Source organism: Castanea sativa, chromosome 3, assembly GCF_040712315.1.
Source record: "Castanea sativa cultivar Marrone di Chiusa Pesio chromosome 3, ASM4071231v1".
Lineage (NCBI taxonomy): Eukaryota > Viridiplantae > Streptophyta > Magnoliopsida > Fagales > Fagaceae > Castanea > Castanea sativa.
This window is the reverse complement of record NC_134015.1, coordinates 24,555,541-24,627,629: the sequence shown is the minus strand read 5'-3', so window position 1 is coordinate 24,627,629 and position 72,089 is coordinate 24,555,541. Positions and strand designations below refer to the sequence as shown.

The 72,089-nt window shown below is 34.7% G+C and overlaps 3 protein-coding genes across 3 annotated transcripts in view; 1 reads left to right on the top strand and 2 right to left on the bottom strand.

The window, feature by feature from the left end:
• Positions 1 to 213, bottom strand: part of LOC142629492 (F-box protein PP2-B15-like) — a 4,119-nt gene extending 3,906 nt beyond the window's left edge. Inside the window, exon 1 of the mRNA XM_075803491.1 lies at positions 1 to 213. This exon is cut by the window's left edge and continues 161 nt beyond it. Coding sequence (XP_075659606.1) covers positions 1 to 103 — 103 coding nt within the window. The 5' untranslated portion in view covers positions 104 to 213.
• Positions 214 to 49,949: 49,736 nt separating this feature from the next.
• LOC142627602 (homeobox protein knotted-1-like 1) lies at positions 49,950 to 53,334 on the bottom strand. The gene is made up of 3 exons (XM_075801477.1): positions 53,169 to 53,334; positions 50,635 to 50,754; positions 49,950 to 50,163 (listed from the first exon to the last, which is right to left on the bottom strand). Exons 1-3 carry the CDS (start codon positions 53,316 to 53,318, stop codon positions 50,008 to 50,010), a joined length of 426 nt encoding a protein of 141 aa, XP_075657592.1. The 5' UTR covers positions 53,319 to 53,334; the 3' UTR covers positions 49,950 to 50,007.
• An 8,851-nt stretch (positions 53,335 to 62,185) lies between these two features.
• Positions 62,186 to 64,605, top strand: LOC142628733 (uncharacterized). Its single transcript, XM_075802777.1, has 3 exons — positions 62,186 to 62,324; positions 63,238 to 63,800; positions 63,964 to 64,605. The coding sequence occupies exons 1-3, from the start codon at positions 62,186 to 62,188 to the stop codon at positions 64,603 to 64,605; spliced, it is 1,344 nt and encodes a 447-aa protein (XP_075658892.1).
• The last annotated feature ends 7,484 nt before the right edge of the window (positions 64,606 to 72,089 follow it).

The following is a 72,089-nucleotide window of genomic DNA, read 5'->3' as shown; positions in this document are numbered from 1 at the left end:
GTGACGAGACAAAGGCGGATCGGCACACATCTTGAGGAGATGTTAAGGACATAATGTGTGCAAAACAATCTTCAGGCAAGAGATCCAAATTGATTTCTCTCATACTTATTGATGATCAAAAACTATGACACAATGAAACAAAATATGTTGCATATAAAACGAAGAACAATGGTATTATTGTGGCCTTATTTTTATGAGTATTGTATCTAATGCATTTCTAAGTCTCAAACTGGATCTATATATATATATAGTCTATATATACCAAATGGTCCAACAATATCGTTAATATGACGACATTTCTTTTGGGTCCATTTAGTATGACAACATGAAGGGAAAATATGAGGACATCCAATGACACTCAAAGAAGTGATAATTTTAGGGACTGATACGTTAGTATGATGTTACATCTTGAATTTTCTACCCCATGTTGCCAGTAATAGGTCACGTAGAAAAAAAAAGTACAAAAACAATTGCATACGTAATTCTGCAAGCGATTTAACCACCAAAATAATAATAATAATAATAATAATAATAATAATAATAATAAAACAAAACAAAACAAATAATTGCACACTCGTTGATGAAATACTACTTCCAAACTTGATGGTATTAGACCTACAATTTAATGGGAACACATGCCCAAAAGTTATAAAAAGAAGAAACATTATTCTCCAAATAACTACATAATTTTTTTTTGCAACTTATAAAAGTGGTAAGTTTCAATTAAACTAACATTACCATCACCCAACACATCTGTACTCTAGAGTACACATAAAACAAATAAAAGAATCAACCAAACCATGTACGCACGTAAAATGAAAAAAGAAACACCTTTATAACTTTTTGTTGTTGTTTCGTATAGCCTTTGTAGTACTTTTTTTCTCCCTTACTTTTAAAACAAACATGCCTTCATTAGTCTTTAGGCCTTTAATTCCTTGAATGCTAGCTGAGCCCTCCTTTAATTATTGATTACCCTTATAACCTCCATCAAACTCATCTTCAAGTCCTCATAAGTTTCACCACTAAACAACTCTCCCAGCTCAATTTCCTTCCACCCATTCAGTTCCTTCTATGACTGTCTTTCCTGACATTTCAGTGTTGTTTTGTTGCTTATTGCCATCTTCATGACATAGATAAGTCATGCCATTACGTACATATTTTGTTGCCCACTTCGACTGACATTTAGATGGTATAAAATCAAGCCCATGTGAACAATTAGACATTTTCATTTTAAGATAGGTACCATATATATATATAACATAGAGCAATAATCCAATGCAATGGAACTAGAAATCAATACATCATTCAAGGTTACTTTTCTTGTGTTCTTCGGAATCACATAGCATTTAGTGTGTGTGTATATATATATATATGTATGTATGTATATATATGTATATGTATGTATATATATGTATGTATGTATTTCCTTAGATGATTTCTACAACTTGAAGCTCTGCATTGTTGGGAACATAGAATGAAAATTAAAATGAAGTTTTAAATTTATCCTATAAATTTTTATTTCACCCCATTTATTATTTATATAATCCCTGATTTCCTCTAAGCAATATATGGATCCAATTTATAAATATATACTTAATTATTTTCTTATACCACTCTAGGCCACCTATGGACATTACATCAAATGGTACCATTTCCATTGTGTTGGAATTTGAAATGTCTTTTTTTTTTTTGAGAAGGAATTTGACATGTCATTTGAAATCTCTCAATCTCAATCTCAATCTTAATATCATATATAGCATGTGAAATAAATGTATGCCATGCATAGAATTAGTTGTGAAAATTCAAGGGAAACATTTACATGTTTCTTGAAACTTGTAATATAAATTATAAAAGATATACACTTAAACGAATCCATAAGGTGAGTATGTGAAACCAAAGAGAAGACGAAGTTTGGTTTGAAGCAGGTCAAAGTAAGAGCAACCGTATTACTGCGTGCAAAATTCTTGTCTATTTTGCAAAAAAAAGCTTTTTTTATTTTTACACACTCACTTTTTCAAAACACCCACATCAGTTTATCTATTCTATCATCTATTTTATTTAAATAATAATATTTCTTTAATTTTTTATTATATCAAACAAACCACTACCCATATGGCCCCACCTACCTCTTTCTTTCTTTTTTTCTCACGCCAACCCTCTCTTTTTCTTTGAACTGTCTCCTTCTTTCTTGTTTTCTTTTTCCTTCTTCCTTCTTTCCTTTTCTTCAATAGATTTCTCAAACTCAAACCAACCTTACCGTTGCCATCATCACATTGCCGCCATCATCACACCGCTGCCAACAACCCAAGTCAACCCTAGTTGCAGCGATGCACCACTGCTGCCTCCGATCTTGATGTAGTGCTGCATGGTCCCCACTTGACTTCATCTTGGTTTTGGTTAATTTTGGTGTTTGATTTCATCTGGTTCTTGCTGGTTTTATGATGGGTTATTTCTAGTTTTAGTTTTTGGGTTTTTGTATTATGATGGGTTATTGCTAATTTTAGTTTTTGGGTTTTTGTATTTGGGTGGTACCACCTTGATCTATGGTTGAGGCTGGGCAGGTTGGTTTTGTTGTTGGAAGAAGATAGAGATCGGTGGTCGAGGCTAGGGCAGGGGTGATTTTGTGGTTTTGTTGTGAGAAAGAGGAGAAGTGCAAGATGAAGGGGGAGAGAGAAAAAAAGAATAAAAGAATCGTTTGCATATGAATAGTAACCATGCATATATACACGAAAACTGTAGCAGTTTTGTATATTTGCACATTTTTGCAAGCACTAATGTGAGTGTTTTTTTGGTTAAAATGTGCAAAATTAAGCATTTTTTGTATTCTGTAAACTTTTGCAACCACTGATGCAGTTGCTCTAAGGGTGGCAAATGGGTGGGTTAGGTCATAAATGGGTTGGGTGTGTAATTATTCATTTATCCATTTATGACCTGTTTATATATAACTTAATTACCCATTACCCATCCAACCTATTTAATTAGATTTAATCCCATGTGACCCAAATACCTCCAAAACTAATTGACCTCTAAAGTTACCAAAATACCCTTAAATAACCAAATGCCCCTACACTTCCAAAATTACCAACATACCTTTGGACATCCAAAATTATCCCTAAAATGTCCTCAAAATCTCTAAAATGAGTGAAATACCCATGAAACCTCTAAAATAACCAAAATACCCCCAATATTTCTAAAATCACCAAATATGCTTAAAAACCACTAAAATGAGCAAAATATCTAGAAAACCTTTAAAATGACCAAAATACCCTCGATATCTTTAAAATCACCAAATATGCTCAAAAACCACTAAAATAACTAAAATATCCCCCAAAATCTTTAAAATGATCAAAATATCCATGAAACCTCTAAAATGAACAAAATACTCCCGATATCTCTAAAATCACCAAATATGCTCAAAAACAGCTAAAATGACCAAAATATCCCCAAAAATTCTAAAATGACCAAATACCCATGAAACCTCCAAAGTAACCAAAACACCCTTGATAACTCTAATATCACCAAATATGCTCAAAAACTACTGAAATTACCAGAATATCCCCAAAATATCTAAAATGAGCAAAATACCAATGAAACCTATAAAATGACAAAAATATCTCTGATATCTCTAAAATCACAAAATGTGCTAAAAAACCACTAAAATGAGCAAAATACCCCCAAAATTAGCCAACTACCCCCCAAAACCTCTAAAATGGTCAAAATATCCCCAAAACATAGAAAATTACTAAAGTATCCCCAAAACCTAAAAAATGACCAAAATACCACCAAAATTTAAAAATTGACTAAAATACTCTTGAAACCTAAAAAATGACTAAAATACCCCTAAAACTTAAAAAAAATACCAAAATACCCCCAAAACCTAAAAAGTGACAAATATGCCCCTAAAACCTATAAGATGGTAAAAATACACCTTAAACCTAAAGAATGTCCAAAATACACCCAAAACCTCTAAAATGATACTCCATCTGTCCCAAATTGTTTGGCCTAGTTAGAAAAACCTAATTATTTAGGGAAATATCATTAACTGCCTTATCTCTTTTTTTTTTTTAAAAAGTTAAAAATTTCCTAAATTACTTGTAAACAAATTTATCAAAAAATTATTTTAAAATTTTTTTTTAGATAATTTGAATAAATATGATAGTGGATTTCAAAATTTAGGTTTTTATTTTTTTTAAAAATTAAAAAATGCTCTCACAAATAAATTAAGGGCATAAAAGGAAAGTTAATAAATTAATGGTGTTTGACTTTTCAAACAGGACATAATTTTGGGACATCCCAAAATGGAATACAAGCCAAACAATTTGAGACGGAAGGAGTAAAAAATGCCCCAAAACCTATAAAAAGACCAAAATAGCCCTTAACCTCTAAAACAGCCAAAATACCACCTCAAAATATTTAAAATGACCAAAATACCCTTAAAACCTTAAAACTGACCAAAATACCCCTAAACTTGTAAGACAACCGAAATAAACCTGAAAATCTAAAATTAGCAAAATAGAGTTTTGGGGTATATTGGATGTTTTGAGGGTATTTTTGACAAATTAAAGGTTCTAAGAGTATTTCAGTCATTTTATAGGTTTTGAGAAAATTTTGGTAATTTTTTTTTTTTTTTGATATGGATAAAAATTACCAACCTTACTTTAAAAGAGCAAGTCTGCAAGAAGGCATAGTAATCAAATCTATAGTCATTAGTCAAGTGATCTGCTCATGCAGCGTCAAGTATTCAATGCATCTCTGAGTGCGTGCAGATAAAGCTTTTTTTTTTTTTGTTAATTAGGATTTCTTTTAGCTATTTTTCATTTTCATTAAATGGAAAAAAATGTATATTTTTTTTCTTGATTATCACATGTTGTTTTAACCCTAAAATCTGTCTTAGGGAATAGTTGTTAACTGATGAGATCTTTGGTTGTTACATGTTCAATTTAGATGTATTTTTCTATGTTATATGTGTTATAACCATGCTGTTCACATGTTATAACTATATATGCTCTTCACATATTCTTCACATATTTATGCATAGCATTTTTAACACGATTAATTCATTAGAATTGTAGAGTCTATCATATATATAGGCATGTTTGCATGCATTTCCCATGAAGATTTGTATATCTGTGTGATATACAATCACTCTCTAGCTTAGGGTAGTGATATAAATGTATTTGTCTTAAACATGAATTTAGCACGTGGAACAACATGTTCACGCATTTTTCATCGAATTTGCAATATGTGTTCTTGATCTTGCATCGTATATAATCAAGAAAAAAAAAACATAAAATTATTATTATTATAATTTTATAGCATCACGAACATGTCATCTAGGATAGATATATGTGTTGTCTGGGGATTGAAATGAGAGTGATTCCTTATCAAAAAGAAAAAAAATGAGAGTGATTCATATGAAATAATGAGGAATACGTTAGATTAGATTTTATGATTTAATACCCAAGGTGAATTTTTATGATTATAAGTGAACATGCTCATCCATCAAGTAGAAACAATATCTAGGTCATACTTTCAAATTCTCACATTTTCATATTGTGTGGCCAAAATATTTGGTTAATGGTTTAACTCTTATATTGGACTCACAACTTATTTGTTACTGTGGGTGTGTGGATATCCTACAATGGAAAGTTCATTTGAAATGAAATCAATATTTGTGACTTGGTTCCCTTTTCTCCCTTCTAAGTTGCTAGTTCTCAGTCTCTCTCTCTTCACTTCAGTTTGTAGTTCTCTAGTTCGGTACTCTCTAGTGTCTAACCACCATTTCTTCCTCTTCTTTTCCTATTTATACCTTCCCTCAGTGGAGCTGGAATGATTAATTTTAGTATTTTTCGTATAGGTGAGGCCCTTCAGGATTATTCCTGACATACCTGGGTCCCACCTTGGAAATAGGGACTCTAGGCTTTAGGACTTACAATAGACGCCGAAAGTTGCTCGGCGGCGATGTCCCCTAAGGCATTATCGAGTTATTATGTGGACCGGACCCCAAACAAGATTGGACCCCAAGAGCCACTTATCTCGGGGCTAATCTCCCAAGCAATATAGGTTCGGGCCACCATGGAAGTGGTACCAGCCCCTTAGCCTATGGGCCTGTTAACAATGGGCCGACTACCATACAATAGCCCCCCTTGATTCCATCCTGTACCTTGGGGATGATATCAAGGATCCTCATTAAATCACTGGTTACTCCTCGAGCATTCCAATCGTCACCCATTAATTGCGGACAAGACAACTTTCCTTTTTGACACGTAGGGCAGCAGGTTGTCTAATCCAATGGTCATCATTACCCGACAGTTTGTGTATTGAGGCTATGCGCGTAACAGCTTTGAAAAGAGAAATTAATGCCACTCCTACCTAAAATCCATTTAATGCTTCTTTAATCCTCATCCTATAAATTGAGGCTTCCTTCTTCATTGCCCATTTCTTACTTCCTCCTTCACTCATATTATCTATAGTTCCCAAGCATTCTACTCCTTCCCGAGATCATCCTCCTTAGCGTGCTTACTGTAAGTTCCTCAATCCCTACCTTTGTTTCTTTAAGTTCCCCTCTTATTCCTTAATTGCAATGGGTGTTGCACACCTGCTCAAGACCGAGACCACTTTAGCCAATTTTAGGGCTAGGTTTGATATTCCCTTAGACGTAGATGTGGCCTATTGCCATAAGGGTAGTATAGAGAATGATAGACGCCCTCAGTTAGTGTTTTTTCCCTTAATGGTCATTCTAAAGAGTGGGATGAGATTCCCAGTAGATTCCTTAACACTTCGAACCCTTAGATTTTACAGTCTTTTCCTCGACTAACTCTCACCAAATTTCTACTAAGTGGTGAGTTATGTAAGTTGGCTCAACAACCTATACGGTTTACGCCTCAACTACCATGATATCAATTTTATGTATAATTTATGCGGTAAAGAAAGGTCGGGGTATTACCTTAGGGTCCGGGATACCATGGTTCGGTTGATATCATGCTTCCCTAACTCCAACAAGAACTCAGTAGGAGAGTACGTCAGAGTAAGTAGCAATTGGCTTGCCGACAAGCTGACTTGCCCGACCTCACCCTGGGATATTGGTTGGTACCACCCCTTTTTTCATTGTCATTGTTATTATTTTTGCTATTCATTATTTGTTTATTATTACTATTTTTACTTGGATACTAATATTTCCTCTTTTCCGTGCAGATACTAAACGGTACAAGCTAGACCCCAGCGTCATACATGTTCGGGACCTAAATTTCGTGTTGCGTTCTGAGATCTTTGTGCACTACAACGATCAATTGAGGGTTTCCCACCTCATCCTCGGTTGCACGGCATCATACACGAGCTTCCAAGATCGGCAGCCCGTTGCTCTCCTACTTGGACGTGCGCTTATGTGGATTCTACCCGAGGGGATTGACACTCAAAGAAGCTCGGCGCCTAGGCCCTTGATAGATAAGGGAAGTTTTTAGGCTCTTTGTGAGGGTCGGTTCAACTGATCGAGTATTTCACGGTCAAACTGAGCACATTTCGTTGAAAAGTAGCTTGGGGCAGATCAGGCTGAAGGAATAGAGGCAGTAGAGCTTGTTGACTCTTCTTTCAAAATTATAGACATCGAGGAACCTACAACGGAAATGGTGGTTCGGAGAAAGATGATAGCAGACAGCTTCCTCCCCAGAAGACGGTCAATCCCCCAACAGTAAGCCCCTCATCTTCCTCCTCTAGCTCCCCGTTGGCGCAAAAGGCCAAGGAAAACTACAGAGTCAACCGAGCGTCCAAGCAATGTGCCTTCCAGTCCCTCTTCTCCTCCACCCACTGCTTCTTTGTTATCCGAGAGTCTTCTTCAGACTCGAGGTCCATGGGGATGATAGGCTCTAACATGGCTTCCTCTTCGACACCACTTACTCTGGGTTGGTAGAGAGTGTTCATGCTAAGTGACCAGCTCCTCTTGGTGAATTCCAGCATCTAAAATTAGGCCAATGGGCAAGGTGGTTGGATTGCAAACAGCCTAGGGTAGGCCTTGCTATTGCCCAACGATATGCGTTACTTTGAGGATGGCACCGACGAGGCAGTAGCTTTAAGGTTTAAGTGGCATATCATCGCGGTAAATCCCTAATCCGTTTCCTCATTTCCCTTCCTCCCATACTTATTATGTTTTCTTACCCTTCATTACCGTGTTGACCTCCCTTCTTTCTCTCGCTGTTTTGTTTTGCTTCCTTTTTTTTTTTTGGTCTTGGCAAGCTAATTAGATAACTCATATGCTTGAGGGGAGGCCCAGAAGGAGTGGGTCCTTAAGGAAGTATCCGAGGCTAACTTGCGAGATTTGGGGGCCGTGCTGGAGGTTGTCGAGAGAAGGACTACGGAGGCCAAGAGGGCTCGTGCATTGGCCGACCAATGGGCGGCCGACTTGGAGGCTAAGCTGGAGGAGGTAGAGATGAGGCTTGCTCAAGCTGAGAGCATAATTTCAACTTGAGACAAGGAGGTGGCCGAACAAAAGGAGGTGGTAGCAGAGAGCGAGGACAAGTTCTACGACATGGGGTTTGTTGATGCTAAGAACTCCAGTGAGCCCATCATGGTTAAATCGCGGTGGTACAGATTCAAGGAGGCGTGGATGGCCGCTGTGAATGCCTTAGGCCTTCCCAAGGATTTCGTTTTCAGAGACCCTACCCAGTTACCTTACCCTGAAAAGCTGCTTTGTCCTCATGTCCAGCCCACCGAACAACCCAAAGAAGAAGACAGCCTTAGCATGAAGGAGCTAGTCGAAGAAATTGACTCTCATGCTGAGGTGATTGAGTTGGATGGACCAATGAATCCTGCCGGAAGATCAAGTTTCACCTAGAACCCTGTTGAACCCTAACCTTTAGATCTCCTCGGATGCGTCCCCCAACCTTACAAACCCTGCCCCAGACCTAGAAACTTGAAGTTATCGAAAACATATGCTAGATTGTTAGCTTGTTGTTATATGGTTTACCTACCATTGATGTTTGGTGGTCAACTGTTTAATTTTAGTAAACTCTATTTATGTTTGATTAGATACAATAGGAGCAGGTTTGCTCACATTTGGTTAATTTGACTTAAGTTATTTTATCCTCTCTCTTTTATCATTTTTTCTTTTTTATACTTCATTACAATGATACCACCCTTGCGCATTCACGGTATACATCTTCTCCCGAGACTAATTAGGATCTAACCTCGAGCAGGCTGAGAATCACATGTTTAGGTTTTTTCCTTAGAAGAAATTGTAAACAGAGTTTCAATTTAATCGGTGCTCGGGGTCAGACCGAAACTAGGCTTTAGTCCTTAGTGTTGATAAGGATTTCACCTAGTCAATGACCGGGATCATGCCTAGGCTAGGTTTTTGTCCTTAGAAAATTTTGGTTGCATTATCTTTAAGTAATGAGGATCAAACACAATGTACAAATATACAATACTGCGGATAAGGAGGTGATTGAGTACAATGTTCTTCAATATTTTACATTTTTCAAGTTTTACACATTCCATGGTCGGGGAAGTGGTTTTTCTTCCATATCCTCCAAGTAAGACGCCCATACTATAGCAATGACAGTGACTTTGTATGGCCCTTCCCAATTCAGAGCGAGCTTCCCGGCGCTCATGTCCCGAGCACCCCCTATTGGTCTGTATAATACCAAGTCCCCAGCCCGAAATTCTCTTGGTCTCACCCCTTTATCATATCTTTGGAACAACTTTTGTTGATAATTTTCCAGCTGGATGGTTGCCATCTTATGGTGTTCTTATAGCAAATCTAGCTATTTCGTCATCAACTCATCATTCACAGCTGGAGAGAAATCTAAGATCCTCATGCTGGGTAAGCTTATCTTCACTGGTATAACTGCCTCTGCACCATAGGTCAGGGAATAAGGGGTCTCGCCAGCAGGCCCACAACACGTTCGGCAGGCCTACAGCACGTTCGACAACTTTTCAGTCCATCTGTCGTTAGCTCCCCTCTAATCTCTTCTTTAATCCATTCACAATTGTTTTGTTCGTTGCCTTGGCTTGACCATTGATAGGCCAAAAACATATTGACCCCTTGTGATGAATTAAGTTGATTAATTAGCCAAGTTATTAATTAATCAAATTAACATGCAAACGTGTGGTAGCATAAACAAATCACCAATAAACTAAAGTGCAGCGGAAAATAAATTGACACGGTGATTTGTTTACGAATGAGGAAAACCTACACAGCAAAAACCCCACCGGGTGAATTTAAGGTCACCACTCTCGAAATTCCACTATTATCACAACAAGCGGTTACAAGTAAAGGAATCCCAAGTACCTTACCAACCTAAAGTTGAACCCTTACCCCAATACCCAATTGGACTTGTTCTGTAGTGACAATTTCTCCTTTTAATGCATGGCTCCCAAGTATGTGACTAACCAATTTGATGCGTGGCTCCCAGTATGTGGCTTACTCCTTTGCGCGGATCCCAGTATGCGGCTTACTCCTCTGCACGAATCCTAGTACGTGACTAACTCCATAGCAACCCTTTGATTGTTGTAGTTGATTTGCAGTAGCTTCACATAGAAACACCAATAAGATCTTCAATGTTGGTGCAAGAGACTTTGCTTGGTCACAAAACCCAAAGGCGTACAAGAAACGCAGCAAGAACTCTTTCTTCTGTAGGAGGAGGCTAGGGTTTCAAAAAGAAAACCTTATGAAGCTCTCTAGGGTTAGGTTTTTCTTTTTCCACCTCCTTTACATAGGGGCTTAATGGGCTCTCCTATTCCAAATAGGTTTACACAAACCTTGGGCTTTCCTAGTCCAATAAGAATTATACAAACCCATAAACAAATAGCCTTTTAGAGTAAAAATGTTACTGGCTATAATCTGAAACCCGTAAGCTCGATCGATCGAGACATCTATCGAGCTTTAATGAATCTCGACAGATCGAGCTTCTGTCGAGGAGGTATCGAGACCTGCAGTTTGCACTTTTCTTGAGCAGTTTTTGAGTAATCTTTATGTCTTTAATTTAACCACTTGTAATGATCATCTTGAACCTACTTAGATTTACCCAAATATAAGTAAAGTGCGTTTTGTCAAAGGATATGCCAATTACATATAAATATGTCCCCAACAACCATTGCTCTATGAATATGTTGGAGTCGAATACCTATACGTTGGAGTCGATGTTGTCAAATTGTAGCCTGTTATCTGACACCAAAGATTCTGGTACCCCAAATCTCGTCACTATGTTCTTCCAAACAAACTTCTTGATATCTACATCTCGGATGTTGGCCAGTGCTTTAGCCTCAACCCATTTGGTGAAATAATCAACAGTTACCAAAACAAACCTCCTATTCTCGGTTGCTTGGGGGAATGGGCCAATGATGTCTAGCCCCTATTGCGCAAAGGGCCATGGATTGCTGATGGGGTTTAAGCCTCCTGCCAGTTGATGTATGACTGGTGCATGTGTTCTGACATTGCTCGCACCTTTTTACGTACATAGAGGTATCCCTCTACATCCATGGCCACCAAAAACCTTGGGTAATCACACGGTGAGCCAACAACTGACCTCCAACGTGACTGCCGCATACCCCCTCATGCAATTCAGTTAAAAGGTCGTTGACTTTAGAGGGGTAGAGGCATAATAAATAGGGGCCTCCAAATGACCTCCTGTATAACCTTTGGTATAGGGACAACCAAAACCGTGCAGCAACCTTGCACACCCTATCAGCTTCTCTACTTTCACTTGGTAAACGGTCCTCGGCTAGAAATTCTATAATCGGATCCATCCAGCTTGATTTTAGTTTTGAAACAACCAAGACCCCCCTCGTGGATAAATGCTGGGCTTGTGCAACACCTCTACCGTGATTAGCTGGGAAATTTCATTGTCCAAGGAGGACGCCAATGTGGCTAAAGAGTTAGCATGCCTGTTCTGTCCTCGGGAGATTTGGACTACTTTGGCCTTCTAAAACTCGCCCATCATTTGACTCACCAATCTTAAATATTCAACCCTTCAAGAGTCCTTAGCCTCAAAGCTTCCCTTAACCTGGCTGATGACCAACCAAGAGTCCGAATATACCTCTAAATCTACAACTTCTAGTTTATTCACGTCTTTGAGACTTGCAATAAGTGCCTCATACTCGGCTTTGTTGTTTGACGCTTAGAAACCAAACCTCAAAGAATGTTCTAGCTTTACTCCTTCTGAAGATATGAGTACGATACCAATTCTTGTGCCCTTGGCATTGGATGCATCATTAATAAACACCTTCCAGGCCCAAACTAGCACGTTATAAACCTCGTCGAGGCTTCCCTTGTGGGGAGTGAACTCTGCAATGAAGTCAGCGAGCACTTGCCCCTCGATCGAGCTTCTAGGCTTATACCAGACATCAAATGGCCCGAGCCTAGTTCCCCATTTGGCTAATCTCCCTGTAAAGGCAAACCTAATAAGTAGAGATTGCAGGGGGTACTTAGTTAATACATATACTGTGTGGGCTTGGAAATAATGTGGCAACTTCCTGGTAGCATGGACAAATGCTACCGCAAGCTTTTCCAATGGCAAATACCTAGTTTCTGCATTGACCAATGTTTTGCTGATGTAAAGTTTTAGACCCCTTAACACAATATGTTTAACCTAATATTAAGCCAAGTTGAATAATAAGTTTCTTAATTAAAACTAGGTTAAACAAATATGTGTAAAACAAATATAATGCGGAAAGTAAAGAACACAAAGATTTGATGATCTAGGAAAACCAAAATGGTAAAAAACCTGGGGAGGATTTAACCTAGCTATCCTCAAGGTAAAACAAATCCACTATGAAAGAATTGAAGTTTGTACAATAGAACTTAGACCACTAACATCCTATTGTTACCTCGAGTAGAAAACTTACTACCATAACCAAGTGATAGCTCCGAGTCCACGGACTATTTCTGTCTTTGATCCACTGCAATCACAAGTTCTCCTACTTGTGACTTTGAGACTACACTCAAAGGTTTTAGATCTTCTTTAAGTTCTTTATGCTGCAACTAAAGCGATCACCAAGTTCTTTACATGAATCTTGATCTTGATAACCCTAAGTGTGTATGAAGGTAAACACCTCTAGACCTCACAAGAGATTCAACACAGCACATCAAAAAACTGTAAAACGTAGCTAGGGTTTTTCTTTTTATATGTGAAGTAAAACATAAAACCGTACACATCAAACGGGCTTGGGCTGAATTGAAAATTCTGCAGAAAATTAATTCTGCACAATTCTCGATCGATCGAATCTAATTTTTGATCAATCGAGCCTTGTAGAATTTGTCCAACAATTTCTGCAATCACTCGATTCCAATTTTACAATTAAACATACTTTGAGCAAGCCTAAACCTTGACTCTAGGTTTTGATCATGGTTTACCAACACATTACATATTGAAGTTCTAATACATTAGTCCCTAAGGTCTTAAAACCTAACAATCTCTCACTTTGGCAATCCATGACAAAACATATCACAAAAATGAAATGCTCAAAGTTACAAATAGCCCATTGAAATTTAAAATGCCCTAAACACAATTCAACCTAACTACTATCTATTAGTTGCCAATGTAGACAGCAGCCACGACTGAATTAACCTGTATATTCCTAAAACACTCAACAAACACATAAACGCATGTGTGGAAATTACAAGTAAACCAAAATGAATTCTTGATTTCATAAAACATAAAATAAAAGACATGTACCATGAATAACCTCATAATATGAATCAATAGCCAATGTACCATATGTGAAAAAAATAACAAGAAAAGAAGCAAAGCATAAAGTATAGTGTCTCCCCCTAACATATACAACTCATAAAAAAGAAATACATCATCGCCAAAAAGAATACATCATGAACCAAAATAAATGATATACATCAAGAAGCTCCTACATACAATCTAACAAAAACTCCCTCTATCTCCATGCACAATATATACTCCCCCTTTTGTGACGAATTCCCAAAGGGCAATCAAGACTCATCATTAAAAGGAGGTGGTGGAGTAGACCATCAAGCATCCGCCAAATCAGCTAGTAAAGCCTGAAGCTCCGTGAGCACGTCCAACAAAATCTGTTCATGCGTCGCCTGAACGGTTATGACAGTATCCAATATACTTCGAATAGAGGAATCACTCGATGAAGAAGGTGGAGGATCAACAGCGGCGGTAGGATCGACATACTACTCAGCAGTAGGATCGCCTGAAGAAGGATGCCTAGATGCATCACCTATGGAAGACTCAACTCTAGGGCATTTAGAGCTAGCTTTTACCTGAGTCACTCTTTGCCTAAAGAAGGTGGCACCTATGGGAGCTTTAATATGAATAGGCTCGGATGCAAGAAAGTCCTCTAAACCTAAGTCTAAATAAATCTTGTGAATAAAAACCGGAAAGAAAAGACCTTGAGATTTTGCACTACTCCTATGAACCTCAATTAAAGAGCTGATAAAAAGAGAAGGAAAACTGATAAGAGCATCAGTGATGAGAGCGTACAAAAACGCACATCTTTTGATAGGAATTGTGTGTAAATAAGAGATAGGCCAAATGGAATAACAAGAAATCCGGAAAAATAGATAATTGAGCTTAGTAAGCTCATAGGATGTGAGGATCAGTACCCCATCTAAAGGAAGTATCGAGGGGTAATGACATAATGTCATCAAGCAGAGGGGTCTCAGTGTAAGGGTACACAGGCTGCTGTACCAAAGGTACACCAAGAGCAGAGGCCACTACCTAAGGTGTAATGAAATACTCTTCACCCCTTATCCAACTCTTCACAAACTAAATGTTGGAATTATTGGAGTGGACAGAAAGGTTCGAATAGAACTCTCTAATCAAAGTAGCAGGAATAGGATGCTTTACATCTAAGAGTGGTAACTAGCCCCTACTTTCAAAGTTCCTCCTAATCTCCCCATTAAGCCACTCAGCCCAAACCGACCTAAAGATGTTAAGCTTCTCATAAGTTTCTTGGTTTTTTTTTTTTGTTCTAAACCTATCACTTTCAAACACAGTGGTAGAGGGGGCGGTAGTTTTCTTGTAGGCTCTAGGTTTCCTAGCCATGATGCAAAGGGTTGGAAAGGGAAGGCAGAAACAAAGAAAGAAAAAAAGAAAACACAAGGGCAGACTGCATTAGAGAAGGCTAGAGCACAAAAATCTTAATTAATAACAATCTATATGATGCATGAAATGAATGCAAATATGATGCATGCTCTAATGCATTGAAATTTGTTCAATTTTACTTTAGAAACCACCAATTGACTTGAACATAGAGTTTTATTCCAAAAACCCCAAATTTTTTGAAAACCCCAATTTCAAAAATTAAACCAAATTGCTCAATTAACCATTATACTAGTTAGGAAACAACATACAATGAATTAATTTATCAAAATCCCAAGTCAATTTCATCAAAATAACCTCAATTGAACAAAAACCCCAATTTCACAAAGTTCCAAGCCCTAGAATTTCCAATTGTTCTTAAACCAACAAATTAATCAAATTAATGCATGGCAATCATGTTTATAACATTTAAGAACAAAAACCCATTAAACAAAAATGATTAAAAAAAAATGAAATGAACAAAAATCCCTAAATTCCTATGTTCAAAATTTTCAAGAAAAATGCATGAAAAATGTGATTAAGTTGAAAAAGAAAGAGTAAAAGAGACTTACAAGTACTTGAAGAGAAAAACCCTTGAGAAATTTGTGGAAGAAAATGACAAAAATAGCTTAGATTGGATCGGTTAGAGAAAAGGTGTGAGAAAAGGTTTGAAAAGCTTTTGAATAAAATGAAGAACACGTGAAAGAAAAAGCCTTTTAAAAAGTCCCTTTTCAAAATTCGATTGCTCGAAATTGAGGTTCGATCAATCGAAAAATAGATTCAATTGATCGAGCACCAATCGAGCCAGGTATATTCAAACCTAAACTTTTAACGCATTTTCGATCGATCGAAAAACATATTCGATCGATCGAAAATCTGGATTTTTGAAAATTTTGAGAAACAATGCTTGATTTAAGCACAAATCAGTCAAACCATTTTATTTCATGAATGAAATTCATGATTATGAGTTTAAAAGTTTTTCGAAAACACTTGAGTTTAACCCAGATCTTCAAAAACAAGTTTCAACCAATTTGTCCCCAAAACTCAAACATTAAACACATTTTGCATTAAAATCAAGGAACATATAATCTTGAATGGCCAAAACACATTCACACACAATATCATGTACTTTAGCAAGGAATAACTTGTGTAGTTTGTGCAACTAGCAAAAACATGAGATACATGTAAGGTGATAAGTAGATAGTAATCAAACACATTTTCTACAGAATTCATCACATAAATTTGAAAGAGACTATCACCTAAAGAGTTACATCATATAACTCTCACATCTCCTAGAAAACAAGCTTGCAATCATGGAAGTTTCTTGTTTTGTCTCATAATGTACACACCAATTTTATTTCATTGTCAAATTGATATTTAAGCCAAATAATGTACACACCAACTTTATTTCATTGTGAATTTATTATAGCCTAATAATGTACACACCAATTTGAATATTAATCCGAGCCTACACTTTATGTTCTTTTTGTGCATGTGCTACACTTTCTCGAGCACAAAATCTTATAATATGCACTAAGGTGTTCATAATTGGCTAGTAAATGGCAGTGAGATAGTTATTTATGCCTTTCTCATTAAGTTCTAGTCCTAGCAATCAAAAGCACAGACTTCAAAATTAAGATCATGTAATCAAAAAATGAAAGCTCGGATTTGTGTTTAAAACACAAGAGTTGTTTAGAACCCAAATTAAAAGATTATGACTTAGTTGATTTTACTCTAACTTAAACTAAGAGTGGAATATAGTAAATACGAGCGAACAAACAATAAAACTACTCTAAGCCATATTCAACATATCATAGCAGTAAAATGAAAGCTAAAAGAGTAGGGAAGAGAAATGCAAACACAAGATAATATGCCTATGTGTTATCGAAGAAGAAACCAAAGAACTCGACGAAAAACCTCTCCGCCGCTGTCCAAGCAGTAAATCGATCCACTAGACAATAAGTTGGGATACACGAATAGTAAGAGACCCTCCAAGCCTAATCTACCTAGTGCACCTAAGCCCTCCACGCTCCTACTCCAACAAGGCTTCTCGGAATCGTGTCTTGTCTAGCTTTCCGGATCTCGCAATATGCCTGATTGCATCCACCAAAGCTTGGCTTCTTCCAATACTTCCCAGCAGTACCAAAACCTCACTTGACACTCAGATTGGGTGCGGTAAGTGTTTGGGCTATCAACCTCTCAAGGATATGGATAGGGATATGGAGAGGAAGGAGTATGAGGAAAACCACAAAGGATTATGTAGATGATTGTGGGTATACAATATCTAACTCTCAAGTGTGTTTGCTAGGATTTCCTCTCTGAAAAGTACTCCTCACAATATATGGGTAATGTGGGTATATATAGTGTGAAGACATGGTGAAGCAGATTAACCAAAATAGCAAAACAGAATGTTTCACAGGTATCTCGCAGGAAGGCCTTACCTGCGAGCTACTTGTGAAAACCAGCTGTCGCCAAATTGTCATGACTCTTCGCATTCCAGTCATGTGCTCTTCACGTGGCTTACTTCACAGGAAGTTTACTCGCGAGATATCCACGAAAACCAGTCCTTCTTCAATGCAAGCTTGAGTCTTCACACTTTCTCTTACACACAACCCATACAATGAAATCCCACATAATATACAGGGTAAACATGATTAAACAAAATTACAATAAAATTTAGCACGAAATTAAAGCCAACACAAAATAGTTGTAAATAACAACTTTATAAAAACTATAAACAATTCACACACAACATGCATTACATAGCTAAAACTAGCAAAGTGCAGTAAAATTAAACTTAGCCAAGCTAAACAAGGTATACAATCATGTTATGTAAAAATACTATGGCCAACCTTGATTAAAAAATCCAAGATATATGATGCAAAACACATTTTTCCTTTTTCCTTTTTTTTTTTTTCTATTTTGGAAAAGACAAAAACAATCTATCATGAAATGCATGAATGTAATGCAATGTAAATCCTAAAATCAAAAAGGAAAACAAAAACGGCAAAAGAAGAATGGTCACAAAGAGTATTGAGATAAAGCACAAAGACCATGTCAGAAAGACTCAATTAGATTGAGCCTTTTGCATCCAAAACTTTTTAGATGCAACTCTAGCATTGGAGTTATTGTTCATACGAGAATTCTGGGCAACTCCAGGACTAGTATAAAGGTTTAAAGCCTTTACCAATTCGCCAATAAGTAACATAGGATCTTTTGCTTGAGGCGCAAATACTTTTGGCTTATTTGCTTGCTTTGTAGCTTACAACTTGAAACAATATAATCGAATATGCCCAGTCTTTCCACAAAAATGACAAACCCACAAAGGTTTGTCATGCAACTTATCCTTACGGAGGTTAGGATTCTTAGGTTTAGACTCTTTAAGATCAACCCTAATCTTCCTAGAAGGTAGTGTAACTTCTACTAGTTTGACAGTCTCACCCATGGGAGGCTCATAATAAGGAACAAAATTTGTGGAATGAGTTTCAGACATCGAGATGCTTTCAACAAAACCTAGACTAGTTTTGTCTAAGGGAGACTTCTGAACACTTAACATGTGATCAAGTTTAGAACTAGTAGATCTATTAGTTTGTTTTCTAGCAACAGATAATTCTAGTTCCAAATTCTTAATCTTATCAAGCAACATCATGTTTGTAGTCTTCACTTTATCAATCAAAGTACTAGGATCAAGCAATTTCAACAACAAATCTTCTTATCAAGTTCAAGAGAAGCAATTTTCTTTAAACCTAAATCAACATTCATTACATCCTTTACAGCAACTTTGCATAGCTTATTGAAAAATTCTTGCAAATCAGCACATTCAGAGAGATTCCCATCAAAAGGGTTCTCTTCAACCACAACACTTTCATTAACTACAACAATAGCTGTGAAAGTAATGAAGTTTTCATCTTCATCACTACCAGACTCATGATCAGAAACTTTATCGTCACTAAGGGTTACAACCATAGCTTTACCCTTTGATCTCAAGATGTAGGACATTCCAATTGTTAGGATGTGTGCCCTTAAATCCTATTGTATGATGCTATGTATGTTATTATGTATGACATTATGTATGACTTAATGTTGTGTTTCATAAAGTTGTTCTGTTATTATCTAAAAATAACGGTAACATGCATATTGGGACATTATCATATAGTCCATAAGATGCATAGTATGTGATTTATGTGAAAAGTCATAGAAGATGTAAATCACAAGTTTTTTGTAAACTCAGAATTGAAGTTTGTAGTCAGTGATGAAATTGGACATTTTATTTGCGAAAACTATAATATATCAACTAAGATAATTTGTCTTGATCATGGAAATGGAGATTTCTAGTTGATATGTTTTAAGAGTTAAAACATATTGAACTGGACCGCTGTGAGATTTATTATTCTCCTAACGATTGTCAAATGAATAATAAACTCACGACTTATATTTACATGAACTCTTAATTCTGAGAGAATAATGGACTTGATCATGAGATGTAGGTTGCTTTGATATATCAGGAGTGAGATTTAGAGTTACGGTCAAAACCTCTGTATGTTGGGCAACCATATTTAATATTGATGGAACATATATTCTTAAGATAGAATTCATAGTCTCTTAACGGAGATACAAAATATTCCCTTGAAATAAGTTTAATGAGTTTGTCATTCAGAATGTTAGACCTAACTACTTTAGTAAATTGTTACTAAAGTATATATTTATGAAATTAGATTTCATAAATATATGATGAATAACTTGAAGGATTAAACCGGGTACTTAAGGATAAGATGTAGTAATTTACAAAATGACAGTCTACATTCATGATTTTGTGTTACTACGAATATTTTATGAAGGGGTTGCATGTACAATAAAGTCTTGGGATATAATTTATAAATAAGGCCTAGAGTGCAACTATATTTATATAGTGGTATTAAATATAGTTAATGGTAACTTTGGACTTATCAATAGTTGACAGAAAAACACAAGGTCCATTGGAGCTAGTGTCTTATTGGTCCCTTTTGGTCCCACTCCAAACCACACACTTAAACCCAATTGGAAAGGCCCAAAAGGCTAGCCCAATTAGATAATCAGTTAGATACAAAGGGAGAAACATACAGAATTTTCTGTAGAGAATTTTAAAAGAACACTATTGCGAAGTGGTGTAAGAAGTGTTAGACATTTTGACATTCTCCCATTGGAATCGATTGAGAGACCACACATTTTGGGTGTTAGTGGAATTGGAGAGAAGATTGAAAGTGTTTCCAAGTGCTTCTGATCTTCGGTTTTTGAAATTCACTGTTCCAAGGTACACTCTCTTGTTCTCAAATTCTGAAACTTACATAGTGCATGTTAACATTTATGAATGAAGTAGGTCCGTTATTTTTCCGCTGCATATGTTTTGTATGTGATACAAACATGTTTAATTCCTTTAAATGGTATCAGAGCGGTCTTCATTTCGTATCTGTTTAACATTTTTTGAGTTTTGGAATTTATAGACAATAGTTTCATGTTGTTAGAAATTCGTTTTCTGCATGGTTGTTGAAATTATTGCTTGATAAAAACTGATTTTGATGTTATGATGTTGTTAAATTTTTAGTTTAAGTATGTTAAACTGAATTTTAAGGCTATAGCATTAATGAAATTCAGTTTTGATATCAATTTCTATTCATTATGATCATATGATGGTTGTTTTGTTCATGAAAACGTTTAAAAACTGTCTTAGAAAAATTTTGGAAAATTTGAAATTCGCGATGCTCGATCGATCGAGTATCTATCGAGCATCAATCAAGTTGACAGAAGTTTTCTCAATCGATCGAGGATCTGTCAAGGATCAATCGAGCTTCATGGAATTGTTTCTCGATCGATCGAGGATCTGTCGAGGATCAATCGAGCATCCAGAACTTTTCTCGATCGATCGAGGATCTATTGAGGATCAATCGAGCATCCAAAACTTTTCTCGATCGATCGAGCATCTGTCAAGGATCGATCGAGGACTGTGGATTTAGAATTTTCCTAAGTGTTTTTACGTATATCAAGAGCAAGACTATGTGTAATTTGTTTATGCATGTTTTAAATTAAAAACACTTTATTTTAAAATTTCTAGTGGGAGAGAGATACAAGGGTTAAATCTCATGGCCTCCATTATCGGTTCATAATAGTGTGGGATAGGCACCTCGTCGTGGCGTATATGCCTCGCAATCCCAAAGGAGGTGTTTATTTCATAGTACTACTAGATTGAACTTACCCATTTAAAGTAGTATGGACAAGCATCTCGTCTTGGCCTATATGCCTCGCGATCCTAAAGGAGGGTGTTTTGTTTCTTGGTACTACAAGTTTAAACACTATAAAGGGAGATGAAATGTGGCTACACATGATTCTAGATAATGGTGTACACTAGACTAAGTGTAATGTTAACCTCCGAAAGGAGCTATGTCATTATTACTTAGAGGCCAAAGGTAATACGACATATTATTAGTGTTTGATAAGAGTTATCATGATAGCACTAATAATGAGAATAGTTCTCAATTAATCATAGTATTTATAGTAAGCTTGCTACCAATGAATTATAAATATTGGATTGGGTTGACGTTGCATATATTATATTATGATTTTATTATGGTTCCATATTATATGTTTATATTCTAAATTGATAATGTCCAGTTTACTTATCATATTCATGTTTATTGTTTTTAGATTTGAACATGGCATCATTTAACCCACTTGTTTCTATTCTTAATCAAAACAAACTTATTGGATCCAACTATGTTGACCGGAAAAGAAATTTGGACATTGTTTTAACTGCTGAAGAGCACAAATATGTGCTTACTCAACCATGTCCTAGATTTTCTTCATTAGATGCTCCTTTTGAGGAAAAACAACGATATAATCGTTGGCAGAAATCTAATGAGATTGCCAAGTGTTACATCCTAGCATCTATTTCAAATGTTCTATAGCATCAAATGCAGGATGTAGAACTAGCTTCAGACATTATGCTAAGTCTAAAGGAGATGTTTGGTGAGCAAGGAAGTTTGGTAAGCAAGGCCGTTTGGTAAGGCAAGAAACAATAAGGCAAATTTATAATACCAAATTGGCTGAAGGTAGTTCAGTGAGAGAGCATTGTTTTACAATGATCTCTAATCTGAATACATTAGAGGTTTTAGGTGCCGACATTGATGGAGAATCCCAAGTGGATATGATACCCCAATCACTATCGGAATCATTCAAGGAATTTAGACTAAATTATAATATGAATATAAAGTTTATTCTTTGTTTGAATTGATGAATGAATTGGTAGCGGCGGAAGGCATCCTTGGTACTTCTAGTATTGAAGCCAATGTTGGTGAAGCTTCTACTTCTCAACCTAAATCGAAAGGCAATGGTAAGAAGAAGAAAAAGAAAGACTTCACTAAGTAAGAGGGTAGACAAATTGCCTTGGGAGTTGCCAATAAGGGAAAGAAGCCCAAAGGAAAGTATTTCTATTGTGGTGAGAAAGGACATTGGAAGAGCAATTGTTTAAATTTTAAAGCTGCCAAGAATAAGGGTATGAAAAGTTCTTTTCTTCTTGAAATATGTTTGGTACAGAATCCTACAGATTCTTGGTGTGTGGATTTAGGTTGTACTAATCATATCTGTAATTCTTTGTAGGGGTTTCTGGTGTGTGGATTCAAGTTGTACTAAGCATATCTGTAATTTAGGTTGCATTACTCATGAGATGTCTAGTACACATGTGTCTCGTTGTAGTGGGAGAATTGTTTGGCCTCCTATAAGATTCATAGATTTGGGAGAAACTTATGAAGCTATCTCTGAAGAGGGTTATCGGATCCTTACACTTATAAGGAGGCAATGAATGATATAGATGCACATCATTGAGTCCAAGCTATGAAATCTGAATTAGATTCTATGTATTCCAATCAAGTTTGAGATCTTGTAGAGGCGCCTAACGGCATTACACCTGTTGGTTGCAAATGGATTTACAAAAGGAAGAGAGGGATAGATGGAAAGGTTGAAACCTTTAAAGCAAGACTAGTAGCGAAAGGGTATATACAAAAAGAAGCCATTGATTATGATGAAACTTTTTCACCAGTAGCCATGCTTAAATCTATCATAATTCTCTTATCCATTGCTGCTCATTATGATTATGAGATTTGGCAAATGGATGTCAAGACTGCATTTCTTAATGGCAATCTTGAAGAAGAAATCTACATGTTGCAACCGAAAGGTTTCATAGCAAAGAACCAAGAGCATATAGTATGCAAGTTGAAAATGTCCATTTATGGACTTAAGCAAGCATCTAGGTCATGGAACATTAGATTTGATAAAGCAATCAAGCCATTTGGTTTTGAACAAAATCTTGATGAACCATGTGTGTACAAAAGACATCGAGAAAAAGTAGTGATGTTCCTAGTGCTTTATGTTGATGACATTCTATTCATTGAAAATGATGTAGGAGTAATGTCATTTGTAAAAGTTTGGTTGTCAAGCCAATTTGATATGAAGGACTTGGGTGAAGCTAACTATATTCTAGGGATCAAGCTTTGGCGAGATTGAAAGAATAGGATGTTAGGTTTGTCACAAGCTAGATATATAGATAAGGTTCTAGAACGGTTTAGAATGCAAAACTCCAAGAAATTGTTACTTCCTTTTAGACATAGAGTTCCTCTGTCTGATGACCAAAGGCCTAAGACTCAAGAGGAAGAAAACACGATGAGACAGGTTCCTTATGCTTCTGCGGTAGGAAGTCTCATGTATGCCATGCTTTGTACTAGGGCGGATATTTGTTATTCAATTGGCATGGTCAGCCGATATCAATCAAATCCAGGACCTAAACATTGGCAAGCTGTAAAGCATATTCTCAAGCATCTAAGGAGAACGAGGGATTATATGCTTGTTTACTGGTGTGAGGATTTGATTCCCATTGGATGTACAGATTCAGATTTTTAGTCGGATCTAGATTTTAGAAAATCCACGTCAAGATGTGTTTTCACCTTGGGAGGTGGAGCCATAAGTTGGAGGAGTGTTAAGCAATATTGTATTGCTGACTTCACCATGGAAGCCGAGTATGTTACTGCTTGTGAAGCAGCAAAGGAGGCTGTTTGGCTCAAGAAATTCCTTTCTGATATTGGTGTTATGAGAATTGAGCAAGTTTCTATTACATTGTTTTGCGACAATAGTGGAGCGGTTGCACAATCCAAGGATCTAAGGAATCACAAGAAAGGAAAGCACATAGAGAGAAAGTATCACATCATTCGAGACATTGTTGCTCGTGGAGATGTGGTAGTAGCAAAGATTGATGGTGCAAAGAATCTAGCGGATCCCTTTACTAAAGCCTTGCCCCAAAGGACTTTCGAGTCACATTTGGAGGAGATGGGAGTTAGATTAGTGCACAATACTCTTTAGGGCAAGTGAGAGATTGTTAGGATGTGTGCCCTTAAATCCTATTGTATGATGCTATGTATGTTATTATGTATGACATTATGTATGACTTAATGTTGTGTTTTATAAAGTTGTTTTGTTATTATCTAAAAAAAATGGTAACATGAATATTGAGACACTATCATATAGTCCATGAGATACATAGTATGTGATTTATGTGAAAAGTCACAGAAAATATAAATCACTAGTTCTTTGTAAACTCAGAATTGTAGTTCATAGTCGATGATGAAATTGGGCATTTCATCTGTGAAGACTATAACATATCAACTAAAATGATTTGTCTTGATCATGGAAATGAAAATTTCTAGTTGATATGTTTTAAGAGTTAAAATATATTGAACTGGACCGCTGTGAGATTTATTATTCTCCTAACGACTGTCAAATGAATAATAAACTCACAACTCATATTTACATGAACTTTTAATCTTGAGAGAATAATGGACTTGATCATGAGATGCAGGTTGCTTTGATATATCAAGAGTGAGATTTAGAGTTACGGTTAAAACCTTAGTATATTGGGCAACCACATTTAATATTGATGGAACATATATTCTCAAGATGGAATTCATAGTCTCTTAATGGAGATACAAAATATTCCTTTGAGATAAGTTTAATGGGTTTGTTATTCAGAATGTTAGGCCTAACTAATTTAGTAAATTGTTACTAAAGTATATATTTGTGAAATTGGATTTCATAAATATATGATGTATAACTTAAAAGATTAAACCGGGTACTTAAGGATAAGATGTAGTAATTTATAAAGTGGCAGTCTACATTCATGATTTTGTGTTACTACGAATATTTTATGAAGGGGTTGCATGTACAATAAAGTCTTGGGATATAATTTATAAATAAGGCCTAAAGTGCAACTATATTTAATAGATTTATATAGTGGTATTAAATATAGTTAATGGTAACTTTGGACTTGTCAAGAGTTGACAGAAAAACCCAAAGCTCATTGGAGCTAGTGTCTTATTGGTCCCTTTTGGTCTCACTCCAAGCCACACACTTAAGCCCAATTGGAAAGACCCAAAAGGCCAGCCCAATTCGATAATCAGTTAGATACAAAGGGAGAAACATACAAAATTTTTCGTAAAGAATTTTAAAAGAACACTGTTGCGAAGTGGTGTAAGAAGTGTTAGACATTTTGACATTCTCCCTTTGGAACTGATTGAGAGACTACACATCTTGGGCGTTAGTGGAATTGGAGTGAAGATTGAAAGTGTTCCCAAGTGCTTCTAATCTTCGGTTTTTGAAATTCACATCTCCAAGGTACACTTTCTTGTTCTTAAATTCTGAAACTTACATAGTGCATGTTAACATTTATGAATGAAGTAGATTCGTTATTTTTTCGCTGCATATGTTTTGTATGTGATACGAACACATTTAATTCCTTCACTAATTTCACATGACCGTATCCTTGACAACCAAAACATTTTTGACCTAGAGAGTTACTAGTGGTTTGACCAGCTTTCTCTTTTGATTTATCATTATTGTTATTAAGTTTAGTGGTTCATTCCTCTTAAAGTTTCTAGGTTCAACATTGTTTCTACCTTTTGCCCTTCTGTTGTTATTCCTTAGAAAATTTCTAAAGTTCTTGGCAAGATAGGCAATCTCTGTAGAAGAGAGTTCATCATCAAATCCATTCCCATCAACATCATCAACTGACTTAAGAGCCATTTATTTGGATTTTTTTGTCTTAGGAAGGTCTAGCTCATAGGACTGGAGAGATCCTACAAGGTCATCAACAAGGATGAAGTCCACATCCTTGCTTTCAATGATGGTAGTCACTTTGGGTCTAAAGTCCTTAGTCAAGGATCTAAGAATCTTCCTAACAATCTTAGGTTGATCATAAATTTCACCCAAATTATATGCAAAGTTAACAATATCATTCAATTTAGCATAGAATTCATTAAAACATTCATCATCAGAGACATTCTAATACTTTCAAATCTAATAGTTAACTGCTGCACTTTATTAATCTTAACTGTCTGTGTGCCTTCATGCACAGTTTGGAGAATTTCCATGCAGTATGAGCAACCTCAACATTAGAAATTTTCTTGAATTCTTCCATAGAAACAACATTTAAAATAATATTCATTGCTTTGCTATTAAAAGCGGTTGCTTCTTTTTGAGAAGTTAACCACTCGCTTACAAGAGTAGTCAGTTTCTCACATTCGTATTCAACGGAATTTTAAACTCTCTTATCAATAGATTTCAAGAATGATTTCATCTTTACTTTCCAATAGGCATAGTTATTCCCATCAAAGTGAGATGAGATGACAAGAGAGTGACCATGTTCCATGACAGCAGGGGTCAAGGAACAACTTTGATACCACTTGTAAAGTTTTAGACCCCTTAACACAATATGTTTAACCTAATATTAAGCCAATTTTATTAACAAGTTTGTTAATTAAAATTAGGTTAAACAAATATGTGTAAAACAAATATAATGCGGAAAATAAAGAACATAAAGATCTGATGACCCAGGAAAACTAAACCGGTAAAAGCCCTAGGGAGGATTAACCTAGCTATCCTTAAGGTAAAACAGATCTACTATGAAAGAATTGAAGTTTGTAAAATAGAACTTGGACCACTAATATCCTATTGCTACCTTGAGTAGAAAACGTATTGCCATAACCACGTGACAACTCCGAGTCTACAGCCTACTTCTTTCTTTGATCCACTACAACCACAAGTTCTCCTACTTATGACTTTGAGACTCCACTTAAAGGTTTTAGATCTTCTTTAAGTTCTTTATGCAGCAATTGAAGCGATCACTAAATTCTTTACATGAATCTTGATCTTGATAACCTCAAGTGTGTATGAAGGTAAACACCTCTAGATTTCACAAGAGATTCAACACATCAAAAGACTATAAAATGTAGCTAGGGTTTTTCTTTTTATACGTGAAGTAAAATATAAAAACCCTACACATCAAACGGGCTTGGGCTGAATTGGAAATTCTGCAAAAAATTAATTCTACACAATTCTTGATCGATCAAGCCTTGCAGAATTTATCCAATAATATCTGCAATCACGCGATTCCCATTTTAAAATTAAACATACTTTGAGCAAGCTTAAACCTAGACTCTATGTTTTGATCATGGTTTTCCAACACATTACATATTGAATTTCTAATACATTAGTCCCTAAGGTCTTAGAACCTAACAGCTGACATAATAAATCGGCCTCTGCCTTCCTTCTTGATCCTTTAGTAGTACTACACTCACAACATGCTCGGAAACTGCAAGATACATTTACAAGTCCTCCCTTGGATCCGAGCATGACAATATAGGCGGGCTCATTAAATAGTTATTAAAATCTTGAAAAGCCTCCTCACACTCCTTCGTCCACTGGAACCCCTTCTAATTCTTCAACAACTAATAAAAGGGGCGGCATCTATCTTCTGACTTTAACATAAACAGTTCAGTGCCACTATCATCCCGATTAACTTCTGCATATCCTTTAGGTTACTCGGTGGTTTGAGCCGCTCGATGGCACTTATCTGGTCGGGGTTTACTTCTATCCCCCAATGAGTAATCATATACCCCGGAAACTTTCCAGCCCCCACACCGAAGGCACACTGGTTCGCATTAAGATGTAGCTTGTGCCACCGGAGTATTTCAAATACCTCCGTCAAATTGTCTACCTTGCTTTGGTTCTCCCGACTCTTCACAACCATGTCGTCTATGTACACCTCCACCATGCTCCAAATCTTATCCTTAAACATCTTGGTCATCAACCTTTGATAAGTAGCCTCCGCATTCTTCAGGCTGAATGACATTACCGTGTAACGGTAGTTGGCTTCAGGTGTTATAAAGGACGTCTTCTCTTGATCCTTGGCAGCTAGTCCAATCTGATGCTAACCTTGGAAAGCATCCAGGAAGCTCATCCTCAGGTGCCCACACAGGGCATCTACTAACTGATCAATCTTTGGTATCGGAAAGGGGTCTTTAGGGCATGCCCTATTCAGATCAGTAAAGTCCACATAAACCCGCCACTTGCCATATTCCTGTGGCCAAAATTTTTGGTTAATGGGCTAATTCCTATATTGAGCTTATAACTTATATGTAACTGTGGGTGTGTGGATATCCTACAATGGGAAGTTCATTTGAAACAAAATCAATATTTGTGACTTGGTTCCCTCTTCTCCCTTCTAAGCTGCTAGTTCTCGATCTCTCTCTCTTTACTTCGGTTTGTAGTTCTCTAGTTCGATACTCTCTAGTGTCTAACCACCCTTTCTTCCTCTCTTTTCCCTATTTATACCCTCCCTTAGTAGAGCTAGAATTATTAATTTTAGTATTTTTCATGCAGGTGGAGCCCTTTAGGATTATTCTCGACATACCTAGGTCCCACCTTGGAAATGGAGACTCTAGGCTTTGGGACTTACAATTGACGCCGAATGTTGCTCGGCGACAATGTCCCCTAAGGCATTACTGAGGTATTCTGTGGACCGGACCCCGAAAAAGATTGGACCCCAAGAGCCACCTATCCCGGGGCCAATCTCGTACGCAATACAGGTTAGGCCCACCATGGAAGTGGTACCACCCTTAGCCCATAGGCCTGTTAACAATGGGCTGACTATCGTACGCATGTAATCCTAAAATAGGTTGCACTGCATGCTTATGTTTCTTTCTTTCTTTCTTTATTTTTAGTGTGTTATCAGTTATTTCATTCAATGTGCTTTTGTTTAGCAGCCTTCATTTATTTTAGTTATGAGAAGAATTTATCCTTGGAGTATTTATTTTTCCATTTTTATGGTCTTGTTTATTAGTTGTATGACAATTAAATGAATTTATTTTGGCCATTGTACCATGTTAGATAGGTAAGTTGGAAGCCTAGCAACTTCCCAACATATACGTAACTTAGCCCCCAAGCTTTAATTATTAGAATTTAGATGTAGATTAATTAGGTGTTTTTTTTTTGTTGTGTAATTTTCACTTTTACTTTCTTTTTAGAATGTAATTATAAAATACAACTTTGTATTTTCTTTCTCTTACATTGTATCTAGGACACCTTGTAATTCAATTTTATTTAAATATTTCATGTAATTTGAATATTTGATTAATAAAGTTCATTTGTAAGGTTTTTATTTTTATTTTTGGATTTTCTTTACAAATTTGTAGTATCATTAGCATCATCCAAGTGAATTAGTCATATTGAATAGCAATAATAATGAGCTTTAAATAAAAACTTATAATATAGAATATAAATTAAATTTAAATTGGTGGTTAGTAAAATAAATATTATTTAAGTAATATTAAAATGAACATTTAAAGATTTCGTCTTAGATCTTAAATTATATTGAGTTGGCATTGTCTATATCCATTGAAGAAAAGAATCTAAGTGGTCCATTGAGTTGTAATTCTCACACATGTAAGTCTCTTAAATTAGGGGAATAATCTACTGATTTGGAATTCTCACACATGTCTCTTAACTTAGGGTGATAATATCTACAAATGAATTGTCATCATGAGATTCACTTTCAAAAGATTACTTTTAAAAATAAGGACAAAATTTACTTACAAAATTGATTACTTTTAAAACTTTACTCAATATCTTTTTATTGGAAGTGAATTTTGACAAATCTACCATTGGATTACAATTTTTTTTTATACCCTCCATACTTGTAAAATTTATAGAAAATTAAATATCAATAGCTGTGTCATCAATAAATTGTTTAAATTGAATGTGTTTTTTTTTTTAGTTTAAAATTATGCATAAAATATAATCTTATAAATTATATAGTAGATAATTTTTGATTGACATAAAATTTGACATGTGTATTACGAGCATAAAGAACATGCAATCTAATGATTAGATTTTTAAAATATGTAATAATATTAATAATATTGAGGAAGGTTATGACTTTAAACTACAACCAATTTTGTAGTTAAACTTTGTCCTAAAAAAATCCTCAACCCATTCGGATCGTACTTCTCACAACTTGATACATCACCCTTCTCTCCCTCATTTTTTTTTCTCATTTTGAAAAAGATGCCTTGCATTTCCATGGCAATTTTCATAAACCAACCAATAAATTGTACTAATTAGTGAGGCTATCCTTTTTTTTCCACTATAGATTTTTGTAAGATGCTATCACATTGACAACTCCACTCGATGTAGCTTAAAGTGTTTGGGTAAGATACAATTAACACTCCTAGGATTTGGACCAATACTAGTCGGGTGCAATACCTTTCAAAATTAACCAACTTTTCCTAAACCCAACTTGGACCCTAAGATGTTACTTATTTTTCTTCTCTCTCATGGTGATTAGGGACCAAATAGTCAATTTTGAAAATTTTGGATTGGCTAGCATTAGCCTAAACTTTAGAGGTGTTTACTATATCTTACCCTTATAAATATGTTCATCCATCAACCTGATAAAACTAAATGGCTTCAAGGTACCTTTAGGACATTTGTTAATCAATCATTTTAAAAAAAATTTAATACCACTTTTTTGAGAAATATAAATCGCTGTAAAAAAAAATAATTTTTTTCTCTCTCATGGTGATTAAGGACCAAGTTAGTTAATTTTAAAAATTTTGGACTGGCTGGCGTAAGCCTAAACCTTAGGGGTGCTATATATATTTTGCCCTTATAAATATGTTTTTCCATCTAATAAAAATAAAAGTCTCTGAGGTGTTTTTAGAGAATTTTTTAATCGATTATTTTAGGAAAATTTTAATACCACTTTTATGAATAAATCACTATAAAAAAAATTAGTTACTTTTTGTTTTTCCATAAAAAATTTTAAAAAAATTTCCTAAATTAATGTCTTAGGACATACTTTAACTTTTCCCATAATAAAAAATATATATAAGTATAACCAAAAAAAATTTCCCCCTCCTATTCCTTGAGCATATTTGTCAACGCTTATTCAATGCCTACATAAACCCGGAGTTGGCTTGATATAATTGATACACCAACTTTGCCACAACCCCTATCTTTGTAGGAATCATAGACACAATGGGACTCCATAACCCTCTATATATAAGCATATATATATACTTGTCCTCGCTCCCCCTTTGTATCCTCTACGCTAGCAATCTCTCTAGCTTTAGAGGTACACAACATAATCGTCTAGATTCTCTAGCCTCTTGGGTTTTCTTCAGGACATTACTAGGCAGAAGAGAATGGCTTTGAAGTTGACGTTGAGGAGCTCAGACAATGAAATATTCGAAATTGAAGAGCGTGTGGCCGTTCAATCTTTTGCCATCAAGAACTTGGTGGATGATGGGTGCACCAAGAACATTATCCCTTTGCCAAACTTGGATGGCAAAACCCTAGCCAAGGTGCTAGAGTGGTGCAAGACCCACTTGGACATGAAAGACGAGTAGAACAACAAGAAAGAAGAGAAGGAAAAACTCAAGAAGTATGAAGCTGAGTTTCTTGATGTTGATCAAGACTTTCTCTTTCATCTCATCATTGCTGCAAACTTTCTCAATATCAAGAACTTGCTGGACAAATCGTGCGAGAAGGTTGCGAACATGATTAAAGGAAAAAAAAAAACCAACGAAATATGTAAAGCATTCAACATCAAGAATGATTTTACTGCAGAAGAAGAGGCAGAAATCCTCAGGAAGAACTTTTGGGTCTTTGAATAGTGATTTATTTTATTTTATTTTATATAATTCAGTGGTTTTGATGTACGTTCTTGATGTTCGCTTAATTAGTTGTATGATCATGGTGATTATAGTTTAAAGTTGATGAAGATTTTGTTTTCTTTTTTTCTAGTATTTTCTTTTAATTTCCTATGTTTGCAACTGATAAACAATTAAGTTGATTTCTAGTGATTCTGAATTTGTGATTGTTTTGGTGAAGGTTTTGATCAATGTATTAATTCCTCTGGTTTTGTTTTTCCTTTTATGGTCATTTTAGTTCTCTTCTCTTTCAAGCCAACATTGAATGATGAAAGTTCATGTTCAAAATTAGAACTCCGATCACGTTTAGGCATATATAATCTACTGAGGCTACCTAATAAAAATAAATAAAAATCTTGATTTAATGATTAGTGTTTTAAACAACAGTTTGGACACGGAAGTTGGACCGAAAGATTGTTGAAATCAAGATCTCATGTAGGATGGGAAGTTATCGCATAATTTTATGCTTCTTTAAAACTAAAGTATATATATATACATATGTGTGTGTGTGATAGTTAAATGAAGCACTACAAAACACGCAGGTCTATAGCTGTGTTTTTTTTAGCCGTGTTTGCAAAAACATGGCTATAGCTAACCTATAGCCGTGTAACCTATAGCTGCGTTTTTAAAACGCAGCTATAGGTTAAGCCTATAGCCACGTTTCTAAGTGGTTTTAGCCGCATTTTTAAAACGCAGCTATATATTAATTCTATAGGTTTATATATATATATATATATATATATATATATATATATATATATTTTAAAGGAGGACCTATAGCTGTGTTTTTAAACGCAGTTATAGGTTAAAAAAGAAAACCAATGGGTTTAGCACTTCAGCGTAAACAAAAGCTATGGAATATGCCATAAAATATTTCTAGAATATTCTATGGCATATTCTACAATATTCCATACAAAAACAAAAAAAAAAAAAAAAAAAAAATCGAATGGGTTTAGCGCTTCAACGGAAACAAAAAATATGGACTATGCCATAGAATATGAAATCTAAATATTCAAAATATGAAATCTCAGACTCTCCCTCTCGTATGGTCCTAGCAAAAGAAAAAAAAAAAGTTCTCTCATAGTCATTCAGAAGAAAAAAAAAATGAAAAAGAACTCTCATATTAATCTCAAAACTCTCTTAATCTCTCTCTTATGCTGTCACTGATCTATGTCACTGGAGATCCAAAAAGTGCTGACCCACGCTGTTGATCCCTCTTTCTCGCTGATGCTGTATGAATGGGTTTGTGAAAATATGAGGTTTTGTTCATTGTTCTTTGAGTTTTGTTCATTTTTGTTTCCTTTAACTTTATGTCTCTCTTTGCAATAGATCTGAATATTGAGTCTCTCTTTGCTTTAGATTTGAAGATTTTGAATCAATGAAACTAAAGTGCCTCAAAAAATTATCTCCCTTTGCTTTATTTTTCTCTGACCCATGGCTGAAAATTATTTTCTTTTGTTTGATTGTGTTTTGATTAATTTTGGGTTTGAGCATATGGACTCTTTTTGGTTGCGTTTCTATTATGGGGATTTTTGTATTTTTGAGCTTCTGCTTTTGTTTTCCTTGAATATATTGTGTCAATTTGGGTTGATTTTGTTGAAGGAGATGTTCTGTTTGTGTTCTTGTACAGTTTTCTTGTATTTTAGAGCATGTTGTGTTTGTATTGTGGGCATGTTGAGTTTGATTAATTTTGAAATTTTTTGGGTTTTTGTATGAATTTGAGTTTGCTGGGTTTGTATTTTTGTTTTGAATTTCTTAATTTAATTAAAATTGAAATTTTAAAGTTTGAAATCATTAATTTTAAAAATTAAAATTAAAATTTTAATTTTAAAAAATAAAAAAACTTTTGATTACCGAAAATTAAGTTTTGGTAATCAATTTTTTTTTTTTAAAAAAAATATAAGGTTCTATAGCCATGTTTTTTAAATGCGGCTAAAATTGCTCCTATAGCCACGTTTGCAAAAACACGGCCATAGATCCCTGAGGCCTATAGTCATGGGTTTTAGGCCACGGTTGTAAATGCAGCTAAAGAAAACGTGGCTAGAAGCCAAATCGTCCTATTGCCATGTTTTTATGAGCTATAGCCACGTTTTAAAAACACGGCTATAGGACTTTTTTTTTTTTTGTGGTAATAAAGCCCTTAAGAGAATACGAGTGTCGTCATATGGTAACTATTATGGGGAAAATTATAAATAGTGAATTATTTTTTCATTCAAGGTAAACACATATTGTCTAACAACCCAGAGACATTCCTGATCAATCGGATGGTTATCTTCATGCTTTAAAATGTGTCATCGCTCTATCTAGGAGTAGACTCTTGTAATCTAATCAATAGGCTTATCAATTTATGCTTTATACTTCTATAATCTAGTTAACTTTGTATATGTAATATTTAGGGTAAATTGCAAATTACACCCCTGAAGTTTGGGGTTGATTGGATTTTACATCCCAAAGTACCAGAAACTTGATTTAACACCCTGAAGTTTAGTTCCGTTAGAAATTCAACCCTCATAATTAGTTTTTGCTGTTAAGTGACACATCATCATGCTGATGTGTTTTATCTTTACCAAATCAGTCTCAAAAGTACGTCATTTCAGTGATAACCAAGTAAATAGTTGGCACAATCAATACTAAGTTGTTTCAAGCCTAAACTTAAAACACAAATTGTAATGCATCTTCTTGAAAGATCGTAACGCATCTTCTAGAATTTGTCTTGATAGCTTCTCGACAGATTCTCGATCCATCGAGAAAGTTTTTGCCTGGCTGATAGCTTTTCGATCCATCAAGGTTTTTTGTCGTCGACAGATTCTCGACAGCATCTCGATAGATTTATCTGTGGAGAATTAGTGCTTGACAGAATCTCGATAGATCCTTGATCCATCGAGACACGTAAAGATCCAACGCGAAATCAAATTCATTTTTCTTCTCTCAATAGAAACCTTCTTTTTCTCTCCCAAACACTCTTCCCTCAACCCTTTCATCTTCTCTAATCTCTTATTCTTTATGCATTTCATACATTTAGACTTAGGTTTTGGGTTTTTGTGATTTTTTTGGGGGGGTTTTGAAAATTAATGAGTTTTTAGAAAAAATTTTGGGTTGGGTTTTGCTTATATGATGTTATATGCTATGTGGGTCCTTTTGGACAGTACCCAGGCCCAAGTAGAAAACAAGGACCCTAGGCCCTTTACTTGTTTTGAGAGACTAGACTTGGTTCACCACAGCTAAATGGGCTGATTATGAACCAGGTGGTGCACAGAACACGAATCTTACAACACATGAATCCCTTTGAATCTAAGTGTGCTCTCTAGTGGCTGTTTGAGGATACCGGGTGGTGTTTTCTCTCTTTTCTTATCTTTTTTTGAATTCTAACAGAGTTTTCTCAATGATTCTACTCTAATTTACTATTGCTAAATGCCCCCTTCACTGTTGGCTATTCCCCCTTTTTATAGTGTCATCATAGGGTTTCCGGGGTACCATTGATTTCCCCCATTTACTCCCCTGGGTACCAGAACCAATGTTATGCTAGTAACATTGGTGGCTGGTCCCTAGTAACATTGGTGGTTGGTCTTTTCCTCATTTCTCATAATTTTCTTCTTTTGGTGTTTCTTCCCCAAAAGTCTCTTGTTGTCTTTCCGTTCTAGAGTGTCTTTAGAGAGTTGACTTTTGGCCCTTCTTCCTTCAAGGCTTTTAAACCTCACCTTTTCAGATTCAGCTTTTGGCTCCTTTTCCTTTTGTCATTTTTCCCAAGTGAGCTGATTCGTTCCTATTGGGTTGAAAGTTTCCCAGCCACTTCCCTTCGCAGTTCTTCTTTCTCGGTTCCGTGAGGTACCAGCCCCTTGTTCATGAATTGTTGGTTCCTAAGCCTTTTGATTCCTTTCTACATCATTGGGCAGCTGATAGGGACATATCTATTCTCGTTCCTTGTGTTTCTTGGCACCCCCTTTGAGTTGTCTTAATCCAACCTTGACTTTGTTGCAAGTCTCGAGGATCCCAAGCTCCTTGCAGTTCCTAGGTAAAGCCCAATTCTTACCACTAGGCTCCCTAGCAATTTTCTAACTTTGGCGGGCTGGGTTTTTCTTCTTCCCTTTGTTTCATGAGTTCTAAGGTTTACCCATTTGTGGGTTTGGGCTCCTCCTTAAAACCTTTAATGAATTTGGGCCTACCACCTTTTTTTCTTTATGGGGCTCAAGTATTTTATTATTTTTTGTGTAGTTCAATTCTTTGTGCCCCTTTTTGGGCCTTAGGGAAATATTGTGACTTTCTAGACCTCAACATATGCTCATGCATTACATTACATTTGAATTTTTACAATGTTTCATGCATTATAGATATGTGTTTCTATGTTGGAACCTTGTGTGTTGGCAGGATTGGACTGGGCTGAGCCCATGATGTTTTTTGTTGCACATGATCATGCATACGTACCTTTTCATTTCCATATTTTGGTACTATATGTTGATGGTTCTTTTCTGCTTTTCTCCCTCCTCTCTCTCTCTCTCTCTCCCTCAGATAGTCTGCACATGGCACCCAAGCATAAAACTACTCTGTTTAGGAACCCTCTTCGTTCTGAGGCATCATCTTCTGATCCTACACCTCTACATGTCAGGTTCCATGATGAGAAGGCCCGTAAGGACTTCTCGGAGAACTTCTACATACGTGGCATTCATTCAGAATGCCACATTATCTTATCGGACTTTTCCGATACTATTCTTCCGACTGTCATACACAGGCGGGGTTGGGAATCTCTTTGTGAGATACCTATGAGTTATCCCTCTGTGATCATACATGAGTTTTACTCCAATATGCACGATTTTGATTATTTTGTACCTTAATTTGTTACTCATGTACGAGGTACACGTATAGTAGTTGCTCCAGAGCTTATCTTCGAAGTGCTACATGTTCCGAGGGAATTGCATCCTGGTTACCCTGAATGTCCACGTCTGAAGACTATGTCTAAAGACGAACTTATGTTTCTCTTTTGTGAGACACCTTCATTATGGGGTGATCGTTAACACACCTCATGCCCCGGCTTTGCAAAAGGTCCAAGGTTCCTAAATATGGTGATGACATTTGTTCTTCATCCCTTGTCTCGCTATAATTCTATTACTGAGCCTCATGCTCGCTTATTGTTGTCCCTCATTGAGGATCTTACTATTGACTTTCCTTCACATTTCATTCTCTCCCTTATAGATGTCTACGAGGATATGGCGACCCATGATAAACTTATCTTTTCTTCTGCTATCACGAGGATTATTCGCCACTCCTCTGTCTCTTGTCCCAAGTCTACTCACTTCTCCTTCATGGGTGCCTTGAGTGCAGCATCTGTTAGACGAAGCGAGGCCCAACTTTGACTGAAGCTGCCACAAACCGAGATGGCGACTCCTCCAGCCCCTTCCGCTCCATCCACCTCTACTCCTTCTTCTTCCACAGGTGGTGTGATGCTTGAGGTGATCATGGAGCAACTTCAGCACATGAATGCTCGCCTTGACACTCTTACTGATGAGATGAGTCAGGTGAACACCCGTGTGGGTCGTATTGAACGACGTCAGGCTCGCCTTGGTGGCTTCGTTGCTTCTGCCTCTCCATCTCCATAGGCTTCAGAGGATGAGGATGATGAAAATGGCTCCGGTGATGATGATGATGAGGATAAGGATGCTAGCTCTGCAGGTGATGAGGAGATGACTGTTTCTCAGTGACTTGCCCTTTGTCATTCATGACAAAAATGGGGAGTAGTTTTGGGTATGAGAGTAGTCATGTACTTAGGAGGAGAGTTAGCATAGAACTTTTTGTTAGGGAGAGTGTTTATTATTTTTAGGGATGTAGTGCGGTTTATATGTACTTTTCTTTTCTTTATTTTTAGTTACATTAAACTGGAGTACAGATCTTGTGACCACTTAGTGATAGCAAACATTGTATTTATCTTTGATATATATATATATATATATATATATATATATATATATATATATATGATGGTGTTATCATGTTCACCTATTTATTCATGTGTTGTTTCTCTTCTCTTTTTATACACATGTTTCTTATTATGTATGCAATCTTTTATTTTTGTTTCACACTAAAATGCCTTGATGAGTTTTGTTTAAAGTCTTTCAGAAATGCAGGTTTTCAAAATCTATCATGCCATGAACATTCTTCTTGCAAAGTTTTTCAAGAGTTTGTGTTAGGATTAGATTTTGTTGTATTCAACAAGTGAGTATGAGTTGAGTGATTTATGACTTCTTTCATATTTCATTTGTTTATTGTGGTTTTGTCATGGATTGCCAAAGGGGGAGATTGTTAGGACATATGTGGAACTTGTTATGAACATATGTTATGTAGAATTGGCTAATCCTTTGACAAAACGCACTTTACTTGTAATTGGGTAGATCTAGGATGATTTAAGTCTTCAAGCAACATATTGTTCAAGTCAAGAGCTAAAGTCATGCAAAAAATGTTCAAGAAACAAGTGAAGAAGTGCTGTATTTTAAAGCTTGACAAATATTTCGACAGATTGTATCTATCGAGGTTTAAAAGGGAATTTTAGCTCGATGCTCGACAGCAGCTCAATAGATAACCTATCTATCGAGGATTACGAAATTCAGATTTCAAGATCTATTTTTCACGCATATCCAAGATAGTTGTGTAGGGTTTCTTTTTTCACAACCTTTGTTCAAGAAACAAGTGAAGAAGTGATTATTCACTCAAATTGTGGTCAAAGATAATTTGCCCTAGATCATATTTCTCTTGAAGAAGCTACTGTGTTTGTACACCATAGGGTTTTGTAACCAATGAACTTCTTGATCTTCATCGTATGGATGAACTGAAGAACTTTGCAGCCAACATCTTTCTCAAGTTGGTGTGTTAGTCACATACTAGGATTCGTGCAAAGGAGTAAGCCGCATACTGGGATCCGCGCATCGATTGGTTAGTCACGTACTGAGAGCCGTGCATTGAAATGAGAGATTGTCACTACATTACTAGTCCAATTTTGTATTGGGATAAAGGTTCAACTGTAGGTTGGTATAAGGTACTGAGATTCCATTACTTGTAACCACTTATCTATATCTATATATATATAATAGACGAAACTGAGAGAAAGTTGGTTCCTGCATTTAAGGACGTGTTGACAAATAAAATAATTGCCTATTTAAAATTTAGACACGTATACAGTTTTTAAAACATACAGTCGCACGTTACAACGCTTGGCTTTTTAAACCTTGCCATGTCTGCAATTAAAAAAAATTGTAAATTAAATAACCGATTTGTTTTTTTTTTTTTTTTTAAACACCGTTTGAATGCCTTTTTAGGTACGTTAAAAATAGAGAGGCAGAGAACAGAGAAGGAGAGTGAGATCGAGAGATCAAAAACTGCACGTTCTAAAAACTGAAACCCAAAACACACAATCATCCATTCTTTCCATTTGTTAACACAAACGGCCAAAAGAAAAGATTTTCCCTGCCGATGAAAAAAAAAAAAAACAGAAGCCCATTGAAATATTTTCACAGTTTGCAATCAAGAATGGAAAGATGTCTCTCACTTTCCTGATAGATTTCTTCATCTAACTGTCCGTTAATTTCTTTCACCGGTGAGTTTTTATCTTTGATTTAAGTTTGTTTATTAATTATGATTAGGTTTTGATATTTTATTTGGATTGTTTTCGATTTTGGTATTCAAATTAAGTTTTTCTCTTCACTTTTCAATTTGACATTTTCATCTGCACGCCCTCAAGTTCAACCAGGTACCAATTTCAAATCGATCAGATTCTAGATCGCTTAGATCTACTTTGATTTTTTTCGTTTTTGTTGGATCTAGGGTTTATCATTTGCTCTTTGGATGAATATTTTTCTTTTGTTTATCGGTGATGTTAGTACTCTACTTTGAATGTTCCGATTTCAATGTATTTCTCCCTTAATTGTTCACATTCTAGATTTCAGAATCGGAAGGGCGATGAAACAAAGAGAGGACGAGAAAGAGAGAGGCGATGAAATAAAATTGTGTGTGTGTGGGCCGTGCTTGCGTGCAAATTTGAGTAATAAAATTGCTCAACATAATTTCATCGTGTGGTTGTCTTAGTTTTAAAATATAGTCACCAAGTTGCAAGTTACAGGAAATTAGAAATATTTCTAATTGCTCCAGTATTTCTACAAAGTGAAAATTCGGATCTTATTCTAAGTTGCATGTTTAATAGTGATTTGGAAGGGCAAAGAGTATTTGATCTCAATCAGTTTTGATTGTGTTTGTTTTGTTTGTGGATTTAATCTAGGTATATTAGATCGTGCTCCACTTATTTATTTGGGTGAGTTGAAGCATCCTTTCCAAGTTTGACTAAATGGTTGGTTGTCTCTGCAAAAGGTGGGTTGATTCCATTGAGTGCTTTTTATTTTTCTATTGCATTTCAGTGACATTCAATTACAAACTTTTAGATTGATTTGCACTTACAGTTGATTTGCATTTGACTTTTTAAATTGATTTGCATTGCATTTAGGTGGTTTGAATTAGAATTCAACTAACATTTTATATATAAAGCTGTATTTATATGAAAACCATTATACTAAATTTAGGTTATATTCTAATTTAGAATTCAGATAGTTCAAATGTACATTTAAAAAAAAATTGTTCTTCTAAAATGTTGTTAGACTGTATATTTATATATTGGTTGCTGCATCATTATGTCATAGAAGTCTTTCCAATTGAATTTGTGGCAGCCAAATCTATTTCCCTAATTTTGAATATCACATGATAACATGTATAAGCTGCAATATCTATAATGTATGAATGGTGATTGAAGTCTGCAAGGTTTTTTATAGTTACCACAAAGTTAACAAAAAAACTTAGAAAAATTGTTGACATTTGCTTAGAAGTTGTGCAAACATGATTTTTTTGCAAAACTATAATATGGAAATTGGTTTAATTTGGTTTCTATTTAGAGGCTGTGTAGATTTATTTAATTTTTTTAGTACTAGGTTGTTGCCTGGTATAATGATTTGATGTTAAGCAAGACTTTGTTGATGGTGGTTATGTAAGAATGATTTGGTTCTAGGAAGACTGAAGCCAAAAATAGGTAAATAGCAAGCATGATCCTTATAGAATCCATCATGTAGAAAAACACATGCTACATCTAAGTTGAGTAATATACAGAAGCAGAGGTATACACATTCTCTCAGTAAGAACCCACCTAAACTATCAAAGCCCCACAAGGTAATTAGAGTAGGCAAATAGAACAAAGGAGATCTTTATACCTTCGTCTATGCAATTCCTTTAAAATCACTTCTCAATTATATTTACGATTGGATGAATCTTCTAGGAGTTCATTTTTTCTTTTTCTTTCTTCTTCTTCTTCTTCTCTCTTTTTTTTTTTTTGGTAATTTTTTTTTCAGATATGAGTTTAGGCTAACCTTGGTTGTTTTCTTTTTGAATTGTTTTTATACTCCAACATACTTCAGTCACCCCCGCTTTGATACTTTTTAGATTTTGTGGATTTACTTTATCTTGGATAACAAATGTAAAGAAGGATTCTGATTTATAATATGTTTCTTTTCTCTAAATATATCAGTCCCAAGACTTGAGTACCCAAAACAATCCAAAGGACCTATGGATTTAGGAAAAACACTAAGACAAAGTAGAAATCTAGGAAAAATGACTATTGTATATAATCTAAATAATCTCTACATGCTTCATTAGGATCATACCGTGATAAAGTTGCCATAATTCTTCCCATCTGCCCGAAAGTAATTGTTTGTAAGATGCCCTGGAACACTTGTTGGAATAGGCTTATCAATTGGTTGTGAAGCAATAACATTAGTCTTCTGAGAAGGAACATTGTTTACTTCTGGCCCTTCAGTCTGACTCTTCTGAGCAGGTTGGGCATTGATATGTATTAATGTAATACTAGAAAAGGGTTTACCTGTCGAACAAATGGTTGATTTGGTCTGACTTCATCTCTCTTGCTTTGTCCTACTTATTACTAATGATTTTTATACAAGCTCATATACTTCTGTTAGTTCTCTTTCCAGCTTCAAAATTTTCGGGAATACTGATTGAAAATAAGTTTGATGTGTGCTGTTTCTGAACTGCAAGGTATTAAACATTAGTTTCTGTACTTGCTGTCATGCTAACAAAAATAGGAGTTTCAGCCAGTTTTACCTATTATTGGATTTGAACCAATGACTTACCGCTTACTATTCAAGGGGGGGTGGAGCGCTAAGAAAGAGAAAGCGTTCGCACTATTTGAAATGAAGCAGCAGCTAGCACGCTAAGATCAGAATGAAAAATAGCAACTACAAAATTCAATTTAATTTTCAGTTCCTGTTTTCCATCCTACCTGTTCTGCTGTTTTTGAAGAGTAATTGAAATTGTAGGTTTTGAAATCTGAAAGTGTATTGTACATTGTGTGTGCAGCAGCCAATGTGGCATGACCACAAAGCTGAAGCTGCAAAGGGGTATCAAAGATTTGATTGATTTACAGATACTTCTTTTTATTATGGAGTGATTTATATATAGATAATTTATTAGTCATTATGAGAATGAAATAATACTTAAAAATTTACTAAAAATTCTACCGCACCAATAAAATATGGACATCTAATCATGGTTAAAGACCATTTTAAAATCTATCTGTCAATGATCATATGGAATATTCAACTTAGTGTTATTTTCACCATGTTTTTAACATGTGCAATTAATCAGTTGGATGGTGTGGAATGGTAAATGTGGGTACTGGTAGAGAGAATATGATATTTTGTATGTGTGTGTGTATATACATATATATGTGGCTTGCGGAAAATTGTGTTCATGCTTCTACATGCACTTCAACTTTGTAGTTTTCCACAGGTTCAAAAGATTAAAATAATAGTGTGTTGAATGAATGGACCAAACTCCATATTTTGGGCAAAAATCCAGGTTGAAAGAAGGGTTATAAACGTGGTATTAATTAGTAGTGCTTTATCAGTAATAGTAATTTTTAAAGTTTGCAAAATGAACTATTTTGATTGTTATGCCAATCTAGACACTAATGTGTTATAAATTTGGCATATTAGCAACAAAAATATGGAATTTATGATTGGGCCTGTTGGGATAAATTGATTAAGCCCAAAGTTGATGAATCACCCATGGTCATTATTATAATTATTTTTTATTTTATTAAAAATAGTTTTTTTTTTTTTGGAAAACCCAAAAATACACTTTAAAACTTGTGAAACTTTCAGGAAAGAACCAGCAAAAAAAGAAAAAGAAAAAAACCACGAAAATGAACAACTAACCATTACATTTGTTGATGCTAAGTTACGTCTATCTTTTAGAAGAACACCTACACATTAACATCATTATCTGAACAACTAACCATCAACCCCCTTCCCTATTTTATCATCACATTAAGTATAATATGCTAAGTTGATTGTTTTCTAATTCATAAAATGATCCCGCGCATTGCGCGGGTTAAACACTAGTATATATAAAAGTAGACACCTTATGTTGGAGAGCATGAGGTAGTACCAAGTGGCGCAGTCCTTGAAATTCTTTTTATTTAGGCTTCTATTTCAAAGAGATTGCATTTATAAGATTACCTATAGTTGTGTATTAATTATTTATTTTAAATGAATTTATAAGATTATTTTTATAAACTTTATTTAAGAAATAATTTTTAGTTGGAATAAGAATATTAGATTTATAATATGACATTATTTCTCATGTTTAGTTGATTTGATTTTTTTTTTTTAGAAAGTGCTTTGACAAAAATTGACACAAAAATTTAAATAAAAAATTAAATATTTGTGAATTCACTAGAAATTAATCTTAATTCTTTAAATTTCCTGATTCCTTTCAGTGACGTGTGATATATATACATGTGTGTGTGTGGAACTGACATTGTAATATTATTCTATGTAATTAGAAAGATAACATTGATTTTTTTTATGTGAGGTACAATTGATTTGAAATATGGTATTCTTACTAAAATTTTAGTTGTCTTTGCAACTATTGAAATAAAGTCCAACAAAAAGGGGAAAAATAAAAAAAACTTTACTAACACAAAATCCAGAATGTAAAAAACATAATTGAAGGATATTTGCATTTTTTGTAGGCATGAACCATGTCTATTTATATGACCCAATATATCACATAATTTTAAATTGAAAAACACATATATATATACTATGATCAAATCACTACACTATACTTAGTGTCTTTCTATTTTGTTTATAAAAAAAACTAAAGATTACCTTTTTTTTACAAGGAAAGTTATTGAAAATTTTATTTTATACATCGATAGTTGAGAGTGAGGGATCTAAATCTGAATTTCTCTATTAGAAATTGAGATGCCAATCAATTAAACTAAATCTTATTGAAATATTGGAGAAAACTAATAATGAGATGCACCGCACATCGTGCGGGAACTCAGCTAGTTATAACAATTACACAAGAGGAAAAATGGTCCAGTAGTGAATATGATAAACCTCTAGCGGTAATGTCTAATTAGTCAATTAATGTGTTTACATGATAAAAATCAGATATTTTTCTCATTATTATTAAGTCAACATGAGGCAAAACTCCTATTGTATCCATGACATTATGGCCTTCATTATAATAGCGATAAAAAAGGATTAAAGGCTTTATAATCACAAATAAAAGATGAAAAAATATGATAGAATAAAGGGAGAGAAAGGCCCCCAACTTAGTGCAGCAAATATTATCCAAGTTTCTTGTGCCAATGATGGAATAAATGGAAGGATGTATGGTAAATGATGGAAACTACTCTTATATGAATGGGTGAGCAAATATATGGTGATGTGGGAATAAAATGGTAAAGGTACTTGGCTATTTTTGGTCATGGTGGAGAGAGACCGATTGTAGCTAATCACGAGATCTTTACGGTGCTAGGTTTTGTTATAAAAGGGAAGGAATATTTGTGAGTTTATGGGTATGGGTATTTATGAACTAAAAAAGAACTTATTTCTGAATTAAGGGTTGAAAATAGTAAGATTGATGGAGACTTTGAGAGGGTTTTTTTTTTCTTGATGAGTAGATGGTGCTTTCCTTTTATAGTGAAGCTCAGGGAGCAATTAGCAAAAGTAAAAAACGTTGGATCTTATCAGTAAGAGAATTTTCAAACTATCCATCATGAGATTTGGCCCAAAATGGTGTGAGCTTCTAACCTAGGATTTGGCCAAAAATGGTGTGATTTGCTTTTGGGCTGTCTTGCTTCTTTGGGCAATATCACATATGGATGAATATTTGGGTAATCTTGCATTAAATGCTAAGAATTCTAAGGTTGTGTTTAGTCAGTGGGATTAAGGCAAACATTTAGGTAGAATCTTGGTGCTGCAACTAAGATTTGAACTTCAAGGAGTAGAAGCTATCACCTCAAGCCAAGTGTCAAGCTTTTAGCCTACTTCAAGGAGCTCCACTGGAGATCTTTTTATGCCCTCCAAACCACATTTCCCTATATTTCCCCTTTTAGGATTCATGGGCTTAGTTCATAAATCAATTACATACATTTTTAGTAATAAAATAAACTATTTAGTTGAGAATTTCATGAGCTTGGAAGTCTTGGTTATGGCTTTCTTGAGTTGTGACCAAAACTTAGAGAAGAAGGGTGTTTATTACCCATTAGCTTTTAGGTATTAGCCTAACCTTTGGTACTGTTCACGTCAAAATTAAGAGTGTCAGAGAGGCTGATGAGACAGATGGCTAACTCCTAATTTGGTTTGAGAGTTTGGTTTCTTCTTGGGGTGATCTCCAGCGGAAGACAGAACTAAAAGGAGTTCTCCAGCTGGGTCAATTTACACAAGTAGGCTGTTTTGGCTGAAATTTCATGTTGGGCTTGGCCCTAAGGGCTGAGTATTTTGATAGACCTCTAACTTGGTGGTTCTCTCCACTTGGGCCTATCCTCTTGCTTTTTCATTGTGAACCCTACAAAATGGACAAAGCTACCATATATTGCCATGGATTTTTATTTCACATGAGTTTTAGTTGTTGGTAAAAATGAAATGTATTCATAAGTTTTAATAAATATTTATGATAGGTTTTGGGTATTAATTTCCATGGGATTTAAATAACAATTTGTATAGATTCTAATAATTTTTGTCACGGATTATTTTGTGAATGGTATTTTCTTTGGAGCTTTTAAATAGTAACCTCCAATGTTTCTTGTGAATAATATTTACCATGAGTTTTAATAAAGGCAATATCCATGGGTTTCAAATAAATATATGGTAACAATAGTGGCGCCCCCCCTTTGGTCCTAGGGTGTTCCCAGGAACACCCTGAACTGGAAAAAAAAAATTATATAATAATTTTAAAAAATTTATTTGTTTATCCTTTAAAAACATTTAGGAACACCCTCAATCAAAATTAGGAACACCCTAACAAAAAAAATATATTTTATTTGTTCTACTTTCAAGCGGAAAAAAAAAAAAAAAAAAAAAAAAAAAAAAAAAAAAAACCCAAAAAAAAATTGAACTAAAACCCAGTAAACTAAAAATTTGAATAACGGACAGCAAGCCCAACAGATGGTAGCCCATGGATTCTTATAAAAAAAAAAAAAAAAAAAAAAAAAAAAAAAAAAAACCTAACCTATTATACTGAAATCAGATCAAGCCTCAAACACTTCACAGACGAAAGTCACACAACAACCAACGAAACGGACGTGTCAGACAGAGAAGGAGATCGCGGATCGCCAAATCGGGCCAGCCTCAAACTCGATCTCCCATTCAAACGGAAGCTACATCTCGACGTGCTGCCCGATCGGATCGGTCTTCCTCGCCTCACCACTGTGCCCGACGGCGCCGCCCCTCAGCCTTAGGCCCCCTGCTCCCTCAACAGGTATTTCATCTTCATCTCAGTCTCTCTCTCTATCTCTTCATCTTAGTCTCTCTTTATTAATATTTACCTTGTTTTTGGCTTTATCCAGTGTTGGTGTTGGTGTTGGCTTTATCTGATTGGCTTTGAATTGGGGGTTGGATGGGAGCATGGGGCCGGGGTAGTGCAAGTGTGCTGTGTGCTAGTGTTAGTGCAAGTGCAACTAATAATTAATAAATATGACTGTGTGTTGTGTGCTAGTTGATTTTTTTTTTTTTTTATGAGAGTGTGCTAGTTTTGATAATAGTGGATTCTCGGGAGTGGTGACCTTAAATTCACCTGGTGGGGTTTTGCCTTAGTGTTTTTCCCCATTCGTAAACAAATCACTTGTGTCAAATTTAATTTCCGCTGCATTTAGTTTTTTATTTTTTATTTTTTTTTTGAAAGAGTTTCAACCAAGACACTAATCAGTTTTTGGTGTAAGCGAGGATTGAACCTGAGATCTCTTATTCAACTATCAGAGACTTTACCAGTTAAGTTAGCTGGAACCCATTGCATTTAGTTATTTGGTGATTTGTTTGTCCTAATACGTGTACTGCATGTTAAATTGATTTAATTAATTCACTTGGTTAATTAATTGGTTAATTTACTTAAGGGGTCAATATATTCTTGACCTATCATATTTAATATTACTAATAAGAATATCTATTTTGTTCCTTAATTCATGGTTGAATTGTGCATTTAAGTCCTATTAAGCTAAGCATTGATCGAGCTCAATACTTTTTAAATGAATTATTTTTAAAATTCATTTTTTGGACCGCAAAATAATAAATGATGGCACATGTTGATATCAAGTTTAATATATATATATATATATATATATAAACTCAAAAAAAAAGGAAGTTTAATATATATATACACACACTATACACACCTTTAATATGTTATTAAACGATAACTATCAATAAAACGAAGCCTTTAAGAGAATACAAGTGATCATATTATTAGTTATTAAGCCAATTATCAGTTAAAGCCATAGAAAGAACGCAAAGTCACTTAAAGGAACGCAGGTGAATAACCTATGGGCATTAATAGTGATATGAGAGCGGTTATTTCTTGACCGGCAAACATGGAAAAATGGGTTATCTTATTGCAACAAGTACATAGAGTAACTGTTAAGGGTGAAAGTCTAAATTGTGAATTGTTTTTTCATTCAAGGCAAGCACACATCATCTAACAACCCAGAGACATTCCCGATCAATCGGGCGGATATCTTTCATGCTTTAAAGTGCGTTATCGCCTCACATAAACTCGAGTAGACTCTTGTAATCTAATCAATAGGCTTATCAATTTAGGCTTTGTACTTCTATAATCCAGTTGACTTTGTATCTGTAATATTTTATACTATCAATAAGAATACCTATTTTGTTCCTTAATTTGTAGTTGAATTGTGCAATTAAGTCCTACTAAATTAAGCAGTGATTAAGCTCAATCATTTCTTATTGTGGTGTACCTTTGTGTTAAAACCCATTTTCCTCTCCTTTGTGTGTGTTTGTTTCTCAAAAAATAAAAATAAATAAAGGCACATGTTTATTGCAAGTTATTATATATATATATATATATATATATATATATATGTGTGTGTGTGTGTGTGTGTGTGTGTGTGTGTGTGTGTGTGTTATTAAATTGAATGATAATTGCCAATAAAATGGAGTGTTTAAGAAAATACAAGTGGCATCATATTATTAGTTATTAAGCCAATTATTTTTTAGTCATATTATTACTTATTAAGACAATTTTTTTTTTTTATAGAGTTTCAACCTATGGCGTCCGCTCTTAAGAGTTGCTCTTTATTATCAGACCAAGACACCAATCAGTTTTTGATGTAGGCGGTGATTGAATCTCAGATCTCTTATCAAACTATCAGAGAGTTTACCAGCTAAGTTAATTGGAACCCACAATTATTTGTTAGTCTAGAGCATAGAGAGATCGTAGAGTGGCTTGAATGAAGGCACATGAATAATCCATGGGCAAAAATAGTTATATGCAAGTGAATATTTCTTAACTAGTAAACATGTAAAAATGTGCAACTGGCATATGCAGTAACTGTAAAGGGTTAGAGTATAAATAGTGAATAGAGAGATCGTAAAGTCGCTTGAATGAAGGCACATGAATAACCCATGGGCATTAATAGTAATATGCAAGTGAATATTTCTTAACCAGTAAACATGGAAAAATGTGCAACAGGCAAATGCAGTAACTGTAAAGGGTTAGAGTATAAATAGTGAATTGTTTTTTCATTCAAGGCTAGCACACAAAAATCTCACAGGAACAGCTCGTTATGCAAGTGTTAATACCGCACCTTGGAGTTGAACAAAGACACACAAGCACATACCATACAGGGGGAAAAAAAAGGCTAGCACACATCGTCTAACAACCTAGAAACATTCCCGATAAATTAAACGGTTATCTTCATGCTTTAAAGTGCGTCATCGCCTCGCGTGAACTCTATTTTAATTAGGAGTAGACTCTTGTAATCTAATCAATAGCTAGGCTTATCAATTTAGGCTTTGTACTTCTATAATCCAATTGATTTTGCATCTGTAATATTAATATTATCAATAAGAATATCTATTTTGTTCCTTAAGTCGCGATTGAATTGTGCATTGAAGTCCTATTATGTTAAGCAATGACCGAGCTCAATCCTTTTAGTGGGAAGTCTTGTCTTGCATAGCGTAAACTTATTGTGAGCAACCTGAAAATTGGTTTGTATTCCAAACTCAATTATTTTAAGGGGTTTTGTTAGTTCAACAATGTCATGACATAATCTAGATCATTTATTATCAAAAAGTTGATGATGAAATTAAAAGAATTTTATGTAATAGAGTAACTTGAGAAATCTAGAAGATCTTAAACTAGATATTAATTCAAAAACATACGGATTTAACAAGTTCTTTTATAAAACAACCAACAATACAAGGTAGCTAATTACCAAACCAAGAGCTCTAACCACATAAGTTGTTTGTAGGAGATATATATTGATTATTCGGTCCTTTGGAGATAGCCAACTGATTATTGCCCACCAAATTTGGCCTTTGGGTTATATCTTATTTCTTAGTGCATAGGAGATCGGCTGGGTATGCATTATTTGGGCCACTAAGCTCCTTGAGTTCCATGTTCATGGCATTGATGAAAGATGCCGCTTCCTTTATTGGTTGTTCCATGCCTTCTTTAAGCCTGCTTAGTTCCATGCAGTACGCTTCCTGTCCATTGAAAATGTTCTCATTATTACACCTTTTATTTATTTATTTTTATTTTGTTTATCTCTGTTACAAAGAAAAACTCCTTCATTACATGCATGGGTATTTTTATGCGAAATTCAACCCCCACCCTCCCCACAAAAAAAAAGTAAAGAAGAAAGATTGTATAGATTTTTTATTTTTATTTTTTTCTTACACTTTAGTAAACAACAGTATATATACTACATTTTTGAAGTATTATCCCCATTATAATGCTCTAAAAAACGTGGTTAAAGAAAACCACATTAGATGCTCACAATGGCATCATTATCATATATAAATACGGGTATGTTTATGGGAAGAAAAATCTTATAAGATGATCTCAGAAAATCTACACATATACTATGATAGAGTAGTCTAATAACTGTATCATAAAATACCATCTCGGGTCAGAAGATGAGAAATATTTGACTGGAGAGAAGACAAGGGCCATACCATGAAATGATCAAGGTCCGGTGAAGTAGGAGTGGTTGCTCCCTTGAGCTTGGAATAGGCTTGCTGATCATCTACTGCATTTGTTTCACCCACATCTCCTATTTGATCACCTAATGCCACCTAGCATTATTCATTTAAAAACAAAAAAAACAAAAAATAAAGAGGTCCACTTGACATTAGTGTGGTTTTCAAATCCGGACCATTTAAAAAATTGTAAAAAAAAAAAAGGTTCAAGGTTTTTAAAATCGAATCAAGAGCGAACTGAGGTTGAACCGTGATGATGTCATAATTATTTTATATATATATATATATAGAGAGAGAGAGAGAGAGAGAGAGAGAGACTAAAATAGTCCAAATAAATATAAAAATTTATCTTTGAAATGTATTTTTCATGTCATAACTTTTATAAGACAAATAAGAAATATTAATTTCTAACCAAACAGAAATTGCTTTGGTGTTTTTTTACTGAGGGATATAAAATATTTTTTTACAAATCAATATCAATATAATGTTTCGAAAAATTACCGCATATATATATATATATATATATATATATATATATATATATATATATATATATATATATATTGTTAGCGCATAATATTTTTTACGCAAGCTTATGTCTAAATTATCTTAAGCCATACCTAAGTTCATTTGATAATCTAATAAACTATTTTTATGAGACCCAATAAAAAGGTTAAGAGAGACAATAAATGGTCAAGTATTTTTAGGGCTGTAAACGAGTCAAACTTTGTTGAGTAGTGCATGTTTAAGCTTGATTCGTCAAGAAAAGTAAAAAAAAAAACTCAAGCTTGGCTTGAGCTTGTGATAAGCCTAAAAATAATGTTTGAGTTTGAGCTTGTAAGAAAGCGAAAAAGTTTGAGCTTGACTTGGCTTGACTTGATTAATTAGTCAAGCCAAGCTCAAGCTTAATATCGAATTCAAACTCGAGCTCAGGTCAAGCTTTTAAGCTTGAGATCTAAAAAATTTATATTATGAAATGCTTGAATCTTTAAGTGTAGGCTTGCTCAAAGTTTGTTTAATTGTAAAATTGTGTTTAATTGTAAAATTGGAATCGAGTGATTGCAGAAATTATTAGACAAAATCTGCAAGGCTTGATCGATCGAAAATTAGACTCGATCGATCAAATTTCGTGCAGATTTATTTTTCTACAGATTTTCCAATTCAGCCAAAGTCCGTTTGATGTGTAGGTTTAGTGTTTACTTCACATATAACAGGAAAAACTCTAGCTATGTTTTAGAAGTCTTTGAAGTGTTGTGTGTTGAATCTTTTGTGAGATCTAGAGGTGTTTACCTTCATACACACACATAGGGTTATCAAAATCAAGATTCATGTCAACAACTTAATGATCATTTTAGTTGCTGCTTAAAGAACTTAAAGAAGATCTGAAACCTTTGAGTGGAGTCTCAAAGTCACAAGTAGGAGAACTTGTGGTTGCAACAGATCAAGGAAAGAAGTAGTCTGTGGACTCGGAGTTGTCAAGTGGTCGTGATAGTAAGTTTTCTACACGAGATAGCAATAAAATGTTAGTGGTCTAAGTCTTATTGTATAAAGTTCAATTCTTTCTTAGTGGATCTGTTTTTTACCTTGAAGATAGTTAGGTTAAATCCTTCTCAGATTTTTTACTGGTTAAATTTTCCTGGGTTACCATATCATTATGTACTTTATATTTCTGTATTATTTACATGATATGATTTGATTGTGTTAACTTAGATCTAATTAATTTATCTAAGTATTCACTTGATTAAATAACTACGTTAAACAACTTGTGTTTAAAGAGTCTAAATCTTTACATTATTATTATTATTATTATTAGTTAGTGTATAATTGAGAAGGAAAGGACAAAAATGACTGGCATCTAGGCATTAGGCCATGAATGATATATATGGTGCCTCATTTTTTCCTTTTTCTTTTTCTTTTTTTATAGTTATTAGAGACCAGTCTTTCTCCAAGTAGGAAGTAGTCTATAATCTATAGGTAAGAAAGTACTTTTCGGATATTCCTCTCAAGTGCGACATATTTTGAGGCTCTTTCCACTTCAGTTTAGGTAGATAGAAGACAGGATTTTCCAGATTGTCCTGTCAATTACCTTGGTCACGGCCCCATAGGCCACCATTTCTCCTAATTACACATGGATCTTCGTATCAAGTTATGGAAATTTAGTCTATTTCATAGCTTAGAGAAAATTTTATAAATTTTGAAGTGTACAACGGCCTGTTTGGCAGATTAATTATAACACATTTCAATATATTTTAAATAACATTACACACATTTCAATACACTTTTTTACTTATACGTATTTCAAAAACATTTAAACAACATTACTTAAATTAACTTACCAAACAACCTCCAAATTACCACTTACGTTTTAATATTTTAAATTTTATGATAATTTATACAGTCTTACATTAAAAAAAAAAAAATCTAAATGGAGAGAATCCAGACAATAAATAATTAAAAATCTTATAAAAAAGAAAAAGAAAAAGAAAGCAAGAATTTGGAGATACAAATACCTTCAAACATTTCAAGTGAGTCTCAATCAACAACCCATACAAGGGATGGCCTGTGATCATCCTCTTAAAAAGCTCTCCATCTTCTTCTTGATCTACACCAGTGTTCTCTAGGACCCTAATACCACCATTCTCTGCACTCTGATCCTCCATCTTTTTTCTTTTGGCTAAGTCTTTGATCCACCTTTCTATTTCTCACTTTCTCCCTTTCCTAAATGAGGTTAATTTTATAGCAAGTAGTAAGTAGTAACCCTTGGCTTGGAAGAGAATCAGGTTGCTTACGTAAAAAGCTGACATAGTCTTTTTTTTCTTTTTTTCCAGTTACCTTATTTTTGTTACTTTTTATACATTTTGTGATGCTTTTGTACCATTTATAACTCTGTGCTATTTCAATCTCATTTTAACTTTATTTATGGAGAAATGTTAACTAACACCGTGTGGTTAACATTTCTTTTTTTGTGTTTTACTTAAAAGAGAAAAAAAAAAATTGTTAACAAAAAAATTGCTAAAAAAGATAAAAAAAATTACCAAAAACTAAAAAGCTGTCAAAAGTTAAAAAATTATACAAAAAATTACTTAAAATATGTTGTTAACGGACACCTTACTTTACGGTGCCGTTAACACAACCATTATTTATAATATTCAACAAAATATTTTTAATTTTAACTAAATAAATTATATCCAACGTTAGCGAGTCAGTAATAAGCTTTTTCCTGCTTCCTCTTTTTTGTCCCGAAAGCAACCTCTCATGGTTCTCCTCGATAATAGCTCCTTTCAAGTACCTAAGATTTGTACCTCCCCTTTACCTCTCTTTTAGCTCTATATTGAAATTTGAAAAGGGGCGTCATTGTCATTGAAACTGTTTCCAAATTGAGTTTTCTACTGTTCCCAAATTAGGTCTTCTACTTCGTGGCGTCGTACGTAGTTCAACTAGAAAGAACTTTTTAAAAAACTCCAAATGTCTTTTTGCAGGGTTCTAAACCCAATGGACATTAGACATCCTTCATATATATATATATATTTCCCGTGCATGACTAAACCTGGTAGGGTTTTGAATGAGTTTGTGTTTCACATCTTGAAACGTGACTAAATAAGTTAGTTACCTAAAATTTCTTAATATTAATAGAATTTTACAAATGTGTGCCCTAAGGGCACATAATAATTTATCATTTTGAAAAAAAAAAATTTCAAAAATTAAAAAAGTTTTGACAGCTTTTTCAATTTTCGAAAAAAATTTTCAAAAAATAAATGAGTTAACGTGTACTCTTAGGGTACACATTAACCGGATCCATACTAATAATGTTTATGAAAATCTTAGATTTACTTTAAATCTGTCCCACCATTATATTCTTTCACTCTATCTTATCCATGGAGTTAGCTTAGGTTTTTTTTTAGTGTTAACTCGTTTCAAGTTTATAATTAGTGTATTTTATCGTTGTAAAAGTGGGTTGAGTCTAGATCAAAAATTATTCTATGACAACAAAGTTTCTATATGCTCTAAATAAAGAGTTAATACTCCTTTGCCCATATTATTTTTTCCACCAAAATAAATTTCTTAGTAAAACTCATCATTGGAAAATATACATTTGAGATTTCAAAACAATTACAAATAAATTTGACTTAATTTAGATTTGAAATAAGTGAGATGGAGTCATTTGAAGATGACATAATTATGCTAAATCCGAGAATATTCTCGCTCGAGCAAGAATAAGCTTCGGTCAAGCAAAATTGCTGCATGAAAAAATTTGATATTTAATAGAAAATGGTTTGGTCTCAGATTTGACCCTACCTTGTATGCCTATCTAAAGCACCATATGCAAGACATTCAGAGGTAAGAAAGGAGGCTATATTAGAGCTAAACATATCTTATTTTCCATTTCTTCCTAACTCCATCTCATGAGTACAAAAGAGAGCTTTCATAAGAAAATACTTCTATTTTTTATCCATACATGTGATCAAGAACTTGACACTATATAAACCATATCAAATCTTTAAGATGCATGCCTAGGGGAGACCAAAAGATTTAGTTTGACTTATAGCAACAAGTAACATTGAAGGCAGAAGGTAAGAGTTTACAGTTGCTACCAAAAGTAAGGAGTCGAGTTCCTAGTCTAACTATATGCACGGGAAGTAATGCAAGTAATGTATGTACGGCAGCAACCGTCAATCAATAGTAGAATTGAGTTAGGCTTTGTCGCTAGAGTGTTTAACCGTTTTGGGTTTTCATTAATTGAACAAATCATTGTCTCTATGTAAGTGTGCTGCTTTTTTATTGATTTGAATATGTTCATCCATGAAAATCTTATAATTTGAATCTTGATTAAATAACTTCTAGGTTGAACTCTTGAATAATTCATTAAAAACAGTAGTAACTCATCGTAGGGGTATATGTAAACAACATTTTTTGTCTTAGATTCTAATATATAGATAATTTGGATGTTATTTTTTGGTTTAGTATATTATATCCTTTTTATGGACTTTGTAAACACAGTGTTCAATAAAAATTTATATAAATCGAATTATTAACATTGGTCAAGCATTGTTTATAATAAAAAAATGGTCAAGTTATGTTTTGATTAAATATAGTGCTTACAATATTCAAAATTAATGTTTAAATGTGATTATGTAGTATTTTAGATTTTAATATTGAGCAATGATATTGATAGGTAAAGTCTACCTAAGTACAATAAAATAAAAATATTAATAAAAGAGTACAATAAATTAAATGGATGGGTTTAGCTTGAATTTTCAAATCTGATTTTAGATTTTATATTTTTAAACCGGTTTAATGAATTGAATAGATATTCACATCTTTATATTCATTATTCGGATTAATGAATTAAATTAGATAATTATATGAGTGAAAAAAACAACTATATAATTATAATATATTATAGATTCACAATAAAATTCTTGAATCTCATCTTTAATGTATAAGAAGAGTTATTTATGTTTTTTTTATTTTTAAGTTGAGAGTAAATAAACAGAAGAAGAAGGTTTAGATGACTTTAGCATTAATGGAAATTTTCCTTCTGTCTCAAACCCAATTTATTGTTGTTCTTTGAAAAGAAAGACTAGATTATTTCTTATATCACTTTCTAAAAATAAAATAATAATAATAATACATGGCTAAGAAAGGAAAATATCTTATAAATAAATAATAGGCAAAAATGCAAAGTACATTTTCAAAGTTTGACCAAAATTTATTTGAGTTTGACTTATTTTTAGTACTTTTTTAATTGTAGATCTCCTTTTATTTTAAATACATAGTGGCAAATGGTAGTAGGTTTTAATCTTCACCTTTTAATTTTTTTTTTAGTAAACAATAGTACTTATTAGAACACATACGAAAATAGTAATAATAGTATTTTAAACCGAAATTATAATACATTATATAATCAGAGTACAACTACAAAAAGGTTCTTCACATTTTATTTAGTTAGTGGGTGATGTGATAATTTCTCATTAAAATAAAAGGAGATTCCAGTTAAAAATGTAATGAAGATAAGCCAAACCCAATTTATTTCAATCCTCTAACTTTATTTTCATTTAATTAAATTCTCTAAATTAAAATTTGTTCAATTACGGCCTCTCCTTCAACTTCCATTAATTAAAAAAACATTATGAAAAACATTTTTCAATAATTAATTAGATTTTTTGATTAAAAAAAGAAGAAGAAAAATTGTACATTTAAGAGCAACATTTAATGAAAATTGAACGAGATGTCTTTAATGAAAAAACTTGAAATTTGGAGGACTCAATTGGATAAAAGTAAAGTTAGAGGCATAAAATATATTTTGGTAAAACTTAAGAGATTGCAATTAGCATTTTTACCTAAATAATAATTAAAAAAAATCCCAATAGCACGAACATGAAAATCACAATCATGGATGCTACATATTAATTGATGTACATGAGAAATTACAACAAAACCAACCAAACCTTAATCCCAATGACAAAAACAAATTATATCCCAAAGACAAAAACAAATTATATATGATAATTAGGTATAAAATTTTATTCAATAAATGACCTATTGCTCTCTCAAAAAAAATAAAATAAAATAATAAATGAGCTATTGAATAAGTTATACATGAAAATAAAAATTATAAAGACTTATGTTTTATCTTTAAAAAAAGGTTTATATTTTTTTAAAGAGTTTTACTAATGTGTGCTCTAAAGGCATACATTAGTAAACTATTTTTAAAAACTTTTTATGAACAAATAAGAAATTAATTAACTGTTTTGACAGTTTTTTTAATTTTTTATAAAATTTTGTTAAAATAGATGATTAATGTATACTCTTAAGGCATGCATTAACAAAACGCTTTTTAAAATTGCAGTTTCGAAATGCTATGCCAAACCGATAAGATGGTAGTTTTTTTTTATCATGAGGATATACAGCATGCGAGTCTTTATATGGGTTCAGCTTGCGTGTTCCCGAGTCTGTCAGTCTCTAAGATAAGTTTCAAGAGGCATCAAGCAACCCTGTTTCGTAATTTAAATAATTGCCTTTTCTGGGTCTATAACTCTGTACAATCCAGTCGGTCTGGTAAGAGCTGGTATAGCTACAAATCTTTTGCCATGAAAAGTTTGTATTTTGTCCACTAGTAAGCAATTGCACGTAAAAGTAGTAATGTTTTAGATCAAAGTCTAGACAAGTTGAAAGTTTATATCTCAACCTTTCCTTGCAAATAGCGAGGTATCGATCATGCATGCAACGATAGAACGATCCAATCCGACCTCATTCCCGCATGTCCTATGGTTTCTTAAGAAGACCTCATGACTTTGAAAGATCGACTGTCGGTGAACTGGACTACAAAGATCGAACGCTCGTTTGTCCGTATCCATATATAGACCAAATCTCAATGTCTAGTCTGAGATCGAAGGTACCCTAGAAGAACAGTACAGTAGAGTGAGAGGCTATAAGGTTTTGTAAATCTAGGGTGATTAGCTGCTAAACATAAAGAATAGGTAAAAATACTTTTTTTCCCCACATAAATAAGGAAAAAATTAAAAAATATTCTAAGAGCATTTATTTAGTAAATATTTTTAGAAATTTTTTGTGAAAAAAAGTTATTTATTTTGATAACTTTTATATTTTTCACAAAAATAGTGTTAAACCTTTCCTAAATTATTTTATTAATAATTTATCTAAGAGTTGTTGTTAATAAGATCTCATAAATGATACCAATTATAGCCTATGACAAAATACTAGCTAGGGTTAGGGTTTCACTTTGATTAATTGCCCATGTTGGTGATATATGAGTGTGTATGAATTGGATTGGATTGGATTGGGTTGTGTTGGGTTGAGGAGTGTTTTTTAACTCAACCTACCATAGTGGGTTAAAATAAATCCAACAAAATCCAACCTATCACAAGGGCCTAACTCAGTCTCTAGATCAAGTTGGGTCGGGTTGGACTCATGGGTTGGATAGTTTTTTTTTAATTATTATTATTATTATTATTATTATTATTATTATTATTATTAAATTGAACATTAGAACAATACTACCACAAATAAATAAAAAATTTATAACCAACTAATCATGAGCATAACACCAAACAAACACAAACTATATGAGAAGAACTTAAGATTTGGATTTTATTTAGGAAGGGGGCAAAAAAGTTTTAAAAAATGTATAATATATTTTTTAAAATTTTAAATATATATATTAAATATAGATGGATCGGTCGATTTAGGTGGATTTGTAAATTTTATGACCCAAATCCAATCCAACCCATTGTTAAAAAAAATTTTATAACCCATCCCACCAACACATAAAAATCGACCCAACTCAATGGGTTAGGTTTGATCACGTTAGTTTTGGCAGGTTGGTGGATTTGCTGCACACTCTTACCTGCAAATGAGTTTTGGGCCCCCTAGCAATGACTCCCTAGGTGGAGAATACATTATAAATAGTCTACCCTAATTAAGAGATTTATATGAAATCACCCCATAATAAACTATTGTACGTGCAAATTAGATTTGAGCTTATATAAAGAAATAAAATAAATTATCTAACAATACATCTACATGAGAAAGCTTTTAAGTGACAAAGATGCTAGCTTTGACATGACACATGCTAGAAAAGAAGAAAGTGATAGCAAGAACGTAAAAGGACACAAGATGTATGTGGAAAACTCTAGAAAAGGAATGAGAAAACCATGGTTTGAGCAAGAATGGAATGTTCTTGCTTTGCTCAGATCTATATTATGGGGAAAAGAGGTCACTCTTGTACGATAAGGGTGCTCTTCCTTAAAGAGAGACCTTGTTTTCTACTTTCCTATCTTATCAACTTTCTACTATCTTCTACAAATATCTATTTAGGTTCTTACCCTAAAATTACAATTGCATGTTCCCCTTATAGTCTGAGGAATATGACTGAGTACAAAGACATGTGTTAAGTCATCATTTCTCTATTTTGGACATTTCCACAGTTGTGATATTATCCACTGACTAGAGGATAGAAATTGTGCCAACTTGGCACTGGGACCTGTGGGTAGGTGACTTTGCCACTGCTTGGGAAACAAGTCCTGGACATTGAGAAGGATATCAAGAGTATTGTGAATGATGCACGTGTCTCTAAGGTGGTCCAACATGCATTCAACCAATAAAGAGTGTCCCCATAGTTGCTGACTTTAGAAAGTCACTACCTTCTTTTTTGTGAGTGCTTGAGTACCATGTCAGATGCATATCTTATTTCCTTCCCAAGGTAGTCACGCCTTTGGCATGAACTAAGAATAGAATCTTTTAGCCAATGCTTCCTCTTCCTTTGCTCACAACCATTCCACAAGCTCCAGATCCAACCACATATGCAGTCTCCCATGCATTAGTGATGTAATGTACATTAACCCCCCTGACTGTCAATGGCAGTAATGGCAAAGGCCTTTGACAGTTACATTGGTACAAGCATTAACACTCTGGTAATCATGCCTTGTGACGTTTGAATATGGACATGTGGCTTATAGGGGTGCTTCTAGTCGTTTTGGTGCCTCTTCATTTGTTGCGTTTTGACAGACAAACATTACTCCTCATAAATGTCATGTCTCTTCACTTAACTGTAGTTGAGGATTTAAATAGGGAATGTTTCTTCTTCATTTTTCATTCCCTTTGTATCTCCAGATTCACTCAAAGAACCTTAACCCCCACGAAAATGTCAAACCTCTCCTCCATTGGTTCTAACTCCCCAAAACACACCTCCAACTCTTTTGAGAGCACTCCAAGCTCTCCCGACAACAACACTCCTTCCCCCACCATGAAGCTCTGTGCATCCCCCTCTCCCTTTTTCCATACACCCTCTACCTCCCCAAGTCTTCATTCTTGAAAAGGTTGCACCCTTCAACTGGAGTGACAAAGAAGAAAAGACTTGGAGCAACATCGGCTAAAGGTTGAAGAAGACGCTGAGGATGCAGCACTTGCTACTTCCATGGACGCCCCCTCTAAGCACAGGAGAAGGCGCAAGCCCTCTCAATTAGGCTTGGAGTTTAGTGCTTTGGACCTTTCTGACTCAAAGGAGTCAAACTCCTCTAATGGCTCTGACTCAGGGGAGGATGAAGGTGAAGAACAGGAGGAGGAAGAGGAAGAGATGGAGTATCTAGCTCCAAACTATCCCCAAGAGGACTCTGGGGATGACTCGGATGCTTATGCGCCACAGTTTCATTGTAATCTTATTTTTTTTCTTTTATGTTTTATTTATTTTGTTCGTTTTTGTTTACCCATCTATTGGCTTAGGTTGTAAAACTTTAATTTTCTTTGTTTTGTTACTATTTGTGTTTTTATATAGGAAAGGGGTGATAGGCCACAAGGGCCAAATCATGTAAATCCCTTTTTCCAATTTTTGTAAAAAAAATTTAAACACAAAAGAATATATAAGAAAGAAAAAGAAAGTTTTTTTTTTTATTTTTTATTTATGTTTACTGTTTATTTACATTTATGTTATGCTTTATGTTTCTTTTACCATATATAAAATTCCTGCACAAAGACATAAAATGTAAACATGTCAATTAATAAAAATGAAATGGAACAAACTAACCTGAACCTATTGGTGAAGGGTCACGCCTTTACACTTTGTTTGTAAAGGCGGCTTCCATGATTTTAGTACTATTAACTGCATTTTTTGTCAAAGACTCAGTTCTTTTCCTTTTCAGACATGTGTCAATTTTTAAAAGATATCTCGTTTTTGAACAAGCCTCTTTCCGAGGGAAAAGATTAACTCCTCAGAGTATAAAAGGAAAAGAAAATATTTCCCTTCCTTATTTCTCTCTTTTTCCCTTATCTTCTTCTTCTTCAACCCAAAACCCATAACTCTTTTCAAACACCAAATCATGGGTGTAAAATTTTCGGAACCTACCCCTTCGAAGAGTAGTAAACCCCTTCTGAGGGGAGATGAAAACCCTCCCAAAGAGGAACAATGGATTATCCCTCTCTTCTTCAAAGACGATCTATTTGATAAAAGTCTTGATTGAGATTTAGCCCCTTGTTTTGAAAACCCTCCCTACTTAGCATGTGGGGAACCTGACGATCTTTTAGCAATGGATCTGGAGTTAAAGCACATTCCTAGGCTTGGCACCTACAAAGGGGACTTTGCTCCCAACATAGACAGGGATGGACCCAGGTGGGGGCCTAAGGGGGCTCGGGCCTCCATGGGCCCAAAAAAAAATTCTTAGCAAGTTAAATTTTCCAAAAAAAAAAAATATAGGCTTGGGCCCCCCTTAGATTTTAGCTCAAGCCCCCCTCATGAATTCCTAGCCCAGTAGGCCAGCCCAGGAGGCAAGTGTGAAGAGCCCATGACCCATTTAAATAAAAAGAAAAAAAAAAAAAAAAACTCAACAATCCAAAATGGAAAAACCTAACGGAGATAGTGAAAGACGAAGGAAAAAAAAGAAAGAAAGGAAACTTAGGAAAGTGAGGCGAGACAGAGTCACAGAGAGATAGAGAGGCAAGATAGAGAGATAGAGAGTACTCAAATAGTTAGACGATACCATCATCATGCCGACGATGACAGAGAGGCGAGACGATGCCGACACCACCATCATCAGTCATCACGCGAGAGTCTCAGCTGTCGCCGTCGCCCACGCGAGACCCATCTTGCCATCGCCGCCAGTTGCTCGATCTACCTAGCCCAGCTTCGTTACTCCAGTCTTCACAGTTCACAGGTATTTAATCTATCATTTCCTTCAAAACCTAATAAAATGTTTGTGAATCTCATAATCTAACAATATGTGCTTGTGGAGTGTTTGTGTTTTTACTAATGAGTGATGAACTAATGTTGGTGATTGTGAATTGAATTTGTGTTGTGGCCTGTGGTGTTTTTTTTTTTTTTGGCTTTTTGTCTTTGTGACTCTCTCTCTTATATTATATAGATAAGAGAGAGAGAGAGAGAGAGAGAGAGAGAGAGAGAGAGAGAGAGAGAGAGAGAAAGAGTAGAGTTTGTAGAGATTACTCAGGTCAGAGAATATTTGTTTGACTGTTTGTTTGTTCTTTGTTGACTGGTAGTTGGGCATAATAGGGAAAAGTGATAGAAAAAAAAAAAAAAAAGAAAAGAAAAGAAGAAGAAGTTAAAGTTAAGAAAAGTTTTGGTTAGTAGTGCAGAATAAATTTATAGTGTCGGTAGTGGGATTGGGTTCGTGGGTCAATGTTTGAAAGATGGAGACAACACAAAGACAAAGTCACAAAGAGATAAATAAAGGCAAACCATAGACAAGAAAAAAACAAATCATATAATATAGAAAATTGTCACACAAATTTAAGAAAATAATAGTGATTCACTTGCGCCTATTGTTAACTCATAATGTTAAATTAGATAAATTTATAAATTGAAAAGAAGTGAGAAATACTAAATTTATAATTAAATGCATCAAGCATATTACCTAGATTCTAGTATTTGTCTTTAGTTAGTAACAACAACCGTGATAATATATATGATTCTTATTTTTAGATCATGAAAAAATCAACTACAATGCTTGATTTTTTCAAAAGAAAAGATTCAAATTTCCGAAGTCAACGTGGGATTGCCAACAATTAATGTTGCTATTCCAATTCTATAAAATGTGGATGTTCCAATTCTAGAAAATATTCATTCAACGATTCCGAAAAATGTCGATGTTCCAATCTCAAGAAATATCCATTCCCCAATTCCAGAAAATGCCAATATCCCAATTCCGAAAAATAACCATGTCTCTCAAACACAATTTCAAAAAGTTGATCTTGATTCTTTGGATTATGATCTCGGAACACGCAAACAGATACGGGAATATCATGTTAATCAACGTGATAAAATTCGACGGGCTTACATTAAAAATGGTCCGCACCAACCTCCTTTAAAGATATACAAAAAAAGTGGAAAGCACAATCGTAGCTTTCAAGGTTCTTGGTTTGAATATAATTCAACATGGCTTGAATATTCTCCTATGACAGATGCAGCTTATTGTCTACCTTGCTTTGTCTTTCATAATCCAAATGGGGTTGTGGGACAAAATACATTCATTGCTGGTGGATTTAGAAATTGGAAAAAAGTTGGGGGCAAAGATTGTTATTTTCAAGGTCATATAAGAAAAGACCCTAACTCAGCTCATAGAGTTGCCGAGCAAATGTGTAAGGATTTGATGAACCAATGGCAGCATTTACAAAGGGTAGTTGATCATTTCACTACTGAACAAATTGCAACTAAAGGCCTCAAGTTTTATTGTCCGATATCTTGCCTTTCAAGCTGTTGCTTTTACAGGTGGAGATGAAAGTTTTAGTTCATTAAATCATGGGAACTTTCTTGGATCATTGGGTATTGTGACTTTTTAGAATGAGAAGGTTGTTGAAATAATAGAAAAAGCTCCCAAAAATGCAACCTACACATCACCTAGGATTCAAAAGGAGATTCTACATGTTTTCTCAGCCAAAGTGAAGAAGGCCATTTGGGAAGAAATTGGTGATGCAAAGTTTTGCATAATGGCTGATGAAGCTCATGATGAGTTCATGAAAGAGCAAATGACTATGGTTTTTAGATATATTGATGCAGAAGGCTATGTGAATGAACTTTTTTTTGGGCTTATTCATGTTGTTGACATTGCGGCTTTGACTCTAAAGAAGGGGATATATTCTTTGTTATTTCAACATTGCTTAGATATACAAAATATTTACGGGAAAGGATATGATGGAGCAAGCAACATGCAAGGTATGTGGAATGGATTACAAGCTCTGATTTTGAATGATTGCCCATATGCTTACTACATCCATTGTTTTGCACATCGCTTACAATTGGCATTAGTAAAAGCATCAAAACAAGTTGTCCCCATTAGTGGGTTTTTTCTTAAATTGCTTTTTCTGATCAAAATTGTTAATGTTTCATGCAAGCGTAATGAGCAATTGAAAGTTGCCAATGCTAATAAAATAGCACGTTTGATTGATCTTGAAGAGCTTGAGACTGGAAGTAGACTTAATTAAATTGGCACTTTACAACGACCTGTAGAAACACGTTAGAGTTCACATTTTAGATTAGTTTCTAGCTTATTAAGGATGTTTACTTCAACTATTGAAGTTTTACTAAATCTAATTGATGATGCAATTGATGGAGAACATCAGGCAGAAGTAGAGTCAACTTATGATGGTTTAACTTCATTTGAATTTGTCTTCATCTTGCATCTTGAGAAGGAAACTATGGAGATCACTAATTTATGCTGCAATAGATTCTCAACTACAGGAACTAAATTATCGGTTTAATGAAGATGAAATGGAGTTACTTAGGCTTAGCTCAGCTTTAGAACCTTAAGAGGCATTAAAATCTTTCAGAAGTAGTGACCTTTGTGTTAAGGACATATTTTATGTAGTTGGCTAATCCTTGACAAAACGCACTTTACTTGTATTTGGATTGATCTAGGATGTGTTTAATACTTCAAAGAACATGTTCAAGTCTAGTATTAAAGCCATGAAGATTGAACCAAGAAACAAGTGAAGAAAAGGTGTTTACTAAAACTGGACACTTGCTAGACACCTGCAGATAGCTGTTGGACACCTGTTGGACATCTGGTAGATAGTTGCTCGACAGATAGCTATCTATCGAGGTTTAATGAGGCTCGACAAATGCTATCTATCGAGGCGACAGATGCTATCTATCGAGGCTATCTATCGAGGTTATGGAAATCATAATTTTCAGATCTGATTTTTGGGCCAAGCTTTTGTATTTGTGTAGGGTTTCTTTTCTCACAACTCTAGACATATATAAGGCTTATTTTAGAGGCCGTCACATAAGAGAATATAAGGAGAACATATGCAAAAGGTGACTGAAGCCTTATTCTCTTAGAAAGAAGCTATTGCGTCTTTGCGCCTTAGGGTTTTGTAATCAAGTACTTCTTGATCTTCATTGTTGATGAAGTGAAGAACTTTGCAACCAACATCTTCTTCTCTAGTTGGTGATTGAAGTCACATACTGGGATCTGCGCAATTGGTTAGTCATGTACTGGGATTCGTGCATCCAAGGGTAGCGTTCATATATTGAAGAGTTCAGACGTTCTGAAGCAATAGAAGGTTTCTGCTGTGAGTTCATCCACGGGGTTTGTAGAGTCTAGGGATAAAGGTTTTGTACTAGATCTGAAACTTCAATTTACTATAGTGGATTGCTTTCGGGAAGGTTTCCCCTTATTGTGAAACTGGTTGGTTTCATTGGTTTTCCTAGGTCATCATATCTTGTCTTATTTACTTTTCTGCTGCATATTATTTGTGGCATGATATTGATGTTTGTTTGTTCTAACAAGTTTTATGCATAATAAATCTAATTAACAACTTGGATTTAAAACTTGTTAATTCAATCAACCGGGGTCTAAATTTCCCAACAAGTGGTATCAGAGCGGGTACACTCTGATTGGATTAATTTCCTGAGTGTGATCCTTGACCTCCATTGTCATGGAAGCTCTTGATTGCTTTGATTTGCATGATCTTGTGTTGAATAATGATGATGATATTCATGATGCCTATTGCAAGCTTTATAATTTTTGTATGAAATCTCTTGAGTGTTCTACAAAATTAAAAGCTAATTTTAAAAAGGTCAAACTTGAAAGAGATGATTTGATTGCAAAATTGGATGAAGCAAATAATTTGAAAGAGAATTTTAAAAATCAAATTTCATCTCAGGTGGACAAAATTAAGAGCTTGGAAGAGCAACTAGTTGAATTTAAAACTGAAATTGAAAATTTAACTAGCGCCAAACTTATTGCTGAGCCTAACTCAAACGAAAAATATTTTTATATTCCTCCATTTAAAAGGAATAATCAAGAGTTGAAAGCTAATATTGCTAGAATAGATAAAGGTAAACAATCTGATGTTAACGCTGATGTTTCTAAACCTATGTCTAAAACTCCTCCTAGGATGAAAGAAAAATCTGTTTTTGTCCCCACTTGTCATCATTGTCACATTTTTGGTCATATTAGGCCAAATTGTCCTAAGTTGAGGTCTCTGTCAACCTCTAAGGTTAGACCTCCTTCTGAGAAGCCGAGTAACTCTAAAAGTGCTCATGTTTGTCACCATTGTGGTGTTTCTGGACACACTCGTTCTAATTATTTCAAGTTGTTTCCTCATAAGCGAGTGTCCAATAGGTCTCATCCTTTTTTCTAAAGGCTCTGTACCTATTCTTGGTGAGTTATTAAAGGTCTTGAGTTTTTTAACTCAATTTCAGGAGAATCTTAATTCTTCTATGTCTTTTAGTAATCATACTAGGAAATGTGCCTTTTCATCTTCACGGCCAAAGACTCGTGCTGTGTGGGTGAGAAAGGAGCCTAAGACTTAATTGTCTTTTCTATTTGTCCTATGCTTTAATTCTCTCTATCTAAAGTAGGACTCTCTTTGCTTGATTTCTTATCTGCTTTTGAAATCATGCTTTCATGCATCTGCATCTTTCTATCATGCCTTCATGCATTTGCATTTTTTTTTCATGCTTTCATGATTGTTTATCTGTTTTTGTTTGATTATTTAGTTTTTATTTTGTTTTGTTTTCAAAATAAAAAATAAAGAGGAAAAAAATCACAAAAATACAAAAACAGTGTGTGTTTTGTGTACATCGGTTCTTGTGAACCTTAAAATGGCCATTGAAACAGAGTTTTCTAAATTTTGTATCTCTTGTAACTTAGATGAGCATCTCTATGCACAACTAAGCAAGTGAGCTTTGTAGCTCTTTGTTTGTGATGAGTAAGGTTAAGTGATCTCTTGAACTTAACACTCGTATCACTCTTTTTGACGGGTTGAACTAGAAAATCCTAAGAGAAATGCATAAATAACCATCTCACCACTATTACTCGCCAATCATGATATGACATATGTATGCTTCGGCATAGCAAAAGTGCAATGTCAATGACATCTGTATGCTTCGGCATAGCAAAAGTGCAATATCAAAAGCTTAACATAACTAGGTATCTCTTTTCTCTCTTTCATATACCCATGCATGATATGCTTAATAAAAAGAAAATATGCAAAGAAAATAAAAGCAAAAAAGATCAAAAATGCTTTAAATATGATTGCAAACGTGTTTTCTAGGAGATGTGGGAGTTATAGGATGTACCTTAAAGGTGATAGTTCCCATCAAACAGTTATGATTGTGTGTGAGTTAGAGTGATTTTCTCATATCTCAAATCGTCATAACATAGAGACACTTGTGTAATCTTGTGATGTTTTCACACACAACACGCAATATTCTTTGCTACTTTTGATACATGTGTAGGTACAATGTGATTTGATCATCACAAGATTTACATGTGTTAATGTATGCTCACTAAACTGTCTTAACTTGTTTTTGAAATATAAAATCAGTTAGACTTGTTTAGTGTGTGTGTGTGTGTTTTTGGGAGCTATGTGCTTCACTCTCTGTTGGTTAAGAGATGTTTTAAGAGGTTAAAATGTTGGTTGGGTCATTGGCTGAGTTGCATGTTTGATTGCATTCATATCTATATTTTTTCTCTTCTTGAAAAACTGTTTTTAAGCTATCTCGACACTTCCTCGACACCTCTCGATACCTGGCTTATCTGTCGAGCTCTTCAGTTGCATCTTATCGCAATCTCGACACATCTCGATAGCTAGGTGGATCGATCGAGAAAGTTTCTGTCTCCTCGATAGCTGTTCGATCCATCGAGGTCTGCTCGATAGCTCCTCGATACCTCTCGATCAATCGAGATCTTCTACATGCATTTTCTTCTTTCCATGTTTTGCATGTTTATTTTATCTTGTCATCCATAGCATATTGTTTCATTACATTCATGCATTTTTATGGATTCTTTGTATCCCCTTGATCATGTTTGATCATCTTTATGTTTCTCGAGTGAAACTTTCTAACTTCTTCTACCCATTGTCAATCGTGACAAAAAGGGGGAGAAATTGGAGAATTTGTGGTTTCTTTTTAAGATTCTACAAGTTAGGGGGAGAAATACATTCCTTTGTAAGGGGGAGATGTGTTGCATCTTGTTAGGGGGAGTGTTTACGTAGAAGTTACTTTTAGCTTCTTGTTCCTTTACCTTAGGTCTTATGACAATTTTTACATACATTGTGCTTATCTTTGATATATATATATATGTGTGTGTGTGATGATGTATGTTTTCTTCACCTACCTCTACATGTGTTGTTTCTTTTCTCTCTTTATACACATGTTTCTTTATTTGTATGCAATCTATTATTTCTGCTTCACACAAAGATGTCTTGATTTGTTTTGTTTAAAATGTTTCAGAAATACAGATTGTCAAAGTCTTCCATGCCATGAACTCTCTTCTTGCAAAAATTTTCAATAGTTTGTGTTAGTGTAGATTTTATTGTATTTAATAAGTGAGTATGAGTTGAGTGATTTATGACTTCTCTCATATGTTCATTTGTTTGTTGTGGTTTGTCATGGATTGCCAAAGGGGGAGATTGTTAAAGACATATTTTATGAAGTTGGCTAATCTTTTGACAAAACGCACTTTACTTGTATTTGGATTGATTTAGGATATGTTTAATACTTCAAAGAACTTGTTGTTCAAGTCTAGTATTAAAGCCATGAAGATTGGACCAAGAAACAAGTGAAGAAAATGTGTTTACTAAAGCTGGACACCTGCGGATAGCTGTTGGACACCTGGTGGACAGCTGCTCAACAGCTTCTTGACATATAGCTATCTATCGAGGTTTAATGAGGCTCAACAGATGCTATCTGTCGAGGCTATCTATCGAGGTTACGAAAATCTGAATTTTCAGATCTGATTTTTGGGCCAGGCTTTTGTATTTGTGTAGGGTTTCTTTTCTCACAACCCTAGACATATATAAGGCTTATTTTAGAGGCTGTCACATAAGAGAATACAAGGAGAACATATGCAAAAGGTGACTGAAGCCTTATTCTCTTAAAAAGAAGCTACTGCGTTTGTGCGCCTTAGGGTTTTGTAACCAAGTGCTTCTTGATCTTCATTATTAATGAAGTGAAGAACTTTGCAACCAACATCTTCTTCTCTAGTTGGTGATTGAAGTCACGTACTGGGATCAGCGCAATTGGTTAGTCACGTACTGGGATTTGTGTATCCAAGGGTGGCGTTCATATATTGAAGAGTTCGGAGGTTCTGAAGCGGTAGAAGGTTTCTGCTGTGAGTTTATCTACGGGGATTGTAGAGTCTAGGGATAAAGGTTTTGTACTAGATCTGAAACTTCTCTTTACTATAGTGGATTGCTTTTCGGGAAAATTTCCCCCCAGGTTTTTTACTGTGAAATTGGTTAGTTTCATTGGTTTTCCTAGGTCATCATATCTTGTCTTATTTACTTTTCCGCTGCATATAATTTGTGGCATGATATTGATGTTTGTTTGTTCTAACAAGTTTTATGCATAATAAATTTAATTAACAACTTAGATTTAAAACTTGTTAATTTAATCAACCGGGGTCTAAATTTTCCAACACTTTGTTTGTTGGTAAAGAATTTCTATCAACAAGATTTCATAGATTATGACAAACAAGTGTTGGAGAATGAGCTTTATCATTTTGAGCATAATGTAGTTCAGGATCCATAGTTCAAAAAATTGAAAAGTTTATCTGAGTTGTGTCAATAGTTAGTGAGAACTAGAAATTTAGAACACTACAAACTTGTTTATAGAATGGTGAGACTTGTGCTTACTCTTCTAGTTTCTACTGCTACAACAGAGCGAGCATTTTCAGCTATGAAAGTGGTCAAAACTAACCTTCGAAACAAAATGGAAAATGATTTTTTGACAGACTCTTTAATGTTATACATTGAAAAGGATATAGCTTCGACATTTGGTTTGGATTCAATAGTAGATGATTTTGAAGATTTGAAAGAGCGTCGAGTTCCCTTTTCATAGATGATTGTATTAAGAAACAATAGTGTTTAATGTCTTTTATTTTTGTTGATATATGATTGTATCTTCATATATTAAAAAATAATGATTTTTGGGTATTTGTCATGGTTGATTATTTGTTAATACCATATGGACACGTATTTGAAAAAAAAAATTCGCTTATCTCCGGCCCCCCAGCTTGAAATCCTAGGTCCGTCCTTGACCATAGATGTGGTCTTTAAATCCCACACTTCTGTTTCCAGGGGTTTGAGAAGCTGGTGCCGCAAAGTGTTGGTTCATCCTCCTTTCATGGAGATTTTACAGAGAGTGAAACTTGTGGACACAATTCTTGTTTTCTTTGGTCTGGAGATCAGCAAGGACGGTGAAAGTTTCCTCTCCCTTCTGTATCGGTGGAATCACACTACTCATACCTTCTTCACAGGGTGTCAAGATATCTCTCCATCTCTAGAAGATGTCTATGAGATATTAAGACTTCCAATGTTTAGAGATGGTGAAGTAGTCGACATCTCTTTATCTCCTGATGAGTCTAAAGCTGTGAAATTCCTTGAAGATGCAGTGAAGAAAACTTTAAAGAAACCAGTCCTAAAGGTAACAAAAAATGGGAAAGCCCCCAGTAAGGAAATTCCAGAAGATACTGGTGTTGACGGAGACAAAGGTTCCAGAGCCAACTCCTAAGGATGGATCAGGTACTTCTAGAGGGAATATGCTAATGGGATGTGGATGAGGAAGCCAATGGAGAATCCTTGAAGGAAGGCACGGGCTTTGTTGTAGGAGAAGGTAACTTTAGCCCTTATGAACTTGAAGCCTTTATTGCTCATTTGTCTGAGGGATATCCTCACAAGAAGATCCTAAGCAAACATTTCCCTTTAGCTATTAAACTAGCCAAAGGACAGTCCTTTCCTCTTGCTCCTTATTTTCTAGAAACTTTGTATTCTCACTTAGACCATTTCACACTTAACTTGCAACGCTCATGAGGTAGATTTCAAGAAGAAACCTTTGTACCTATTTCCTTTTTACAAAGCTGGTTATGGTAACACTTTAAGAACTATGCCCTTGTCCCTAAGGTGTTAAGCTCTTATAAGACCAGTCTGCCATCACCCCAAGGACTGCCACACTCTTGGCATTGGAACAAAATGGTAGTGTCTTCAAATAGTTTTCTTAGCAAAGTATTAGATGACCCCACTGACTGGACAACTAGACCTTACTCTACTTTAAAGGGTGGACTCGCCCAGCTATTCACTTCGTCAGAAAGTACTTATGTTTCTCGCTACAAAGACACCTCTTAGTCTAAGGAAGAACTTTCTTTTGTTGTTTGTGCTTTTCCTTCTCATCTTCAGGCACGCTTTCAAGACGAGTATGAGACTCAAACTTATAATTCCCATAGGTTTGCCCGCTAATTTGGTTTTGACTAAGGCATACTGGGACACCTCTCTACTTTAGCTTTACCCGTTGTAGTGGCCTCCTTGGCCTTTAAAAGAGAGAATCTCATTAGAATATTGGTATCAAGCCCCAAAATCCCCTTTACTTCCCCCACCAGAACTGGATTGCCTTCACCCAGGTTCAAATCATGGTGGTCCGCATTAGGGAATGTGTTAGGAATTTTAGGGAAAGTGGTGCCCAG

Bases quoted from the DNA above. Each gene is read 5' to 3' on its own strand.
- LOC142628733 (XM_075802777.1), top strand. From the start codon at position 62,186: ATGCCGACACCACCATCATCAGTCATCACGCGAGAGTCTCAGCTGTCG. The intron at 62,325-63,237 runs GTATTTAATCTA...TTCCAATTCTAG, and splicing joins CCAGTCTTCACAGTTCACAG to AAAATATTCATTCAACGATT. The intron at 63,801-63,963 runs GTAGTTGATCAT...GTGACTTTTTAG, and splicing joins AATGGCAGCATTTACAAAGG to AATGAGAAGGTTGTTGAAAT.
- LOC142627602 (XM_075801477.1), bottom strand. From the start codon at position 53,318: ATGGAGGATCAGAGTGCAGAGAATGGTGGTATTAGGGTCCTAGAGAAC. The intron at 50,755-53,168 runs GTATTTGTATCT...GAATAATGCTAG, and splicing joins CTCACTTGAAATGTTTGAAG to GTGGCATTAGGTGATCAAAT. The intron at 50,164-50,634 runs GTATGGCCCTTG...TTCAATGGACAG, and splicing joins CGGACCTTGATCATTTCATG to GAAGCGTACTGCATGGAACT.